Source organism: Pseudopodoces humilis, chromosome 11 (genome assembly GCF_049639895.1).
Source record: "Pseudopodoces humilis isolate 2021_Gansu_Grassland_sample_001 chromosome 11, ASM4963989v1, whole genome shotgun sequence".
NCBI lineage: Eukaryota > Metazoa > Chordata > Aves > Passeriformes > Paridae > Pseudopodoces > Pseudopodoces humilis.
Window position 1 is genome coordinate 24,431,533 of NC_142210.1, and position 69,890 is coordinate 24,501,422.

The 69,890-nt window shown below is 47.7% G+C and overlaps 3 protein-coding genes across 3 annotated transcripts; 2 read left to right on the forward strand and 1 right to left on the reverse strand.

Moving 5' to 3' along the window:
* Window positions 1-2,250: 2,250 nt before the first annotated feature.
* Window positions 2,251-11,223, forward strand: GPR149 (G protein-coupled receptor 149). The gene is made up of 4 exons (XM_005525209.2): window positions 2,251-3,192; window positions 4,049-4,241; window positions 4,855-5,243; window positions 10,569-11,223. Exons 1-4 carry the CDS (start codon window positions 2,251-2,253, stop codon window positions 11,139-11,141), a joined length of 2,097 nt encoding a protein of 698 aa, XP_005525266.2. The 3' UTR covers window positions 11,142-11,223.
* Window positions 11,224-12,042: 819 nt separating this feature from the next.
* DHX36 (DEAH-box helicase 36) lies at window positions 12,043-27,604 on the forward strand. The gene is made up of 25 exons (XM_005525142.2): window positions 12,043-12,248; window positions 12,438-12,559; window positions 13,474-13,675; window positions 14,341-14,379; window positions 15,529-15,699; window positions 16,177-16,256; window positions 17,121-17,195; window positions 17,322-17,488; window positions 18,037-18,118; window positions 18,572-18,712; window positions 19,213-19,315; window positions 19,609-19,696; window positions 20,541-20,596; window positions 20,702-20,766; window positions 21,250-21,393; window positions 21,887-22,004; window positions 22,653-22,751; window positions 23,062-23,235; window positions 23,524-23,610; window positions 24,284-24,367; window positions 24,468-24,567; window positions 24,650-24,740; window positions 25,109-25,229; window positions 25,803-25,955; window positions 26,568-27,604. The coding sequence occupies exons 1-25, from the start codon at window positions 12,045-12,047 to the stop codon at window positions 26,751-26,753; spliced, it is 2,952 nt and encodes a 983-aa protein (XP_005525199.1). The 5' UTR covers window positions 12,043-12,044; the 3' UTR covers window positions 26,754-27,604.
* Window positions 27,605-30,865: 3,261 nt separating this feature from the next.
* ARHGEF26 (Rho guanine nucleotide exchange factor 26) lies at window positions 30,866-58,012 on the reverse strand. Its single transcript, XM_088061236.1, has 14 exons — window positions 57,119-58,012; window positions 55,705-55,741; window positions 53,706-53,851; window positions 50,150-50,206; window positions 48,242-48,402; window positions 42,271-42,423; window positions 41,815-41,944; window positions 40,640-40,714; window positions 39,996-40,085; window positions 36,924-37,078; window positions 34,778-34,987; window positions 33,507-33,574; window positions 33,204-33,308; window positions 30,866-32,385 (listed from the first exon to the last, which is right to left on the reverse strand). Exons 1-14 carry the CDS (start codon window positions 58,010-58,012, stop codon window positions 32,243-32,245), a joined length of 2,424 nt encoding a protein of 807 aa, XP_087917362.1. The 3' UTR covers window positions 30,866-32,242.
* Window positions 58,013-69,890: the final 11,878 nt, after the last annotated feature.

Here is a 69,890-nt window from a genome sequence, read left to right on the forward strand (position 1 = left end):
GGTTCCAGAGCTTTCAATCTGGCATTAAAACTCGATTAGATCACAACTCCTGGGGCTTAATTTCCTGATCTGCTCCCTCTGCCTTCCTTGGAGCTGAGTGGGAGAGATGGAGATGGGGAAGTAAAGATGGAGCAACGAAGGGCTAAGACAAGTCACAGCAGAGCTCTTGGGAACACACAGCAGGCAGGGAAATGTGCAGTTTTACACATGGCTCCTGCAGCCATTAATTTTATCCTTATTGGAGAAAGTTCCATATACACAGCTGATTTTCTGCTGCTTCTAGATGGGGTCACAGCTGGGTCACTCCAAGCATATGCCATCTTTTTTTAATCCCTCCCTCCAGAAAGGGAAAAACGTTTCTTTGGATTCTACATTTAACCCTCCCTGTGCACCGTGGTGTGGTGTTACAGACTGCACAACATTGGCTTTCTGTCCAACATGCCACAGACATTTTGGAGCCTCCAAAGCAGGAGCAGTTCCTGAGCAGTGTGGTGTGGCTGGGTGTGTTCAGTGATGGCTGGGACCTCACTGACACACTGGGTTTGCGACACAGCAAACCCAAAATCACTCACCTCGCGCTATTCCATGAGATCCACTCCCAGCCTGCTGGGCTCTGTGTGAAGTGAGGCTGGATGGAAGGTCCCATCTCAATGGATCTTCTCTTTGGGACCATTCCTGAGCAAGGAGAATTCACAGCAGGACAAGGAATAAATGCTTGTACAGTGAGGGACAGTTCTGGCGCTGTTGCTCCCATCATGGCAGAGAAGGAAAGATCAGGACTAAGGAATCTTCCTGCCCCTCTGGCTGAGGGGCATTGTTTGGCTTCTTGAGAGCGGGAGTTCTGGTCATTAGGGGTGCTGCCACCTGAATATTTCTTCATCAGATGTGTGTACACAGAGGTGCCTCCTCCAGGCCTCTGCACCATCATTACCTGTGCCTTTTTGGCAGAGCTGTATTATCCCATTCTAGCCCTGTTTCTTTAGAGAATTTGGGGCACAGGGGGCAGTGATAACTGGAGGAAACCTCACCATATTGTGAGTTATGATAAAAGCTGCCACAGCGGGTGGCAGGGTGCAGCTCAGATCATAGGTACAGTGTCAGAAGACAAACTGAATAAGTCACCTGCCTTGAACGGGCAAGGCAATGAAAAGTGCCTTTCTTCCCAAGAACACGGACCAACATTTCCTTCCAAACACTAACAGGAGACACGGGATGGGCTGCTCTGCCCGCAGGGTCAGAAAGCTGCAGAGAGGCAGAGGAAGAAAGCAAGCGGGGGCAGGGAAATGTGTGAGGAGGAAGATCCTGAGGGAACTTGCAGGAAATTCGTGTTGCTCTCTGTGTCAGGTGCCTGTGATGGCTCAGGGTACCGCAGAGAGGATTTTCAGCACCTGATGAAGCTCGGGTTGGGGTCGTGCGAGGAATGGAAGTTTTCATTGAATGAATTAATGAATGAAAGTTTTCAGACCCCAGGCGGAGCTGAGCGACCACGGGGCAGAGGGCAGAGGGCAGCGGGCAGCCTCACACAGCGCCCTGCTGCTCCCGAGAGCTGGCCCCGAGCGAGCATCCGTGTGTCCGTGTGGGAGTGCCGGAGGGCAGAGCATCCCCGTCCCGCATCCCCGCATCCTGCCGGAGCACGGGTCAGCGATCCGAGCATTCAGCCCGCGTGCGAGCCCTGGAGCAGCTCGGGATTTACGGGAATGACATCCTCGGTGACATCAGCTCGCGGCGCTGGCATTGGGCTCCGGTGCCGGCTCGGAGGTGGGGCTTGGCGGGGACCCCGCTCCGGCTGCCGCTCCGGCCGGGGGAGCGCCCCGGCTGCCCCCGGCTGCTCCCGCTGCAACCGGGAGAGAGCGCTGGCCGAGCCCCGCGGCTCTCCGCGATGTCTGTCCGAGCTTCCAGAGCCCGATCAGCCAGAGCCCGAGCTTCCAGAGCCCGAGCTGCCACAGCCCGAGCAGCCACAGCCCTGCCTGCTTGCCAGCCCAGCCCCTGAGTGCGGCAGTGCTCGCCATCCGCCAGCACCGGAACCATCCCGAAGAATTAATTCCATTTATTTCAGCACCTTCGCTACTTCATTGTTTGGCTTCTTGAGAGCGGGAGTTCTGGTCATTAGGGGTGCTGCCACCTGAATATTTCTTCATCAGATGCCACAAAAGAGAGTCTAGGAAAACAAAGAAACTTGGGATGCGGAGCTGACAGTTCTGGTTTCAGCTGGTGAGAACTTGCAGAATCAGTGAGAAGGCAAAGAAAAAAATGCCCAGGACAATGTCGGTAACTCCTGGTAATTTGTCACTCAATGGGACGAGCTTCTTCACTGAGAATCACAGCATTGTGGACAAACCCAGTGAGCAGAGAACCTGGAATGTCTTTCTGTTCTGCTTGACTTTTGCCACTGCACTCCCAGCCCTTCTGGGCAGTATTTATTCATTAGTTTCCCTGCTGAAACTGCAGAACAAAACCACGCTTTCAATGATTGTGACCTCTTTGGCAGCAGATGATCTGATCAGCATCGTCCCAGTGATTATTTTCATGCTCATGCAGTGGTCAAGTGAAGTCCTCCCCCAGCCTCTGTGCACCACCTCAGCATTTATGTATTTATTCCACGGCATTTCTAGCAACCTGAAAGGGTCTCTTGTAGTTTCTTACAACTTCTACACCCTCAACACGACCGGGACCCTGAGCTGCAGCTCCTCCAAGCGCCGTGTGAGCGTGGTATGGGCCATCCTCACTACCTGGACTGTGGGTTTGCTGATGAGCATTTTGCCTCTCTGTGGCTGGGGCAGGTACATCCCCACGTCCTGGGGCTGCTTCGCCGACTGTGCCAGTTCCTACGTCCTGTTTGTGTTCGCTGTGTACTCGCTGTGTTTCTCCCTCCTGGCAGTGCTGGCTGTTCCCCTGACACTGCGGCTGCTGTGCTCAGGTGAGCCGCGGCCGCCGCACCCCGAACACCTGCGGGGCTCCGGAGGCTTCATCTCCCCCGGGACACCGTGGGGCTGCGGGGCTGCTGCCCCTCCGCCGCCACTGCTGGAGCCCGGGGATAAAGCCCTGCAGCCTTTCCAAAACTCGGAAGCAGTTTTTGGGAAGGGCGTGGCTGAGAGCAGCGCACAGAGCAGGAGCTTCACGGTGGGCTTTGCCCAGAAACGATTCTCGCTGATCCTGGCACTGACCAAAGTCCTTCTCTGGCTCCCAATGATGGTAAATTCTCAGATGGCTTCACTTTCCAATACTCACTTACATTTCAGTGGGATGTCACCTCTGGGCCATGGATTGAAGCAGAGGAACAGTGGCCATTGCAGTGGTTCCTCATAGCTCAGTTGTGCCAGCAGAAGTCCTCTCCTGCAGGTCTGTGTCACTGCATGAGTTTAACTGGTGCCTGTGGGTTTGGCAGAGCCTGGTTCAGTGCTCGTGACACTCTCATCACATCATTCATGTCACGTGAACACCGTGGGCTGTAAGGTCCCCCTTTGCTGCTGCCTGCTGTGGGACAGGGCTGGCTCAGCATTCTGGGGCTGGGAATTGAGTAAGGGCCTCTCTGTCCTGTCCTTTGAGATACATCCTTTGGGTTAAAAAATGGGAGTTTGATAGAAAAATGGAGTTTGGTTGCACCTTTGTAAACGCTGCAGTGCTGGGGCAGGAGGGAGTGCTGTGGTGTGCATGTGAGTGTGTTTGGGAGCAGGAACCTGAGAAAGGGATGTGTTGGGAACAGGGAACATGGCTCTGGGGCAGGTACCCCTGCCCTTGGGCATGGGAGGCTGGGGCTCCTCGGTACCACATGGCACTGGCTGGCACTGGGAGCTGTTCAATGGTGCTCAGCAGCCCTGTTTAGCTTCAGTGAGGGGTTTTCTGAGAAATGCAGCATGAGGGGAGAGCAGTCAGCATGTTTCCCCTGCTGTCTGTTAGAGCCAGAATTGTCCTCAGCAAACACTAATGACAACCTGTGTTATTATTGTTACAGTGGTGTCATCATATTCATGGCGAGATGTTCTCTTTGTTCCTGGAAGCATCTCATGCGTCCAAAGTGATTTAAATTTTGAAATGCTCTGCCTTTCAGATACAGATGGCTGTCCAGTACATGACTGGGCTGCAGAGCCTTTCGTTGGAGACACTGAGCTTCCTGCTGACCGTGCTGGCTGCCACAGTCACCCCAGTGTTTGTCCTGTCCCAGCACTGGCTCCACCTGCCCTGCGGCTGCATCATCAATTGCCGGAGGAGCTCCTATGCAGTGTCTTCACAAGATGCCACAAGTAAGTGTGGAAGGGTTGCCTTGGTGTAACAGAGGCTGCCAGACATTCCCTGGTAACCTTCTTGGCATCTTGGAGAGCCCTGTTTTACCTTGGGCTTTATGCAGGCTGGAGGAGCAGAGTGGCTCAGGTGGAAGTGACTCACAGGGCTCATCTGGTCTCAATGGCAAATGTTAAGGGCTAAATATTTCTGAGGATGTGGGCATTGCTTCCCATTCTCTGGAGCGAAAATCCTCTACCACCAGTGGACAAATTCCTGACATTCCCTGCTTGTTCAGGGAGAAAAAACTCCTGAACCTTAAAGAAAAGCCATCCTCAGTGCATGGCTTTCACTTGCTTTATACACATTATCCAAGTGCAGAATGGCTTGTGCTGCCCCTGCTGCCCTTTTAGCCACTTTCCCAGAGAGAACGACTGCAGTTCATCTAGAAGGCAGTTCCTTCTCAGAAGTCTTTCTTCTCAACAATTCACTTTTTTTACGGAGGGAAAGTTGCCTGTTTCCAGCAGGAGCTGGATAATTTGTTCCATGTTTTAGCATGTCATTTTCATGGTGTTTGTAATCTCACTTTTCTTTTTGGTCTCAACTCCTAACACAGTTTCTTTCCTTCCTGCTTAGCCAAGCGCAGCGGTTTTGAGTTCAAGCTGTCATTCCAGCAGGGCTATGGAATCTACAGGATATCCCAGGAGAGCCCTCCCCACCACAGCAGCGATGGCAAATCCTCATCCCACCACAGCCTGGTGAGCCCTGACTGCGAGGAGCAGAGGCCTGGCAGAGGCACTGGGATCCCACCCTTGGCACTGGGACACGGCTCCCAGGACAGCCTGGGGGGCACTGGGACAGCTCCTGCAGGGTCAGGGGCCTGCCAGGGCCAGGAGGGCACAAAGTGTGACCCCTCAGCATTCCCTGAAGGACCAGAGTGGAGGTTGTTCCATGAGGAGAGCCACACACCGGAGCTCTCGGACTGGGAGTGGTGCCGGAGTAAATCCGAGAGGAACCCTCGGCAGGTAAAGTAGGAATTTATTCTTTTCTGATAATAAGAGTTTCCTTATGAAGTAGGATTGATTTTTACTGACACTGAGACTTCTAGTAGCCCTATTTTTTAGTAAAACTCACAACATTGTATAATGTTTAGTAATCACAGACCTATTTGCAGGTCCTGATCCTGCAATAATTTCTTATTGTTGTCTTAATCATGGGCTTTTCTTATTTTGTGTGCATCTGCATGATTCGTGTATGGTGAGAAGTAGGTATGAATTATGTTACTTTATCGTAATGAATAGGAAGTTTCTCTCCAAAAGATGACATTTTCCAGAGAATTCCACTGGGGAATTCAGTGGCCCTTGGGCATTACAGTAGGGATGAGTGGGGTAAGAGCCCACATGAAGTCCTTGAGACAGGAGCTCCAGAAGGCTTCAGGCTGGAAGGGATCTCTGGAAGTCACCTAATCCAACCTCCTGCTCCAAGCAGGGTGAATTCAGAGCCAGATCAGCTCGTGCTCAGCCTTTGCACACACACATGGGGGATGGATAAGATGCATTTTGTATTCAGATACAAGAATCTGATAAACACAAGTTTATCATCTGAGTCACAGGAGGAATCTGGCTGATATTTCAAATGTGACCGATCACCCCCTTCATAAAAACCCAGTGCTCACTCTGTTGCAGTGTGCAGAGATGAATTCCTGCACTTGGGGGCAAGAGGAAGTGATGACTCAGCCTGGTTTTAATCTACTAGTTCTTGCCAAGGCCTCATGGGCTATGTACAGCTTGGTTAATAAAATCACTGTATCACGTTCATAACTGTGACTCTCCTTGCAGGAGTTTCCAGACCATGTTTAAAAAACCAAAGTAATTCCTTCCCTGTGTGCTGTGGTGCCAGTTCAGGTATGAGCAGCTATTTGGGAGCAACTGGCAGTGACTGCCTGGGGGTGTTTTATGTGCCCTGGGGCCTCGTATGGCATTTTTGGACATACTCTTCCCTTCTTGCATTACAAAGAATCACAACTCATGCACTTCTGACACCTTCCCAGGTATAAGCCAGTGCCAGCCACTAAAACTCCTGTGGGGTAAAAGTTCCAGGCTCTGGAATCACAGCTCTGCCTGGTTCTGGCATTGAGCAGGAGCTGCCAAAGATTCACAGCTGACATTTGCTTTGCAGCTGGGAAAGGGCAGAGTGTGAAACCCCTGCAAACTTTGAAAAAATTACTTTAATGCATTGCTCAGGTTTATGTTGGATGAAAGATCAATTTGGGCCACACATTAATAAGTTGAAAACCACCTCCTTTATTCATCCTGTCTGTAAGTTCCAAAGTCTAAGAAAAGTCACTCTGTTCTCATCACTCTGCATTTCCCACATGTGTTAAAGAAGGAGACTCCCCCTGGCATTGATTGGCCACATCCTTCTGCAGGAAATCCAGGGGTTCTTGTGAGAGTCCATAAACACAGGGGTTCCTGCTGGAGTGCTGCTGATTTTCTCTTCAGGAGGAGAAGCTGTGGGAACTGACAGCAGGAGGGAGAGCAGCCATCCCCATGGATGTGGCATCAGGACAGGGCTGGGATGCCTTGGTGTCCTCTGGAGCCGTGGGCTTGGGGATGTGTCCTAGTTTAGGGCAAATTAGGGAGGAAAACTCCAAATGGGGATTTCCCCAGGGAAATGCCCCCTCTCCACCAAGTGGTCCGGAAAAGGGAAAAAAAAAAATCTTGGAGAGAAGTGGAAAAAGCTGTTTATTTAACAGAAATTGAGTAATATTAAATAATAAAACCTCTCACTGTTCGATGGGATGGCAAGTCTAGGAAGAAAAGTCCTTTCCATGTGGTGTAGCTCGGCTCGCTCAGGTTCTTATCAGTCCTTTCGGTGCTGGAAAGGGCCAAGGCCCAGGCCCCGGTGGGCCACAGGCGTGAGCTCCCGGGGTTTGGCTGGGTGTTCAGTCCAGAGCAGGCTTGCACAGATCCAAGAAGAAAAAAAGAGGGAAAAAAAAAACAAAGGTCCAGGGAACTCCTCTGCCTCAGCTAGCTAAAACTAACTAAAAGCCAGAGAGAAGCTCTGTCCCGCTGTCTGTCCGTGCTGCAGACACCACAGTCCAGGAGCGGGATGTGTGGGAGTGATGTTTTTCCTTAACACAAACTGCGCGCTTCTTCTTCCCCCTCTCTTGCTCTCAAAGCCAGTCTTAAAGGTGCAGAACTTAATATATAACATAAACCAGACGATTGGGGATACCAGTATCATAAAGTCACCCCAGGACAGGATGGCACTTCCTTGGGGTGACAGTAATGACTGTGGAGCTGGTTGTCTCTTCATTGGCTGTTCTGTGAGTAAAGAGTCACTCCATCAAAGTGTTTTCTCTGGAATAAAAGTGCCATGAGAGAATGGGGCAGCAGGTTTTATTGAATACATGATAGGATGGCTGTAATGGAGGGGGAGAGAGAAAATTGTACTTGCCATTTCTAACTCCTGCTCAGCTGCATTTTTGAAAAATACCTTTAACATCTCATAAAATCCCCGTGTATCTCCCTCCCTACAGAGATTGAGTGTAAATATGTCATGTCTTATTTTGTCTATGCTTCAGTGCCCTCAGGCAACAGAAATCTCTCAGGCTGGCAGTTTGTTCCAGGCTTGCTGATTATTTTTCTCTACCTCATCTGTGGATTGCCTCAAGGAAACTCTTTGAAGAGACTCTGCACAGGACCTATTTATGTGCCCTGCAAGGAGAGACAGGGGGAGGCTGTGCAAGTGACCTCACTGAGGAGGAGCCAGCACAGGCAGGAGTATTTTAACATGATAAATACAAAGCTTCTCACACGCTGCAGGGAAGTTGTGAACATTCCCTTAAACACCAGGCACAGCACAGAAGCTGAGTTAGGAATGGCCTTGAAGGTTCTCATTGCTTCCCACTGGTTCCTGGGAATCTGCACCCCGCTGATGTGCTGAGCCCTTCCCATCAGGGCTCTTCCTGCTCAGGTGGTTGGAACTTGTACCTGATTTCCAAAGAGGTTCCTGTGGCTTGAAAATCAGTGTAACATTTCACCTTCATCTTCTCACTTTGCTCCCACAGGCATGTGTACTCTGTGTGATGCTTGCTGGCTCCCTGCTGCAGTTCCACTGCCAACAGCAGCAGAATAGTGAGGAATAGTGAGAGTAGGAACATTTGCCCAGGGGGGCAAGGCTGGACAGAGCTCCCATTCCTCACCTCGGATGCTCTGTTGCACCTCCTGGTGCTGACTGATACAAATCCAGGTCTGTCTGTGTCGTGCAGGCCAATGGCAAGTGCTGGGTTCAGGCCATCTGAGGTGAGCTTGTCTCCTCCTGTCACACCACCTTGGCTCTTCTTTTACTGCAGTCAGCCTCAGAAAAGGCAAATCATTGCAGTACTTAATTTCACTGCAGCTAATTTGCGTTTTTAGGGAAGGAGAAGACTAAGCCTCTATTTTAAAACAAACAGAAAACTCATTGTCTCTGGAAAGAAAAAGCCAGGATCCTTACTGGAAACATGCTAAAAATAGACCTTTTCATCTCGAGCTGTGTTTGACCAAATAATTAGGAAAGCAAACTCCTCAGAGCTGTTTTAGATTGCTGGTTTTCTGTTTGGGAAGGCAGCGTGGCCTTGGCAGTGGGAGCAGACCTGGCAGAACCCGTGTGTGCTCTTGGTGCTGCCCCGTGCAGAGCTGTCCCAGGGAGGAGGAGCAGACTCCAGTCCATGTGTGCCTCACTGGGACACTGCTGGCACACCTATCTGCCAATTCCAGGGCCTGGGAATTGTGAGGGAGAGCCTGAAAGTGCCTTGTGCTTGAGTCTGTCAGCAGACACTGTAGAACCAGCTGGGATGGTGTCCTGGTGTCCCACTCAGCCCCCAGCCCCTGCTCTGACCATTTCCAAATGGAAATCTGCCTGTCAGAGCCTGTTCCAGCTGCTGTGGGACTCAGACACATCCAAGCCTTCCCTATGGACAATATCCTCCCTGGTGAATCCAGCCCAGACCCTGCTCAGGCAGCGGGAACAGGACAGGGAACCTGGTCCTGAGCTTTTGCCTCATGGCAGCCACAGCTGCTTCCTGTCCTCTGGCAGCTCTGGAAGGTGGATGTATAATTAAATAATGAGGGGATTTGCTTGATCGATTCTGCAGAGATTTCTCTGCTCAGAATGCATCAGCATTCCGTGAGGAACAAGGAAATTTGTGATTTATTTCACTGGCTTTTTTTTTTGTCTTTGCTTTTAAAAAATGCCTGTGCTGGTACATGGAGTTCTCCAGTGAAATCCCCGTCCCAGATTCCAACAGCCAGAACATTGTCCAGGCACAGTGGGCAGGGGCTGCATGGGGGGATGCCCTGAGGTGGGAAATCCTCTCCACAAACAGTGGAACTTGGTGAGGGAAGGGCTGGGAGCTGAAGGCAAGGAGCTGGACTGCAGGGAACTGTGGGAGGGGGAGGCAAAACAATTCACAGGATGTACCAGTAGAGTCTGGTTTGCTGCTGGATTCCTGGTTATTGCCATGGATGTGGCATGAGAAGCAAAACTGGGTATTTAATCATGGTATCAGGGACAAGATAAAGGTCACTTTCTGTTCTCATTATTAATAATTTATACTGCAAGTAATTCCAGTAATAATCAGTGTTACCTGGCTGTACCTAAACCCAGGATAAATGCATTTATCCCTCCCATGGGGCCCATAACCATGGGTTTACTCTTAGCACTTGTATGCACTGTGCTCCCCAGAGCACAGCATTGTGGTTTGCAGGAACAAATGGATTCAGAAAGAGGTAAAGGTGTCTGGAATTGAACATTTCCACAGGAGCTGTTCTAGTGGGAAATGACAGCATTCAGTGTCTCCCTGGTTAGTGACTGGGCAGTGACAGAGCAGACTTGATGGATCTTTTTCACTTTAACAGTAAATACTGGTTTCTCAAGAGAAAACTTGAGAAGACTTTCAGAAAAAGGCACTAAGTGGTTGGGAAATGTCTCATTCTCCAGATCTGGAGCGTTCATTCCAGCAAGTGGAGATTGCTTATTCTCCCCCCAGGTGTCTCATATTCAGTCTGACAAATCAAAGAGTTTGATTAAACAGGACATAACCTCGCACTGCTGGAATCAGCTTTTATTTAAACTCTGTTTTTCATATTCTGTAGATTTCACAGTGAGTCACAGTCACTTGGGATTTCATACACTAAGGCGTATAATAACACAAAAACCTTCTCGCTACTCTTTTGAGTCATAAATACCAGGTGTCTAAAATTCTGCAAGGAAGAGGCAGTAAGAGTTAACAAGCTGAGCACACTTGGCTGATTTCTGCAGGTTTTGGGGCGAGGCTGAGCACTAACAGCACTTGTTCCCCGCAGCGCGCAGCCGGGGCCCTGGCCGTGCCTCTGTGCGCCTTCCAGGGCACCGTGTCCCTGCAGGCCCCCGGCGGCAAAACGCTCTCCTTGTCCACCTACGAGGTGAGCTCCCAGGGGCAGAAAATAACCCCCACGTCCAAGAAAATCGAGGTGTACCGCTCCAAAAGCGTCGGGCACGAGCCGAGCCCAGGGGAGCCTCGGGACACGTTCGCTGACACGAGCGTTAAGATTCACCTGGAGGTGCTGGAGATCTGTGACAACGAAGAGGCCCTGGACACCGTGTCCATCATCAGCAACATCAGCCAGTCCTCCACTCAGGCACGGTCACCGTCCCTGCGCTACTCCCGCAAGGAGAACAGGTTCGTGTGCTGTGAGCTGGGGGAAAGTGCCTCCTACTCCCTGCTCATTCCCTCGCACAGCCCTGGCAGCGACTTCAGCATCTCCATCCCCGACACGGTCGAGGCTCATCGGCGGAACAGCCAAAAGCAGCAGTCGGCCAGGGCTGGGTACCAGGAGGAGATACAGCTGCTGAACAAAGCCTACAGAGAGCGGGAGGAGCAGGGCAGCGGCAGCTAAAAGGTATTTAATCCACACCCTCAACTGCTCTGACAGCCGGTGCTCCCCTCGCCTCGAGTCACCCGGGCAAATACAACAGCAGCTGCTTTTTCCTATCATACAATTTTATTTGGGTGCACTGGTGAATCAGTTCAAACTCTTAAAGCTGTATCAAGGGGATAACAAATACTCAAGTGCTTTACAGCTTTCCATAGTGGATTTTAAGTTATTTATTTATATACCTATTTGAGGAACATGTGTATCTAAAGAGAATCAAATAAAGTCTTACATCCCAGCTTTGGTGTTGGCACTGGGTGGCGTGCCTGCAGGAGCCTGTGGAAATGAGGGAGCAGCTCCAAAGGTGGGAAGTTACAGCAGTTTTGATTCACTTGCAGTTCTTGTCAACATCTAAATCCACATAATACCATAAGTACTTTAATAACACCTGGACATCACTTAAAGCTCATTGGCTGCTCTTTGTTTCACGGATTAAATCTCTCTTCTTGTTGATGAGGCCTGAAAGTATGCAAAGATCATATTCGCATACTACATACATGAAACGATAAGAAAACGATACAAATTCCCCATTCTGCAATACACCGGCCGGTCGGGGACTGGAACCCGCACCCTGCGGGGCGGGTCAGAGCGAGGACTCGAACCCGGGTACCAGACGCTCGGGTTAGGTCGGGCCGGGACTCGAACCGGGGACCAGGAGGGTCGGGTTAGGTCGGGCCGGGGCTCGGGGCCGGGACTCGAACCCGGGTCCCTCAGCGCTGCGGGCGGGCGGGCGGAAGCGCGGCTGCGGATGAGGCGGGCGGTGGCGGCGGATGAGGCGGGCGGTGGCGGCGGATGAGGTGGGGCCGCGCCGGGCCGAGCCGTGCCGGGCCGGGCTGAGCCGGCAGCCCCGCGCCGGCAGCCGCGGCCATGAGCTACGAGCAGCGCCGCGACTGGGGCCGCGGCCGCGGCCGGGGTCGGGGCGGCGATGGCTGCTCTGCCTCCGCCGCCTCCTCCTCGGCGGGCGGGCCCGGCGGGCGGGGACGGCACCCCGGGCACCTGAAGGGCCGCGAGATCGGGCTGTGGTACGCCCGCAAGCAGGGCCAGAAGAGCCGGGACGCCGACCGGCAGCAGGTGAGGGACGCGGGGACGCGTTCGGGGGACGGGGGTGTGTGCCCGTACGCCCTGCAGCTGCCCCTGGGCCAAAGCGCAGGTTTCTGGTGGTGCCGGGGAGCTCGGCAGGCTCGGGCACACACACCCTTGCTAACGCAGTTGTTTGTGCACGGCTGGGGACGCTGATGGACGCTGTGCTCCCTGCCCTAGAGAGCTGTCGTGCGTATGGACGAGCGCAGGGAAGAGCAAATCGTGCAGCTGCTGAATTCTGTCCAGACTAAAAACGACAAAGAGCAAGAAGCCATGTCCTGGTGGTCCGGGGATGAAGAAGGGTAAAGAGATATAATTACCGGTTCTTTTGTTTGTATTGAATTGCACAACCTTTCCATAAGCTGGCAGGAAGATGTGTCAGAAGTTATTTACCTTTATTGAGTGTATTGACTCAACAAATGTACTCCAGTTTTTCACATGTATTGTCGCACTGAGACAATGAGATGGTTGTAGTCATTGCTGTAAAACTCTTTCATTATTGCTGAGTTTGGGGTGTTAAATTTCTACTCAAACTCATAAAACTTTTAACTCATCTCAGGGTCTATGACAGTAGATATATGGGATTTTTCAGTTCCCTTGGCTTCTGGAATTACTCTTCCAGAGGTGGCTTTTGGCTTTTGTTTTCAGGTATTGTGCAGTCTTGGGACATTTGTGCAGTGTCTGAAGCAGGGTCTGTTCTGGATTCATTAAGGATTTTCAGGAACAGCTGGAATAGGCCAGTGTGCTGAAATGAGGGGGTTTGGGCTCCATTTGCTGAGGGATCCAGTTAGGGGGCAGGGCATTAAGCAGTAATTCTCTGATGATGTTTTGTTGCTTTGTAGCTTTGTTTGGTACAAAATAATGTGTTGTTTTTTAGATCCTGATGTCAGGTTTTTGGTGGTTGGTAGTTTGAGACTTTATTTGGTTTAATGGCTTTCACTGTAGTGACAGACCCAGAGCAGCTGTGGCTCCCCTGGATCCCTGGCAGGGCCCAAGGCCAGGCTGGACATTGGGGCTGGGAACCCCTGGGACAGTGGGAGGTGTCCCTGCCATGGCGGGGGGACACTGGAGGGGCTTTAAGGTCTTTCTAACCCAAACCATTCCATCGTTCTCTGTTGCCATGCACTGTTGGTTCATTAACTGCTGGATTAACCTGCACCCTGCATGTGGCCAGGCACCGCTGGGGGAATCTGAAGTTCTTGTTCTGTGATTCCAGCCCTGCTCCAGAACAGCCTGCCAAAGTGAAACCACATGCTGTAAAAGCTCCTGTGAGACAGAGACCAGCCTGGGAAAAAACATCCCTGGATCTGGATGTGGAATATCTCTGTGAAAAAACCGAGCAGGATGCTGATTTAGATGAGCAACTTAAAGAAGACTTAATGAAGAAGAGATCTGATCCCAGATATATTGAAATGCAGGTACTTTACCCTGTGTTAAGTTGAAAACTTTTAATTGGATTTTTTAAAATTAAGCTAACCTGAAAATGTAGTATTTTGCAATTTACTAGAAAGTTGTCATGGTGTTACTTTTGCTAAAAAATATCTCTAGAATTCGTAAAATTCATACTCAGTAATAGAACAGTGGTTAGAAATGGGAAATTACAAATTTCAGAAACAGTTAGAATCTGAAATTTGAGGCTGACATGTTGTTTCATTGGGTGGGTTTCTCTTTCTTTTTTATGGATTGTGTCCCTGCAGTTGTGTCTGAAACTGAAATCACAGCACTGGGCTCTGAAGGAATGGCCTTCAAAACAGAACAGAGGTTTTGTTTTGAACAGCCACAGACAGAAAATTGTTTTACCCTGAACACCAGTTCTCTTTTCCATACCAGGCTCTGTTCTTAACCTGTTTATACCTACCTTATCATGTACTGAACTCTTGGGATGAAATATTTTTTCTAAATTGAACAAAACTGAAACCAGACATGGAATTAAAGTTATTTCCCATGGGCCTGTGTTTATACAAGTGTTGCTGAGCAGTTTGTCATTATTCTGCAGTTTAGCCCAGATTAGAGGTGAAATCTATCCTATTGCTTCAGTGCTGAAAAGTTGTTTAAAGGGAAACATTTTTTTCTTTTTCCCCAGAGGTTCAGAGAGAAGCTCCCCTCATACGGGATGAGAGAGGTGAGTGTGTTGAAAGAGAGAGACTCGGTGGTGCCGTGCTCCAGAGCAGGGGAAAGCAGCTGTGCCCTGTGACAGGCAGCAAGCCTTGGTGGCCTTCAGGAAGGGGAGAAGCCTCCCAGGTTCCCACCCTGGGGGGGATTTCTTTCCACACAGTGCCAGGGACTCTCTGACCGTGATATGGGGCTCAGTGCAGCGTTCTCATGGGAACATAACTGGCAATATCAGGGGAATACATGGCTGCTACATACAGTTCATTACAGGTCTTCTTTTTCTGCCAGTTAATCTTCTAGAAGGTTCCTGGTTACTCAGATTGTTACGCTTTCTTCTGTGTATAAAATTGTGCCCTTTGTTGAACAGTTAGCCGCTTTAGAATTGAATATAATGCCAATTAAGCTTTTTTAGATTTAACCACAGATTTAATGGCTGCACTGCTGGCCCTCAGTGCCTTTAGTTTTCCAGCCACAGGATAAGGTCAGTGACAGTAGGGGCTGTTATTAATTGGTGTTAATTCTTAGGCTGATGTCCCCTGGAAGCAGTAGAAATGGAGTATTCTGATATGTTTGCTTTAGCAGGCTCAGTGGGTGATTAGCGAGCTCCTTCCTACAGTTCCTCTATTTGCCATCATGTCCCTTCTGTTAGCATTTGTTTCTTAAAATAGTCATACTCCCCTTAACAGTCCTTGGGGTGGGGAGAAGGAGGCTGGGAAACTGTTCCTGTTGGTACAAGAAATGTTAAAATATTGTGCTGAAAACCTTTAGTTTGTGCAGGCTTGGAGTCCAACGGGGCAAACTCTTGTGTTCAGTCTCCAACGATCTACAGGAATTGAGCAGGAAGCAGAAAGGTTAAAAATGTATTTCAGGCTTTCATTTTAGTTCTTTCATGTTTACATACAGGATCTAAAGTATTTAAAGCTAGTGTTGAGGTTGGGTATGCTTTAAACCCTAACATGGGGAGTGCAAATGTGCAGAAATTACTTCTGTGAGGTTTAAACTAAACTTTTTTGTAGTATTACAAGAAGCATCTGAGCATTTTTTGAGCTGCTGATACTTTGCTCATGAGTTCATCCCACTGGTGCAGAGAATTCTCAAGATTCTCTACGATCTGTTTGCAAGGACAGCACAGTAATTGCTGTGTCTTTGTGTGGGCCAGGAGCTGGTGAAGCTGATCAACAACAACCGCGTGACGGTGATCAGCGGTGAGACGGGCTGCGGGAAAACCACGCAGGTGACCCAGTTCATCCTGGATGATCACATCGAGCGTGGCCTGGGCTCCACCTGCAGGATCGTGTGCACCCAGCCCCGCAGGATCAGCGCCATCTCCGTGAGTGCCCCTTCCCAGTGCTCGGCTTTGTCCCCTGCAAAGAGCCAGTCTGTCAGTGTGCCCTGTTCCGATATTCACGAGATGTCCGTCCACAAAGCACTGGCACTGCAGCCTCCTCCTTCCCTCACTCTAGCTCATGGGTTCTATCTGTGATTTTAATGGATTTGGGCAGTGCAAATGACAGTTAAGATGAAAACTAATGCTGTGTCAGGCCCTCGAGAGGTGTGTTAATGAGCAGGAAAGAATCTGGTGTTCAAGTGCTCAGCAGTTGCTCTCCCTGATAGTTCAGTGTCAGAGCTCCTGCTGAAAGGGGAGTGTGCTACTAATGCCCATGTCCCTGAGTTGCTGCTCTCAGGGGAGGAGAAAAGGTGCTTTTCAAGGCATTTCTTTGTTATTTACAAACCATCTCAGTTCCAGGTGTTGCTACTGATGAGCAGCTCAGCCGCAGATCAGCCTGATTTTCTTTCTCCCCCTCAGGTGGCAGAGAGAGTGGCTGCTGAGAGGGCCGAGGGCTGTGGCAATGGCAGGAGCACCGGGTACCAGATCCGCCTGCAGAGGTGAGCAGCTGGTGGCGAGGGCCTGCTGTTAGCCCAAGGAGACAGTTAAAAAAGTAGTTCTAAAGAGAAATAACTGTTTCCCTGCTGATATTTCTCCCTGAAGGACTTCCTGTGAGGAAGGAATGAGGTTTCTGAATTTTAGGAAAAGGTTTGAGTGCAGTTACTGTGTTTTATGCCCTGTGTGACAGTGACTGGCCTGAGTTAGGCTGTGTCTAATAAATCCTGTTTTCATCTCTTGTAGAAGGTTCTGCCGTGGGCAGAAATAAAACTGATGTCCCTAATCAATGAATTTCAAGGGAAAGTGAAAATGCTGAAGGGGAGAATGCTCCAAACCATATTTCTATGGAAAGCTGTGTATTTGCTGTACATATTTATGCATCAATTCTCTGGGACCATGTAATAGGTGCAGCAACAGGAGCTTGCACAGGAAAAGCTTTCACATTTGTAGTCGGCTATAATTGAAAAATCTGAAGTGTTACCACCAGAACCCTGTTGTTGAAGCAAAACTGCTGGTGAGAGGAGAGCTCAGCCCTCCCCGTATTTTAATTGGAGTCATAGAATGTGTCTGCTGTGTGTGTGAGTGCCCTCTGTGCTGAGCCTGGAGAGCTGCAGCAGGTGGGGATCTGCACCTCAGCGTGCAGGAGATGGCAAAGGGTGCCTGGCAAGTCAGGGCCTCTCCCTGCTCCATTCCCCACCCACAAAACTGATGCAGCAGTGGCCTAATTCCTTGTTCCTGCCCTTGTGCTGTGAGTGAGGCACATCTGCATCATGTCTGCAGTGGCACCTGCAGCTGGGCTTCAAGGTTCTAAAGTAGTTTGTTAAATACAGAAGAGAACTGAGGAGTTCTTATTGTGTCTCTTTCAGTCGGTTGCCAAGGAAACAAGGTTCAATTTTGTACTGTACCACGGGAATTGTCCTGCAGTGGCTCCAGTCAGATAAGTAAGAGCTCCTGTTTAATGAGACACTGAATGAAATTATGAAATGAGTCCTGAGCTGTTCCAGTCATGGCTCTGCCTTTTATTTTTTCTAAAAGCAAAAGTTTAACTTCTGCCTCTTCTATTTTAGGCACTTGTCCAGCATCAGTCATGTAGTTCTTGATGAAATCCATGAAAGAAATCTTCAATCAGATGTTTTAATGAGCATTATTAAAGATCTTCTGAATGTTCGACTGGATCTGAAAGTTATACTGATGAGTGCTACTTTAAATGCAGAGAAGTTTTCTGAGTACTTTGGTAGGTGAAATGCTTCCTAGAAATATTCCTCTTCAGTAATTTAGGCTTCTACAGTATAGTGCAGTTCTCAAATTATATAATTGATTTGTATCAAAAGAAGAAATTACTTCAGTTTTACAAATACCTGCCAGCTGCTGGAGATGCAGTTTTATCTCATTACAACCCAATATTGCTTCTGGTTTTGCTTTTCAGGCATGTCATGGAAACAGAATCCACAGAGTGTTTTCCTAGTGAATATTTACCATGTTTTAGCATTCTTGCTCTGAGTGGGCAATCATTAAACTTTGAGTTGTTCAGTCTCCCAGCTTTTTCCAGTAGCTGGAAGCAGTTGAACATTCTGGTGTGCAGAATACTGCCTGCTGCTGCCTGTGCTTTTTTTATTCAGCAGCCTTGTTTGAGGGTGAATTTGACATCTTCCCTGACAATTGGAAATGTCCTGTAGACATGGCAGCTATATTGCAGAAATAGTGAGGAATGTTTATTGCTTCTGTTCTTCAGTGCAGTATGTCATCAGTAATTTTAAAACCAAGTTCTGCCTCCCTCCACAGACCATTGCCCAATGATTCACATCCCTGGATTTACCTTCCCAGTGGTGGAATATCTGCTTGAAGATGTCATTGAGAAGTTGAGGCAAGTGTTTTTTCTGAACATCATTTCAGAGAGTGTTTGGGGGGGTTTGGCTTAGCTTATGTGTGCTCAAAGCTTAACTTGGCATAAAGAAGAATTGCCTGTATTTTTCAACAGAAAACCTTCTAAGGGGGCCTTGAACAGTAACTACAGGTGGCACACAGCTGCCTGGGAATTTTGGCTTGAGGGTGAGAGCAATTTCGCTTGCTGTGGTGAAATTTCAGGTCTCTAAATCAAACTAGTCTTTCTTGCCTTTCACTTGTTTCCCCTACATGTTCTCATGCTTACTAGGGTTGGTCCCTGCTTTTGTAAGATTTCTGTCAGAAGAGGAACTGAACCCTTCTTACACATGGTGTAGCTCAAGCACAGCTTATTGTCCATGGTTTGGAAAACTGTGCAGCTGCTCTGAATTCCCTCAGTTTCAAATGGAATTGTGTTTGTTCCTCCTGTGTAAAGGTACACCCCAGAGAAGATGGATCGCCGGACGCACTGGAGGAAGGGCTTCATGCAGGGCCACGTGAGCAGGCCAGAGAAGGAGGAGAAGGAGGAGATCTACAGGCAGCAGTGGCCAGGCTACCTAAGGCAGCTGCAGGGCAGGTTGGGCCCAAGTTTCTCTTCTGCTTTCAGTTTTCAGGCAGCTCTGAAGTGAGAATGACAAATTAGTGCTATATTGTGTTTCTGGGCTTTAATAATAGTGGCTGCTGTGGAAAATGGTGATGGAATTGCCTGTACAGTTTGCTGGCAAACCAGTGAAGTGCTTTAGAGACAGCAGGATTAGCTCCCTTTGCCTCTGAGTTGTTCAGGTTAAATTTCAGTTCATTACCTAAATACAAATTGTCAGTCCCTGGTTCATCAATGAGGAGAGAGGCCGTGTTCAGAGATAGTTCAGTCATGACATGGAAATTCTTCAAGTGTTCTGAACTGACAATGATCACACTGAGCTAACTGTGGAGGAGACTTTGGAGGAGCAGGAATTGCTCAGAGAACTGAGCTGGTTGGAGGTGGGTTGATGGCTAGGTGGCTCACTCAGAGCCAGGCAGCAGGAGCAGGAGCCCTGGCTTTGCAAGGGACCAGTGCCTGTGCTTTCCCTGCCACAGGTATTCAGCAAGTACAATCGATGCCCTGGAGATGATGGATGATGACAAGGTGGACCTGGACCTTGTAGCAGCACTCATCAGACACATCGTGCTGGAAGAGGAGGTACAGTGGGACTGAGCTGGGGGCAGTGACTTTGGATGGTCACACACAAGGAAGGGAAATTTTTGTTTGCTCTTCTAAGTAAGTGAACAGCTTTGAATTACTCTTACATTCAAATAAATACAGGCAGGTAGCTCTTCTATAGAAAAAAACCCTTGATAGACTGTTCCAGGCTGGGTCAGTGAGGTTTCAGATCTCACGTGCCCACCATGTATCAGTGTGCAAGGAGCTGGCTCTCTGTGCAGTGTGTGATGTGTTCTGACCTCTCTTCCCTTCACTGCCTCTTTTCCCCGTAGGATGGTGCAATTCTGGTGTTTCTGCCTGGCTGGGATAACATCAGCACTTTGCATGAGATCTTGATGTCTCAAGTCATGTTTAAGTCAGGTAAAACCCAAACTCTGTGGGTGTTCTGGCAGTGGCACTGGGGGCAGACTCCTGCATGGGGTGGCTGCAATTACACTGGATTCATTTTTTCCCTTGTCTCCTCTCCAAAGTGTTCAGCAGTTTTTGTGTGTCTGTGATATCTTTCCTCTGCTAACAACAACTCATTTTTCTCAGTGTGGGAGTGGCAATCAGAAAAACAATCTGACCTGCATCTTCTTCTTCTTGTCCTTTCCTGTTGCTGGGAGAGCTCTCATCCAAAACTAAACTCCATTCTGTGTGTGCTGCCTCTGCACTTCATCCTTGAGCAGCTTCCCCTGCTTTGCTGATAGTTCCCTTCAGTCCTGTTGATTTGAGAAGCCTTCTTGCAGGCTCTCAAGTACTCTGTGCCTGTGTGACACACTTTAACTTGTTCTTTTGCATCTCTCACATTTCCATCTCACCTTGGCTGGGCTCTTGGCTGTTCAGATGGCGACTTGCACTGTGCTTGCATGCATTCCATAGATGCAGAATTCCAGTTTATTGAAAGATTGAGTGTCAGTTTGTGTATTAAACTTGACCAATTATTAAATAACTCCAGTATTGAAAAAGGAAGTCTAAATTGCTATACATAACTCCATATATTTTCTTGAACTCATTATGTCATAGCATCATAAAAAAGGCCTTTATACCTTTATACTTTAGAATTTGCTATTATGCTACAAATACCTGTGATCTCAGAGCAAGAAGCAGTAGCCTGACTTGCAGCCTATTTTCTCTGTTCTGCATAATTGACTTAATAGATTTTCCTGTAAAATTGGAAGTTTCTGTGCTTACACCATATCTTTTACTGATTTTTAACTTTCAGATAGGTTTATTATCATACCTTTGCATTCACTGATGCCTACTGTTAACCAGACTCAGGTATGCTTCTCTTTTATTGCAATATTTCACAACTACAAAAAAGAAAAAGAATGAAGCACATGTTTGGTTTTGGCAAAGACATAAATGGGCCCTGGATAATTACAGGTGTTCAAGAAGACCCTGCCAGGAGTGAGGAAAATCGTGATTGCAACCAATATTGCAGAGACCAGGTAAGTGCCTGCCTGCCCTGAGCCAGGAAGGCACACAGGAAGCTGTGTGTTTAACAAAAGAAATGGAAGTGATAAGTATAAACCTGTTGGATGTTCCAAAAAATATGTTTCTGTGTTTTATAACATTCTGTCTTTAGAAATATTTCTAGACTAAACAGAGTTTTCCTATAATTGTTTAAAACAATTCAACAAATACATTGTTTTGAACAATTAAACTACAGGAATACTAAACAATTGCTAGAATGACTTGTACAGGATAATCTGAACTGCCTGTCCTCTCTTCAGAATCCAAGCAGGGACATATGCCAGACCAAGGAGAATAAATCAGCTCTTTCTTGAGCTGCTCACTAACATAGTTCTTAATGAAATTCTAAAGACAGATTTTTAATTGTTGACTCTGGGAGGGAACAAAGAGAGGCCAAACCCAGTCCTAGGTCACACTTGTAAAAAGTTGCTTTTTTTTTCCTCTTTTTTTTCCAACAGCATCACAATCGATGACGTGGTGTTTGTGATAGATGGGGGGAAGATAAAGGAGACTCACTTTGACACCCAGAACAACATCAGTACCATGGCAGCAGAGTGGGTCAGCAAAGCCAATGCCAAGCAGAGGAAGGGTCGAGCAGGAAGGTAGCAACAGTGGGGTGCTTAGGGAGGTTTGGGGATGTTGAGTTTCCAGCAGTGCTGAAGGTTCTTTATTATTTGCATGTGCTGGCATTTCTGCCTCCTGTTCCTGGGCAAGGAATGATTTCCTTCTCTTCCTAGGAAGCTGGATTGACTTGTGCTGTGTTTAACTCTAGTTTCCCTCCTATAGAAGAATATCCTGCATTTTATTTTAATTTTTTCACTGTTCTCACACCTGATCTATAAGGCTGATACAGTAAAGTGGAAATGGTGTAAAAATTAATTTCTGTGTTCTCTATGCCTTTTTCCTGCTGATGGCTCTGTGTTTCAGAAGACTGACATGGCTTTTACAATTGAATGCACTTCAGTTCTAATTCCTTGAGCAGTTTTGGGAAGCTCTTTGTAAGCAAACAGAACCATAATGTCACAGTTTCATAGGGGAAAAAAAACCCCAACAAGTGACCAAACTCCAAAGAATTGTTTCTTTAAATGATTGCAGAGTTCAGCCAGGCCACTGTTACCACCTGTACAATGGACTGCGTGCCAGCCTCCTGGATGATTATCAACTACCAGAGATTCTGAGGACACCCTTGGAAGAGCTCTGCTTACAGATCAAGGTAAGTGGAGGAATCTTCAAATATATTTATTATCTACTTTTCCATTGGGATAAGTGGTTGAGAGAGTAAGTTAATGCAACTGTGAGCATAGGGTTGTTAAACCAAAATTCTATTACACCAGAAATGCAGTATATTTAGCCAATAATTACAGCACCTTTTGTAAATGCACACTTGTATCTGGGTGCACCAAACCCAGGGGAAATAGAATTATCTGGTATCAATAAAAGGTGAAGTCCACTAACAAAAATTTGGGCTGTGCTGACCCCCAAATATCACATACCATTCAATCAGAGAATCTTCAGTGAGAATGCCAGTGAGTCAATTTATGTGATTTCTTAAAGGAGTTTTAATACAAGGTAGTTTTAGAACTGGTGTGAATTTCCCTTTTTGACAGTTTGCATTGAATTCCTTATGCAAGCAGAAGGAATGCCATGTATGTGTGAACTGAATGAAGAGTAGATCCTTCTGCTACAAATTTCATCTAATACATCTAATACATTGTTTTTGTCCCAGGTTTTTAACTAAAGAAATTCCAACTCAAGCTGTGAATTACTCACACTATTTCAATGAGTGTGGTTACTGGTAACCAATTTTAGGCAACAGTCTTTCTCCGGTTGTTGTAGGCTTTTGTTCTGATTTTTCTTTCAGATTCTGAAGCTTGGTGGAATTGCCAATTTTCTGAGCAAACTGATGGACCCCCCGTCTCGTGATGCTGTGATGTTGGCCATAAATCACCTCATGGAGCTGGTAGGGCGTTGCTTCATGTGCAGGATTGTGTGTTCAGAGCTGTGGCACTGTGTGCTGCCAGGCAGCTCTGGCCATTGCAGCCCCTTGTCCTTGATGTCATTGTTCCCTTGGGTGCTGGGCAAGGAGAGGTTCATGGCACCTTTGTTCTGCTTGCTCCAGTGATAACTGTAGAAATGAATTGTAGCCATAAATAGGAACATCTGCTTTGGATATTGGTGGGTGATATCCGTGTACCAGTGGCTTTTCTGAGGAAATCCTCCCCATTTCACATGGCATGTTTGTTCTTTCCTTTGTGCCCTTGTCGTGGCAGAATGCTCTGGACAGGCAGGAGGAGCTGACTCCCCTGGGTGTCCACCTGGCACGGCTGCCCGTGGAGCCACACATCGGGAAGATGATCCTGTTTGGAGCCTTGTTCTGCTGCCTGGACCCTGTGCTGACCATTGCAGCCAGCCTCAGCTTCAAGGACCCTTTTGTCATCCCTCTGGTAAAGTCTCACAGAAGACAATTCCGTGTAGGAGTTTAAGAATCTCAGGAGGATGCTGGGACTTAGTGAGGTGTTAGAGTTTAAGAGCACTTTAATTAATGTCATGGTAATTACATTTTTACTAGTGAGATTGCCCTTGCATACTATGAGTTAACATTTTTCCTGTGGAGTATTGGAAATAACTATAATTTTCATGTGTTCTGTACAAAGTACTGCTGTACAGATGTAACTGAATTTGGAAGAGAACTGTCATGTCAGTCTGGATATTATATAGGTTCTGATTTTTAGGGCAAAGAGAAAATCGCAGATGCAAGAAGAAAAGAGCTGTCAAAGAACTCGAAGAGCGACCATCTGACTGTGGTGAATGCTTTCACTGTAAGCATGTTTTTGTGTGGGTTTTATTTATTTTCTAGAATTTTAATTTGGATAATATAGATGATCCTAAGGGAGAAGCTGATTAGTTTTTGCTTTGTAGGCTTTTTTGTTTGGCTTCTACAGAAACATAAAACCAAACTGATTTTCATCTAATTGGTGTTGCATAATCTTGTCTCCAGGCTCAGTAACCTGATTTCTGGTGGACAAGTCTGAAAAGGACAAAGGAAACATGGTGTTACAGTTACCTTGCTGCAGGTTGTGAATAAAGTTGTTCATTCTTGTCTTTCTGGGCTCTGCAAGAGGCTGAAGCCAACTTCAGAAGTGTTGGACATTGTGGTGTATTGTGTTGGGGTGAGGAGAGGAGGAAATAAATGGCCTGGAAAACACAGTTACTGCCCAGAACTGCTAATTACAACAAAGGGTGCTCTGGCAAACACAGCCAGGTGTCACTGCCCACCAGGGAAAAAGCAAGGCTGTGATTCAACGTGTTGTGAAGTTGTGTTTTTCTGCACTGTGGTGTGTGCACATATACAGAGAGATGAAAGGATTTACTTTCTCCCTGGCAGGGAACCTCTTAGAGTTGTTTGTTGACCTCCAGTTTTCGGTGTCCCTAAGTTTGTAGTGTGTGTTCCCTTACAAACAAACGCCTTGGAACTGCGGTTCTCGTTCCTAGGGCTGGGAAGAGGCTCGGAGTTGTGGCTTCAGGAATGAGAAGGACTATTGCTGGGAATATTTCCTGTCCTCAAATACCATGCAGGTAAGAGCATCCTGCCAGGTTCAGAAAGGATCCCGTGTGTGGGGAAGAGGCAGAGCCTTTGGCGCAGCATCATTCTGGGACAATTTCTGTTGTTTCCTAGATGCTGCATAACATGAAAGGACAGTTTGCTGAGCATCTCCTTGCAGCTGGGTTTGTCAATAGCAGAAACCCCAAGGATCCCAAATCTAATACCAACTCAGGTAACCGTGGAGGGAAAGGAATTTATCCCAGCTGAAATCTCAGCTTGCAGAGCTGCCTCACTTATTTTGCTGTCTCCTGCAGGTAATGAGAAGCTGCTCAAAGCAGTCATCTGTGCTGGCCTCTATCCCAAAGTGGCAAAGATCCGGCCCAGCTTCAGCAAAAAGAGAAAAATGTGAGGGTTTTGTTTAATCTTGGATTGTATTCGGGGTGTTTTCTACATGGCATAATTTGGCAAGGTGAAGCAGTGGCCTGAGTGCATGAATGAATCTCACTTTACAGTTTGAGTCATGGCTGTGCATTACTTCCTTTGAGAAGGGTGGGATTGTTGATTTTTTAACATCTGGATTCTTGCTAACACCTGAAATAATTTGTGTGCCCTTACCATGCCATGGATAATGTTACAACATCTCAGAAGCACTGTTTGAAAGGGGTTCAAACCCTGTCACTTCTGGTTATTTGGGAAGAGAGACCCCAGGAATCCCCGTCTGTTGATTTATCACTTCTTGTACTATCAGACTTTTTGTTGTTTTTCCTTTGAAGGGTGAAAGTTTGCACCAAGACAGATGGATCAGTTAATATCCATCCCAAATCGGTGAACGTGGAGGAAACCGAGTTCCATTACAACTGGCTCGTGTACCATTTGAAGATGAGGACCAGCAGCGTGAGTCAGGGCTGTGCTTGTGGGATTTATTTATGATCCCTTTTTCAATGAGGCTGGATCAGGCTTCAGAGGGGATGAGAACAGCCTTTGTGCTGTGCCCTTCCTGTCCTGGGCCATTCCTTGTACACCCCATCAGATTATGTCCTTTGTGATACTGGGGGTATTGTACCACAAATAATGAACTTCTTTTGTTTACTTCTTGGGGTTTTTTTTGGAGGATTTGGGGTTTTTGAAGGTCTGGCAATAAAAGGTGTAAATTCTTTTATTTTAATTTATTTTTTTTTATTTCAATCCAATCTTAACACTTCTCGATATGCTGACATTTTTTCCTCTCATTATTATTAAGCATCTGGTTTGATTTCACCACTGTGTGAAAGACTGGAAGACTTGGGACCATTTTTCCCCTTGTTCAATCTGATTTCATGTAACTTTTTTTGAACTGAGTTGCTTCATGCATCTTCAGAATTTGTAACTGAGTAAGGAACTTCTGGAATTCTGTAGGAGTCTCATTAAGTATTACTGAGGGCACTTGAGGCATTTTGAGGGTGATCAGACAATTCTGTTGTTGTGCAGATTTACCTGTATGACTGTACGGAGGTGTCTCCATACTGCCTCTTGTTCTTTGGAGGGGATATATCCATTCAGAAGGATAAGGACCAGGACACCATCGCTGTGGATGAGTGGATTGTTTTCCAGTCTCCAGAAAAAATAGCAAACTTGGTCAAGGTGACTGTTTCAAAATAATGTACCTGGAAAGCTCAGTGTAACATTGGTTGTACTTATACACTTAATCTAGATTTGATACTCCCTTGTGCCTATTGATTCCTCACTCAGGGAGATGTTTGAAATGCACTCCTGGTGAGCAGTTCAAGCACACAAAGTAAACAAAAGAGATTTAATTTTGCTGAGAAGCTGTAGGATGACTTGGTCAATCCAGGAAATATCCACATGGATATGGAAACATCAGAGTGGAGCTCCTCAGTTAATAATAATGGGTTCCATAGAACTGTTTAATTTTAGATCCCTGAAATCATACCTGACTCTTTTTTTTAATTTTATTTTTATTTTAAGCCAGTCTTTTTAATCCTGAAATAGTCAGCTAAGTGCTGGGGGGGCTGTTAGAGGCATCACATCCAGAGTTGGTAGTCTCTCATCAAAGAGACTGGGTTTTGAGAGACAGTGTTTGATCCTGAAAACAGCAATGTGGAAATGAACTGATGGGAGAGGAGCGCGTGTAAAGGTCAGGAGAGCAGAGGGCCCGAGGCACTGGAACCTCTCCGTTGATGCTGAGTATAGCTCTAACTGCCCATCTCTTTCCTTTTTCACAACACTTTCCAGAAACTGAGACAAGAACTTGATGATCTTCTACAAGAAAAAATAGAAAACCCCCATCCCGTGGACTGGAATGATATTAAATGCAGGGATACAGCAGTGCTGACAGCTATTATAGACTTAATCACCACGCAGGAGAACGAGGGCGTCAGGAACTTCGCACCGCGGTTCCAGGGCGAGCGCTACAGCTGACACACTTCACCCAGGCCAGCCCAGTCGCCTTCTTTTTTAAAGCATTTCTTTAGCTAGAAGAACAACTTTTGTAGGGTAAGCTGGTAATCTCCTCATCCTGAGGAGCAGTTATGCGGAGCTAGTTGGCAGTATGTGCACGTGCATGTGTTCTGTGCTCGGTGTAGCTTTGTGAGGGAGAGAACGGCAGTTGTTGGGTGGTGTAAAGTTCTTGTCCTGCTGTAGCTGTTTTCTTTGGGATTTTTATCCATCAGGTTACAAATATTAAAAACAACCTGCTAAAATACTGCTTAGTAATACCTAAACTGTTTTGTTTTTTTTTTTTTTTAATGGGGTGCGGTAATTATACTTGCTGTGTTATTCCAGCTGTGCAGCAGTCTGCTCACCAACACTTCCACAGAAGATAATTACAGCTTAATTAAACTAAACTTGAAAACACATGTTGAATTTGTATGGCGGGAGGAAACAATCTTCAGAAATTCTCCTTTTCTGCATTTCATCCCATTCAATTAATCTTCCTTTGCTTTCTGTCCCCATCCATCATCACTACTGACTGAAATTACAGATCACAGAAAGCATGGTTAGATAAAAGTCATGTTGGGTTATATGTTAAGGTTTCATTTCATTTGAGTTGTTTTTTTGGTTTTTTTAAAGAAGTTCATGTATGGGTTATAGTATTCCATTAAGAATCTTTTTTTGCAAGTCTTATTTCAACTGTTCTCAATGTTTTGAATGTTGTTCTGTTTTGAATGATCTCCAGCTATGGAAGAATATTTGAATAACAAAGTTTGTTAAGGATTTTGAGGCTTATCCTTGAGAAAAAAAAAGCCTGGAAATAGAACTTTTCTCCCTTCTTTGGTGTTTTGTTCGTTTTTTTTCTTTGCAAAAATAACTTTAATCATCAGCAGGAGGATTTATGTGCTTTTTCCCGAAGAAATCAGAGCAGCTCAGGTGAAACTTGTAAGTGGAAGTTACTGGCTAGGCGCTGCTTTCCATTGGGTTAACAAGGGATGGAGGGTGTGAAGCTCCTCGTTGCCGGCTGCACAACACTAACACATCGTTTAACCCCCCTGCCCACCTCCAGCTACTGTTCCACCCTCAGGTGTTTTAAATGACGAGGCGGAGGAGGAGAATCGCATTGCTGCGGGGGTTGGGGATGCCGGAGGGAGTCTGAGGAGGGGGAAAAGAGACCCCGGCGGCCGCGGGGAGGGAGTAGCCAGGCCCGGAAAGTTCCCCGGGGGCCAGCGGGGCTGTGAGGGCAGCGCGGCTGCGGCAGGACTGGGCGGGAACAGCTCCGGGACCGGGCGGGGACGGCTCCGGGACCCTCCGCTTCGAGGAGGCTTGCTAGAGGTAAGCCCCGGACTCAAAGGGGAGAGAAAAGGGGACTAAATTGGTGATAACCGTGTGGAAATAAGAACGAAATAATTTGTAGTGCGGAATTTCTGTGCTGGAAACAATGGGCATCGCTGGGGCATGAGGGAACAAAATGGCGCCCTGTCCTGAGGGGCGGCGCGGAGCCCGGGCCGGGCGGGCTGATCTGCCTCACGAATCGGTGCTTTATTGAGGAAAAATCGGTGCTTTATTGAGGAAAAAGAGGCTGTGGTGCTGCTATTGGCGTAGCTGAATTAAATGTAACAAAATGCAGGCTGGCACATGGTACCTGCATTATTCTCCTTGTTAATGATTTTTGCAGTATTTAGAAGACATGATAGCTAATTTCTTAATAATGCAAAAGGAAATGACTGTGGTAGAGCCTAAATAAGAATTGTAGTTTCAATTGAAGATTAATTCCCTCAAACATTGTGGAGGTTCAGAGTCAGCAGTGGCATGAGGGCCTTCCCCAGAAGAAACACTCAGAGTGGTCACAGGTAGAGGTTAGGAAGTTATTGAACTGTAAATAGTGATACTGCTGTACTTTTTCACAGTGCTTAAAGCACACAGCCTAGCATACTCTTCTATGCACGAAGGTAGCAGAAACTTCTGTGTTCTTCAGAGTTTGCAAGTGAGCATAAATGGTAGGGGTGCTGGCTTCGGGTTAATTTTTCCTTGCTAGTGTGTGTAATGCCGTGTTTGGATTTTTATTTTTAATTTTTTTATGAGTGTTATTCCAGGTATGGCTGAGCAAGCCCAGGGTCTGGTGGCCCAGGGGTGTGCAGGGGCCACAGCCAGGACAGCTGACCCTGCCTGCCCCCTGGGATGCCCCAGGCCATCATGCTCAGGATAAAGCAGGGGAAGGGGGGGATGTTTGGAGTGCTGCCATTTGTCCTCTCAAGTCTGCATTCTGCGCACAGAGCTGGGGCTGGCTGAACATCCACCTGCCTTCAGGAAGTGGGGAATTAATTCCTTGGTTTGCTTTGCTTGCACATGCAGCTATTGTTTTAAACTCTCTTTATCCCAACTCATGACTTCTCTCACTTTGCCCCTTACTCCCCATCCAGCTGTGGGGATGAGCTGCAAACCAGGCTTTAACCACCACATTAGGTTATTTAGAAGTTGAAGAGGTAAGGCTGATGTAAGGTTTGTAACTTGGCTTCTAAACAGCCAGCCCAAGACAAAGAGTGGTCAGGTCATGTTGTACTTAATGAAGTCTGCTTCTCTCTTAGTTACTAGCACCTTCTAGAACTCTGGGTTATGGAATGTAACAGTTCAGTGATGTAGTAAATTCTGCTGCCCTCATGTTATCTCCAGTTTGCCTAAATGATGAAGTTTTGATACAGCTGTTGAAAATAATTTGCAGATCAAAGCAAGTAATGCCTTAGAGCTCCTCAACCTTGGTTGAGGCAAAGATTTACTGTTTATTTCCAACACTTGTGTTCTATATACTTGTTTTACCTATGTGTGTTATTTTAGAAACAAAATATACCTGGGAAACCTGGGAACTTTTGTGAATATATTTTGTTGATCCAGGATTTGAAATATGAGTATGATGCTGAGCAGACTGTGCTTTCTCAGCACGTGTAGGGTGACTAAAGTCGTCCTTTTTTTTTACCTTATTATGTTCAGTAAATTAGCTTTGCATAGTGGAAACAAATGTGCTCTTTGCGGTGGAACTCAAGAACAACACTGTATCACAACATATATTAAACTTCAGCAGATACAGATGTATTTGTTATGTTGCAGGGCTGGTATACAGCAGCAGAAAGGACAGTACCAAAACCTGTTCTTAGGTGTGCCATGACTGCCAGGTTCAAGTCAGGTGGGCACTGGACTTCTGAACAGGTGCCCATATGGAGCCACCAGAGACATGCAGGCACCTCGACTCACTTGGAGATTGCAACTTGGGCAACTTGAGAGCCTTTTGGCAATTTGCTTCCTGATTAGGGAAGTTACAGAAGGAAGGGGACACACATTCCATGTCTTGCAAAAATGAGAGCTGATTTTACAGTAATAAACTCCCAGCTGACTTCTGTCAGTGCTGGGCTTCTAATTAAAAAGGAGGTACTGGTGTAAAGCCCACCCCCAGTTAAAAAGTGTGTCTGTGTGTGTTTGAAGTGTACAGGGGCTGACGAAGGACTTGGGTTGTCAGCTGATTTCCTTTGCAATAGCAGTGCTAACAGAGAAGTCAGTGTTAAAAATAACTTTTTCTTCTTTTTCTGCTAATGAAAATAATGTGGAGTGGCTGGGCTCCAGGGACAGGAGGCTGGGGAATAACAATTAAAGCTGGGGTTTGGACTGGGCACAAGGAGGCAGAGCTGCCCTGGGGAAGGCACAGCTCCTGGAACAGGCGCCCTGCAGAGGTGGGGATGTGGCTCTGAGGAGGTTTAAGAACACTCAGGAACGGGATTTAACACTGGATCAGCCCTGAGGGGGTTGGACTGCACACGGCTGTAGGTCCCTTCCAGATGAACTGTGCTAAACCCTCTGGAAAATGAAGACTTTTTCCCATCTCCCTCTTAAATAGTGTCTCAGCAAGGAGATGCTGTCCCAGGCCATTGCTCCAAGACCAACAAATAAATGGGATCTCTGACAGATGAAGCAGGACACAGGACGGTGCTATTCATCTTACAGAACAGGAAAAATTAAAGTGCCAGTGTTTACTGAAGAGATTTAATTTGTCTGACAAAAATGACAACAGCAACTGGCAGCTTTATGGCATTTAAAAAAAAAGCAAAACTTTTTTTAGTAAGGATTTAAAAGCATTTTATTGATTGTTGTCCTATAAAATCATAGAAGTCTTTTAATTCCTGAAGAACTGTGTCCAACAATAGGAAAAATGAAAAATGTCTTTACAAAACATTACAGCATTTTTGGAAAAACTAGGTATGAAAAATATATACAGTGTATTAAAAAAATCTGAATAAAATTAATGCCTGGATTTATACATTCAGTTATGTGTTAAACATCTGCAAAGTATACAATAAAATTTGTTAAAACGCTAGCAGTATGTTAACAATGTTAAATAAGTCTTTGTTCAATTTACAGTTTCATTACTATTTTATCAGTCCACTTATAAATTAATTTGCGAGGCTGTATGTATAACCACTGTCACACTGTCTAGATAAGTATTTTTGTACAAAATTACTGTCTTCCTAATGTAGTTTAAATTATTAGAGCTACACATCTTTATGAACACCCAATTCACTCACCACTTAAATCAGCATCTTGCAGGATAAAAACCAGCATCTTCCTCCTCTTTGCAGAGGCTGGGGAAGGCAACAAGAAGAAAGCCTTGGTACTACAAGTTGTCTCCTTGTTTCTTAGTGAGCAGTTTCCACACTGCTGAGGCAGCAGCTGGTCCTTAAAAGGGAGGGTTTTATCATACAGACTCTCACACCTGTCCAGCCACGTGCCCGGAACACTGCTCACCCTTGAGGGCATTTGTTCCCCGAGCAGTCAGTGCAGTTCATGTTCTCAACACACCGCTGCTCGGAAGCACTGAGTGAAGTGCAAGACCTCATCAGCCCTGAGGAAAGCAGAAACCACTGCCCCACTTGCAGCAGTTCCTCTGCAGTAAATACCTGTGCTAAGATGGAGCAGCAGCACTGACTCTGCAGAGTGTGGTACCTTTCTTCAGAAATCCTTTGCCCACAGCAGGACGTGGAGCCAGTCTGAGCAGCCTCATGGAGGCACAGCTGCAGATTGCTCACCGAGGCTGTGCCGGCTCTGCCTGTGCCAGGCTGGGGCCAGCCCTGGATTTGCACTGCAGAGGTAGGTCAGCCTTTACAGAGTACAGAGCTGGTCCCTCGAGTGCAGGTGTCACACTGCTGCTCACTGCCAGTTCCAGGTGTGGGGCCAGGGGACCCAGGCCCCTGCAGAGTTCTGGGGCTGAAAACAAGTTCAGATGCTCCAAAGCAGATGGAGCAAGAGTGTAAGGAGGCAGGAGCTGCAGAAGAGTGCTCAGGCCACTGCTGCAAGGTGCTGCTGGTGGGGACAGGGCTCAGTTTGGAGCTGCCGGAGCCAGCGTGAGGCTCCAGTGTGCTGCTGCTGGGTTGTGGCTCCGCTGTCCCCAGTCCCAGCCAGAGCAGCCCCCAGGGTAGGGGGTGAGGACAAGGCTACACGTTGGTTTCCAGCCCCAGCAGGCGTCCCATGCGCTCCATGTTCTTGTCCAGGGTGGCCCTGCAGGTGATTTCCTTGGCACACTCGGAGGGGAACCAGCCCCTCTGGCCATCCCGCAGCCGCTCCCCTTCGTACCAGCCTGCAGGGAAGGGACAACAGTGACACCTCTGCCCCTGACCCCACCCCTGGCTGGTGGCACTGAGGTGACCCAGCTGACTGTCATCACATACACTCTGCACTTGCCTTGACTGGGAATCAAAGATCAGTTTAGGATAGCTTTGGCAGATGTTTTTAATACAGCCAGACTGGGAAAAAAAATAATCTCTGCAAAGTATTGCACAATTTAACTATCTTTTTTGTCATTCAAATATAGTTTGAAGTGATGCTATAGTAGTGCTGTAATCTGAAGAGAGCAATGCAGCACAAGTGACAGGATCCCTGATTTCACAGGTAATTGAGCAACCACAAGTTAGAATTGAGTCCCTCAAGTACTGACAGTGTCCTGCATCCCTGAGCCAGCACTTGGTGCTATCAGTGCAGTTGTGGGTAGGCCCGGGCAGGAATCACTTTGATCTTGGGATACTTGATCCTGTGGAAAACCTCAGCAACCACCCTGTGCCAAAGCTGTGGCAGGAAAGCCCAGGCCGTGGCACGACAGACTGGGGATGTTTCTCTTGGACAACCCTGGCACTCACTAGAATGTCTGAACTCCATGGTTTTAGACAAGTTCAGTTTCCTATTTGTGGACACCTCCCATGCCAAAGCTGGCCAGCAGCCACATTCTACAGCTGCTTGTATCTGCTGCTTCCTTTAGAAACCTGAACCTAAATGAGTACGTTTTCCTTGGCAGCTGAACTTTTACTCACTGCAGTCCTGTGCTAATAGGAAACAAGTTTTTGTAGCTGGATCCCCCTGCAGAGGTGACAAATGGTTACGGACAGCAAAATCCTCACTCACCATCATTCACTTTTTGATAAAGCAAAACAACATCAGCGACTTGCAGAGAGAGCTCATCGGCCTGCTTGGCTGTGTAGGTTCTGATGATCTCCACCTGAGCCAGTGCTGGGGAAGGAGCGAGCCAGGCTTAGTTAAGCCATTCACAGAGCAGGTGATTATTACAAACACATCACCATTCATTTAAAAAGTGTCCACTCTACACCTTCCCCCATCACTTAGGGTAGTTGCAGCCCAGCCTGGCCCCAGTGTGGGCAGTGCTGTTCCCCTGCAGAGCACTCACGAGTCCCAGCAGCTGTGACTTACTGGTCCTGTCCGTGTGGTGCCCGTCACTGTCCTGGCCCAGCGCCGTGATCCAGCGGGCTCTGTCACTCCTGCAAAGCAGAGCCCAGTGTCCCAACTCGTGCCCTGGATAGTGGGCAGCACTGAGACTGCCCTTACTTCTTCCAGTGCCAGCACCTCTCCCTTCAGCTCTTGTGAGTAACCCCTGAGTATCACCACCTCTGCCTGCTCTGCCTTCTTCATAGGGCAATAGAAAGTTCTCACCTAACACTGGTACTTTTGTCCTTGGGACCCACGTGCCACAGGAGGTGGCAAAACATGATCCAACTGTGCTGAAAATCTTTGTGTCAGAGAAAACATTTTGGTTTTACCTGCATGGTCAACTCTCTGAACTGTTTGGCCATGGAAATTCCTTTCCCATCCTTCTCAAAGGGTAAGACTATAAAAATAGGTAACTTAAAAAAAATACAGGAATTCTTTTCAGACTCTTGCTGTGAGTGATGATCAGCTGGACTGCTATTTATACTGCAAACAGCACAGAACATATCAATAATAAGTCTGCAGAACAAAATGTCTTTTCATACAAAGCAGAGACAACTAAAAATGTCCTGCATTTTTCCCCAATAAAATTTCATTTCCAAACAAGTCTGAATCATCTCCTGCCTTCATAATGAGATCTTTAATAGTAAGCACTGATGATCTTCAGTTCCTTTCACAGTTATTCTAAACTTTGAAAGCCAACCTAAAACGATCGATTTTTCCAGGCAGGGCCATGTCTGGAGCACTCCCACTCATGTCTCTGTCCTGCCTCCAGCTTCCCCCAGAACAAATGAACTCTTTCAGTGCTGGGAGGTCGTGTGGAAGTTGATGGCATTTGTACATCCTCGAGCAGGCACTGGCTGCTGGTTTCAAAGGCAGGACACTCCTCAGGGAACCCGGGAGAGCAAGGAGCAGGGCTCCTCCTGCATTAGCTGTGCTCTACTGCACCATCCAGCCATCACCACCAACCATCACAGCTCAGGGCCCAGAGCACTCCGGGCGTGCCACAGCCCCACGGTGACACCCACCTGCAGCGCTGACCCTGGAGGAGAGGGACATGAGCACAGGAACCTGCCCGGGGCACGGCTACACTGATCTCTGCAGGCAGGGTAATCAAGGCTTTACCCAGCAGTTTAAATTAATAAACCAGAATAAGTAATCTAAATAAATAAATAAATATTTACTACTTTGGGCAGGGTGGGAGGAGCAGCCCAGAGACAATCAGGTGAAGAAATCTCTTAAGTAACTGTACTCACTGAGTCTCTGCTCCCAGGAGCATCTCCACCCTGTCCCCGGCATGGTTGCTGAGGAGCACGAGCCTGAAGAGGTGGCACGCAGAATTCCGTCCCGAGTGGAGCATCCCTGCCGCGTTCTTGCCGGGAGAGGAGCAGGGATCCTCCCCGTCACAGGGCACCACCAGCAGCTGCTCCCGCAGCGAGTACTCGGTGACATTGTAACTCTCCTCACTGCAGGGCACAGCCAGAATGAAGAAAGCACCAGGTAAGGTTTAGGAAACGCCAGTTAAGATTCAGTTTCCCATTCACTCATTTGTGTGGAAGCAACCGCAGTCACAGCCACATCTAACACCACCGTAGGGACAGTTCTTCCAGCACCACCCAGCTCCACACGGGGTAACCAACTTCTGCCAGCAGGTCTGGTGCAACACAAAACCCTAGTTCAGCTCTCGGGGTACATTTTCACCGGTGTTCTGTGAAATAAACACTGAGATGGCTTTGGGTTCTCTCTGCAGAACAGCTTTGTGCACTCCCAAACAATGGACACAGAACATACTTCTAAATGGAACCAACCCTGCTCAGATGCTCTGAACCAGGGGGAGGGTTGGTTTGGGCTTGGTTTTTTGAGTAAGTTTGGGAATTTTGGGGGGTGTGGTGTTTTTTTTTAAAGAACTCAGTTCAGTATTTTAGGCTGAATAACTCCTTAGCCAAGGGAAGAACTGGCAATCCCAGCTGGGAGTGCTGCCATCACTACCTGGGAATTTTGTGTCTGAAAAAGAAATGTCTCTATGCATTTGTGCAATGAATAATAAATGCATTTCCTATGAATTAATCAGCTAGTCTGAACATGTGCACAGCTAATCATAACAGCATTTCTTACTAATTAATCAACAGATAAACCTCCACAAATCCTTCCTACTCCTCACTTCCATCCCACAAACCCTTTGGATCAGACTCCTGCTGAAGGGAATCCAAACCCATGTAAAAGCAGTGAGTGCATTTCCCTCGAGTCCTTGGAGTCAATACTGCCCTGATCTCCCCACACCCTTCACCTCGTGCCCCAGCCCAGCCCCCAGGCAGGGCTGTGTGAGCAGGACTGACCCTTCCTCAGCACCAGCCACATCCCAGCTGGCCTCTCCCCAGGACCCAGCATCCCCGGCCCTGCTGCCACTGACTGCTCCTCTCAAGACACCGCGTTAGTGCTTGGCAAGTATTACGTCATTTTTAATGTTTTTTTGGTTTTTTTTAAATCAGATTATGTCTACACACAGCAGGGGCTACAAGGACAACTGGCAGAAGAAACATTCCCAATAAATTAAAAGCTGAGCAGTGGGGAAAAGCAGCCTTTTATCCCTCCTCAAAGCCTTGTGCACATCCCAAATCCCCGTGTCCCTCCTGCCCAGTCCCAGGGAGCAGCCCTGTGACTGGAGAGCCCTTTGGCCCCGTCCTCTGCAGCATCTCCAGCAGGTCAGAGCCACAGCTGCAGCATGTGGAGCTGGGACAGAGCTGGGACAGAGCTGGGACAGAGCTGGGACAGAGCTGGGACAGAGCTGGGACAGAGCTGGGACAGAGCTGGGACAGAGCTGGGCAGTGGCTGCTGAGCCAAGGCTGGACATGAGCTCTGGGTAAAGCCCCAAGGGCAGCCTCAGAAATGGCCATTTTTAGCACAAAGTGAGGAGAGTGAACATTGCCTTAGTGCAATGTTAAGAGTCTTCTGAGATTCAGCTGCTCAAGGAAAACCACAAACATTCAACCCCAACTAGCAATAAACATTTCTGTCCACTGCTGTGGCGCCATGGCAACACTGTGGGTGGGAGCACGGCTCACTCAGAGCTCCAGCACTGTTAAGGAGCTTTGGTACTTGGGCAGAGGGAGTTTCATGCTCCTGGAATCGTGGGAAGCGTGGAGGGGAAAGGACATTCCCAATACTTTATCCTTCCCAAACTTCTTTCTTTGCTAGTGTATTAAGAATCATATTTTTAATTCGTCTGACAATTTGGAATCTTCATTGTGTTTGCCAAAAGTAAATCCTGTTTAACAAGCAGTTACTTGTTATTTGTAACCCATGACAGAGGCTCAAATAACTCCTGCACTCATTCCACAGCCAGGATCATGTTCACTGTGATTCAAGGACTGAACACAAAAGCAGTTTTAGTGAAGCTCTTACCTCTTCTTCTTGGTGATGATGAGGACGTCGTTGAAGAGGAAGAAGTACACCTGCTGCTTAGAGGTTCTTTTGGAAAAGAGTCCAGTGTCTTCTACATAGGCCATTAATTCTCCCCTTTTCACCAACCACCGTGAAGAGGAAACCAATGGAAATGGCTGCAGGGCAAGAAAATCACATTATAATCCTTCCAAATCAGAGAATTCCAAATCATACAAGGGAGTATGATCCACTTGGGAAAAATGCTTGTATAAACTCAAAGCTCAGAGATTAAAAACACAAAGAGGTTACCAAAATTTAAGGGACTCCATCATTGCTACAACGCACAGGTAGCAGCTGCAAATACCTGGGAATCACTCGGGCACCTGTCATCACTGCTCATCGAAAGTAGAAATGAACAGACCTGACTGATCACACGGGGGATGAACAGGCTGTGAGACCTCCTGAGGGCACAGCCTGACTTCAGGAATGTGTCTGCAGGGTGAGTCCCGCTCCTGAAGCACGTGGGGCCATGGGAGCCCTGAGGACCTTGGGCTGTTCTTGGACCAGAGGTGGCATTCCCTGTGCCGGTGTCACCCGGACGGGCGGGTACAGCCTCCTTCCTTCCACACCCCTCTGAAGGCTCTCCCCCCATAGCACCAGGGAAAGGTTTCCATGGCCTTGCTGTTCTCACTGGGGCTCCTGAAGTGTCTCAGTTACCTGTCAGGCTTCACTGAAAATGGCTAATTAGGGATCCTACAGCTCCTCTCTTTACCCAGCTCCTCTGGATGGAGCTCCCTTTCTCCCTAAGTGAGGGCAAACACCTGCAGCAGCTGCACCAAAGCCCCAGAGGATCTGAGCTGCCTGATGTGAAGACTTGCCTTCATTAATCCAAATAATTCCCAGCTGCAGGAGACAGAGCCCACAGGAGGACCTTTCCTTCTCTGGGCCAGGAAGGCAGAGGGAGATGTGGGACTGTCCTGGTGACACAGATCCCTCTGAGACTGCCCCGAGGCAGACACTCCAGGCAGCCCAAGGTCCACATGAATGAACACAACTGCCTGTTTTCCCCGCATTTAAGCAGCTTTCACATGCTTTTTAAAAATATCCCTTCATGCAGTTTGTCAGCTGCCTTCCCCATTCTGCATGAGTTGGCTTTTTGTATCTGTTAATCCCTTGGCCAAGCCAACTGTAGCCTGCCCATACCTGCTGAGCCAAACCCCAACTCAGCGCTGCGAGAAGAGCAAACACTGACTCCCACAAACAAACCCCCACAGCTTCTCTTGTGCAGAAGATGCAAAATTTAAGAACAAAAACTGCTGAAACTTAATTAAAAATTTAATTCTACAGTTGAGCCATGTACACAAGCAACACAAGATTTGCATCACTTCCCTTGGGCTCCCATGAAGTTCTCCACAGTTACATCTAACAAAATAATAAACAATCTCCAAAACTCTGTGAAGCTGGGCAAGAACAGAAATACTTTAACTAATTTATAATGGCTATAAAACAGAATTACAGTCCCATGATGATTGGTTTACAAGCAAAAAATACTTTTAAAAGTTCTATTTGAGGACGAACAAAAAATTCCTCTAATCTGTACTCCAAATGAGTTCATCCCATTTTCCTAATCGACTCTCTTCCAGAGGCAGCTTGGTTTTATTTTAATTTTTCCTTAATTGCCGAAGGAGCAAATCACATGCACCATGTCCCTGCTGCAGAAAAGAAGCTCTCAGAAGTGAAAAATGCATTTAACCAGAGTGGGGCTTCCCCGCCCTGACAGGGCCTGAGGGGCTGCAGGGCTGGGCCTTGGATGCACCAAGGGAAATCCCACAAAAGCACAGCCAGACAAAGCCCCCAAAGCTGCTGCTGCTGCCACAGCACCGGCAGGAGCTGCTCCAGGGCAGCCTGGGGTCACCCAGGGGCCACAGAGCCAGGAGGGACAGAGAGGGATGGGCAGGGACAGGGATGGACAGGGACAGAGAGGGAGACACAGGGATACCGACAGAGAGGGGTGGATAGGGACAAGAACGGACTGGGACAGGGATGGACACAAGGGACAGGAAGAGAAAAGGATGGATGGGACAGATAGGGATGGGCAGGGACAGAGAGGGACACACAGGGATAGGGACAGAGAGGGATGGACAGCATGGGAGGGACAGTCAGCATGTCCTGTCCTGGAGAAGGTGAGGGACTCCAGGCCCTGCAGGCCCAGATCCCGAGGCACTCCTGGGATCTGAGTGGAACCACAGAGCAGCTCAGCCCTGACACTGGCTGAGGACTTGAGTCTGTTACCACCCATCAGGAAATGCTCTGGTGTCACTTGCCCAGAAGTGTTGTATTTGTTGTTGCTGTTGCTATAAGAAAATATTATTACTGCCAATTTTTAGACAAAGTTTGAGAATAAAAATACTTTAGGCAAGTTGAAAATGTCTTTTTGGAGGCAGCATTTGCCCTATGCCTGACCCAGAGCCTTTCAAGAGCTGTGCTTGTAAAACCATGAACCAACCTTCTCCCACTACATACCTGATAATTAAACAATCTTTTCCCCAGAGAATCCTCACTGTGTAATGGTATCAGACATCAATTACAGAAACAGGATTGTAACAAACATTGAACAGAAACAATAAATGCACTTGAAGAAAGTCCAATAACATTCCCCTACCTTATGACTGATTGTACAAGAAGTTTTTAATAGAAACCTGTGATATCCCACCCTTAAGAGGAAGGACAAACACCCTCTGGATCCTTCCCTGGCCTGGAAGTGTGCTCCCAGGCACACCTTTCCCATCAGGTACATAAGCAAATCTCAGCACTGAGCAGCAGCCTTCGGCCTCTCTCCTAACACCAAAGTCTTCACAGCAGCTTTATCTTTACAGCAAAGAATTCTCTTCACTCAGTATTTCTTCAAAACCCCTTGTGCTGTAGCATCACTCTCTACTAAAATTAAAATACTTGACCAAATGTTTTAATTTATCATGCCACAACAGATCACTTCTTTGCAAGAATCACTGTGGGATGTGACCATGCCGGGAAAGCTCCACTGTTTGTTCCACTCATTGTCCCGAGTGCTCAGGACTATGATCCTCACCCTACCTTGATTTTGAATTCCAGCTGGGAGTTGATGGTGTACATCATCTCCGTCCTCTCCATCTTGCGGGCGCCCTCGTTGCACAGACGCACAAGCTGCAAACGAGAGAGGGGCTGAGCCTCGAGCCTCCAGCACAAACTGCTGCTCCCTTGGAAAGGAACTTCTGGGGCACAAACCCCCAGCTGGGACACGACCACCTCAACGTGGTGTTTGCAGGGCCGCAGTGACCAGGGCTGTCCCCGCAGCTGCACCGCTCCCAGAGCCTCCTCACCCAGGGATCCCACAGCACCCCGCTCATTTGGGATTCTCCAGGGACAACAAAGGCTCAGCCCAAGTTCTGCCTGAGCAGGGCCACTGCTCTGATCCAGGCTGATGATCAGCTCCAAACACACACCCTCGTCCCAGCTGGATTAACTTCCCACACTGATCCCACACACACACACACCCAGAACCACCACGGTATCATCCAGTTTGGGATCTTTTCCCAAGCAGGAACCAGTAATTCTGCACAAACCAAATCCCCAGAGCTCTTCCTTAAATACAACAATGTAGAGCTTTTATGCTTCACTGCTCTTCCCACCTGCACTATTCATGCATGGAACACATCCATTTTTGCCTGGAAGTACACAGGAATAACTTGAGAATGTACCTTGCTGACTTCTTTCAGAGCCTGCTTGCAGTTCTCGTATTTTGCTGAATCCTTGGGGGTTTTCTGGCAAATAGTCTGGAACAAAACATCTGTTACTTCAGAGAACCAAGCAGCACAGATCAAACCCACAGAGATTTCTCATCTTAACTGAAATCCAGGGGCTGAATCATGCCTGTGGACTGAGATAAAGAGGGAACACCGGTCACTTGGTCACACTAAGGAATGCCTCCCTGGGAAGGTTTGGGAACAAAGTCATGCTTTACCTCTTAAGAAAAGGTTCATACAACCATCTCCAAACAAAAAACAAAACTGAAAGAGTGGGAAATAAAATGCTTGATTTGCTTGTTTGGATTATTTCAGCCACAGAGGGGAAGGAGGTATAGGAAAGAAAAGCCCAAGAAGGGGAAGGCATCCCCAGTGACACACTGCAGGAATACTGGATTATTATTATTCCATTTTTTACCTAGAAACATACTGCAGAGAAGAGAGAATTCAGTGTCTGTGAATGAACTAATTTTCCAGGTGATCAAATTCATCAGTGCGCAATTTAAAAATATACAAAAAATGGTAAGTTCTGTTTCTGGCTCCTACCGGTGCTGGAATCGGAGCCTGATCACAACCTGCACTCCTGCGGGTGCTGCAGCTCCCCACTTAGTCCTGGCATCTTAACTGAAATACCCCAAGTGCTGGAGAATCCTGCCTGACAAACACTCCCCAGCACTTCCACCACTCCGAGTCCCTGGCCACCGCACAGGGAGGGACAGCTCAGTGCCACTCACACAGCTCCCCTGGGAATGGAGTCCCAAGAGTATTCCCTGCCAAAGGGCCCTCACCCAACCTACACTACAGCAGCTCTTGTTTTTCAGCTGCAGGGTTTGTTCCAATCCCAGCACTACAAACAATTCCTGTGCTGGCTTCTCCTGAGTTTCAGAACCATTTTGACCCTTTATTGTACAATTTTCCTATTGTAACATCCAAGCATTTAACTTGAATGGGGGAGCAGGAGGGCCCAGTCCCAGTCAGCAAACAAATGCAGCAGGAATCAATAATTCACAGCTCAGGACTGGTGTAAGGGACAAGGCATGAAGCGACTGGAGAGAACCAGACCTGAACAGGAGAGAATGCTAACACTGCAAGAACAAGCAGCAAGGAAAGAGGGAAGTTGGTGTTCTCACATCCATCAGTAAGGGGAGACGAGTGACTCTCTGCATGGGGAGGATGAGGAAGGAGATCATGGGCAAATTCCGGCAATCCTCGTGGGACTCGATCCGGGACAACACCTCCTTAAACGCTGGATTTGTGGCTCTGGGGAGAAAGAGGAGGAAAGAATTCAATGGTGTGTTTTACCAAACAATTGTGCAAATTGCTAAATGTTAAATAAACCATTATTTTATAAAAAAGGAACTGTGACTTGCAAGAGTCAGATCACCCCAGCCCTCAGCTTTATTCCCTCAGATCCAGCAGCCCCAGCACCAACATTGCACCTGAGGAGCTGCCACCCCTGCCACACAGGGCCACTGTCACACCGTGTGACACTGAACTGGGGGAGGAAGGGAGGGCGAGGTGAGGCAGGAGCTGTGGCAGGAGGGCTGTGCAGCTCCCAGAGAGGCCCCAGGCCCTGCGGTGCTCACAGCAGTCTCTGCAGGGTGCGCTGCTGATAAACCTCGTTGGTGCAGTACTTCACGTAGGGGTCGAAGGTGGAGCCCGCGTGCCTCGCCACGATGTCACTGATGTCATCGATGAAAATGCTGCTCTGGTGCCTTGCCTCCAGCTCTTCAAAGAACCTGGGGGTTCAAATCAACTGCTCACTTTTACATGCAAATGCCATCTTTCTCTCACTGCATTCACCTGACACCACCCACGGTCACCCAAGTGCTGCCAGCTGGCCTGGGCTGTGCGGGGCCATCCCTGCTGGGGCAGCGCTGGCAGGACACGGCTCAGGACACGGCTCAGGGCTGCTGCTGGCCCACAGCTGTGCTCGGCAGCAGCACTGGCACAGCCACTTCCCACTGCCACACAGCAGCACTGAGCTGGTCAGACCAGAATTTCCAGAAATGGGGTTGGAAGAGAAATGTAACTATTTCAAACACTCATTAACACATTTCCTCCTGCAATTAAAGGCAGCACAACACCAGCAGTGCTCGATGGAATACAGGTATGTGTGGGGCTGGAGCAGGATAGGGTGCTGCACATCCTGCAATCCTCCACTGGAGCCAAACGTGGCCTGGAAACCCTGCAAATGGGCACAGAACCCAAAATCCTGAGCTGGCTCTTCCTCCAACCATGCTGCTTGTGACAACTTCCCTGTGCTCTATCCTATGTGTGAGGCTCTTTGGCACTGGAAGCCTCCCACTGCTTTTTGCACTCCCAAGCTCCTAAAACACAAGCCTTGATTCCCATGATGCTCACTGGAAATGCCCCAACATCTGGGGTGGAACAGCTGCAGATCAGCTCCGTGGTCACCCCTCACACATGAAAAGCTGTCCTGGCTGCAGCCTTTGTACAGCAGATTCACTGCAAGAATCCTCAACTCCCTGGAGTCAACCAGTTCATAAAAAAATTCTCATATAGCACAGAAAACATTAAGGGAATAATTAGAACACATGAGCTCACATTAAGCTCCAGTATTTTGAAATCTGCTTTATTTAATTTCAGCCCTTTATTCCATTTTTGCATCACTAACAACAGCTTTTCAAATCTGCCACCTTTTTACCTTTTTTCAAGAGCTGTTCTCTACAGTTTGCTTTAGGAACACACCTCAGACGTGAGGAGGAGAAACAGGGTGAACAGCAGCTGCTCATCCACGTGTGCAGCAGCAGGGCTTAACTCATTTAAGGCGCTCTCCAGGTGTGCTCAGAAGCAGCTGCTGCACTGAGCGGCTGCCAGGCTCTCCCTGGGCCAGCCAGAGCCACCACAACCAGGTGGATTTTGGTCTGGTTTTGGATTTTGTTCTTTGTGAAGCTCTGACACAGCAACTGCAGAGGGACTGGCTGCTGAACAGGGCTCTGTGCTGAGCAGAATTTGTTAGAGCCTGTCACTGCTAAGGCAGAGTCCTCCAGCACCCTGCTGTCCCCCACAGCCTCTTCCAGGGCTCAACACTTAGTGAGTTGTCACAGACCCATCCCGTGTCAGGACTGGCCCCACAGGGTGCATGTAAATAACAAAATTACATAAAAAAGAGCCTGTGAGTAGGGAGGCTGCAGTGTCTGGGAGCCGCAGCACAGCCCCATCCCACTCTGGCATTTGTTTCTGCTCAGACATGTTTATGGCTGGGAGAACCTCCCACTGCTGCCAATTCACTTTGCTCAGGAAATGAGGAAATCCAACATTTCCTGCTGTGTAATGGCACACTGACAAGGTGTTGGACCCTGCTGGGCCACAACTTCCACCTTTAGAATTTATCTGGTGCTTCATCAGTGACATCACCAGAGACAGTCACTGTATGAACAGTAACGATCTGGGAGAGTAGAAGACAAAAAAAAAAAAAAAGAAAAAAGGGAAAAGTGGGACAAAGAGGAGCTGTATATCAAAGTCCCATCTCCCAGTATGATCCATAAGGAAATCCTGCACCAGAGTTTTAACCAGAAGTTGTAGTTTTCCACAATCCACAATAGTAATCTGCTAATTATTAGATAAAAACAGTGAACCAGACACATCATAAAGCCTTTCACTTACAATTTTAGGACACACTCTGCCATAGAGCTCAGGACTGAGGGATGGAATGACTCCATTCAATGTAACCAAGTTGGAATTTGCTGTGATGTGTGCAGCTCTTTTTGCTGAACGTCAGAAGGATTTATTTCAAACATCTCTTTATTAAATCCAGGACTTTTCTGGTTAAAGTTAGATCCAATTCAGAGAAAGTCAAACAGCATCATAAGACAGAATTCGATTTCCCTCATCTTGCCCTTACATTGTTTAGAAGAACCATCCACTCTGCAACACTCCTGAAGGCTGAGGGCCAAATTCAGAAATGCAGGTTTGGCTCCAGGGTGCTGCTGACATCCAGGGACAGAAAGCACTGCAGTGGCAGCAAGCAGAACTCAGCTTCTTCCCCCTGGAGATAGGGACACTGCAGTAACTGCCAACTTGAGATAACTTCAGCCAAAAGTAACAGAGATTTCTGATTAACCTCTCCAAATCTGAACCTTCTCATCAGGAACAGAATCTGAACATCTGCAACATTATTTTTACTTAGGGAAGGAGAAGGCGATTTAAAATAGTAAAAAATGGGAAAAATAATCTTATTTCCGTAGAACTTTTACACTGAATCAAAATCAGGTTTTTTAACCAAAAAAAAAAAAAAAACAAAAAAAAATTTAAAAAAAACCCCAAAAAACAAAAGGCTGGAGAGAGGGTGATTAAAGTGCAGAACTGAAATCAGTTTGTTTGGTGAGCTCCCACAGTCTCAATAATGGAAACCAACACATAGCTACACACATAAATCTAACACCTAACCCTGCAAACTCCCAGCCCATAAAACCCCTTTTCCTGGGCAATATCCAGGGAGCAGCCACAGAGCCCAGCAAGGAGAAGCTGACCCTGTTTGTTCCTCTGTCACCAGCCCACGCCCAGGGCCTGTCCCACTGGGGAGCCACTGCCTTTCCAGCTATTTATAGTGCTGTGGCACAAAGCCAGGGCAAGGGAAAGGCCACAGCAGCCCTGCCCAGATATCCTGTTCCAGAGATTCCCCAGGCAGCAGGAAGGTACCCACAGCACCTGCTCAGAGGTGAGACCTGCAGGACAACAAACTCAGCCAATAAATGCACCCACAGACACTGGGACAACAAAATGGGAATGTCTTTGGTAAGTCACGAACCCATCACAATCAGAGTGTTCATATTCTGTGATTCTGTGACTAAGACCAGTTTAAAACCAGACAGCATCTGTTAAAATGGGTTTGTTAGGTCCTTTTTCTGCTAATGCTGCTCTGGTATCACAAAAGCGTTTGTCCTTTGCTGGCCTAATGGCAGAGAAGGCACAAATGCCATAAACTTGGAGATCTGACCCCGCAGACCAACTGTTCCTGAAGACACTTCCCTCATTTCCCTGACTCCTCTTTCCCCAGAGAGGCTCCTGGGGGCTGTGCCCTCCCTTGCCTGCCTGACCCTGACTCCTCAGACTGCGTTCCTGACTCGTCCCATTCCTGCCATCCCCACCAGCCCAGCCCAGCAGCTCCTGACCAGGCTGGAGCAGTGTCAGGCTGGCTTCCAGCACTGCACATCACACAAGGGCCATCAACTCCAGCCCTCTGAAGCCACCTGCCAGGAGGTTTCCATAAACACACAGCATGTGCTGCACAGATTATTCATCTCCACTCCTCTCTGTCAGAGACATTCCAGAGAGCTCCCAAAAGCAGAGAAGTCTCTGCTCTCTGCATTCTGCTTCCAACAAAGGCAGCTTTGTTCCCCCAGGAACGGCCCTGTCAGGCACTACAGGCCTATCCTGGTGTTGCTGGAGAGTTTCCATTAAACGTGTTCCAAATCAAAGTTCCTAGACAGAGGCTTTAAGCAGTTTTGACTGCTTAAAGGTTTTTATAAAGTATTTTTATCAGCTCAGGTTCTTCAGCTCACCAAACTTTTGTCCAAGCAACCAAAACCACTGCTAAGCACACTCATACTCAGGTTTTGTACCAAGCAAAGGCTGCTTAAAATACACCAGAGTGGGAAAGATGCTCCATTTTATAACAAAAGGGTGAATTTTGCTGCTTTGAATCACCTTGAAAATGGAAAGCAACAGTTTGGAGACACCAAGCTGGTATCTGGTTTAAAATCACTTCCATTATTTACACAAATGACGTTGCTCAAAGCCAGCACTAAGTTTTGTTTTAGTTTAACAGTATTGCAAAACTTGGAAAGAAATTATGTTTTCATTTATGTTTAAATAGGAGTTATGACTTCTGATTTTACCCCAAGTCATAAAAAACCAAGTTCTTAAACCATGAGACTTCACAGATGAGAAAGAATAAGATTATAATTCTAGGCTAGTGTGGTATTTTTCCATTCTTTTTTCTCCTCTCCCTCACACTTCCTTTGAAGACTCTTAATCAAAAGGGATGTCAGAGTTCCCCGAGGAGTACTGCTCTCCCCACCCCCACCGTCCTTTGCTTTTACACCTCACTTTGTGTAAGGAGTACCTGTAAAAGGAACTTTTCCTTGAAAACAAAGACTTTGATAAGCTGCTCTCCCTGACACCAGTGCTGCCAGACTGGGCTGGCTCTGGGGCCACACAAGCCCCAACCTCTGGCAAAAAACCTCAACTGCAAGAGACAAAGAAAGGGAATGGGAGGGAGAAAGGAAGGGTCCCCAACCAAGCCCAAATGTTCTCCTGCTCTGTAACTCCTAAACCGGGCTTGCACTTGACACAGCACATCAGCTTCCAAAATACAAAATCTTGCTGCTGCATAAACTTCAGAAGACAAAAGTCAAACTGCTGCACAACAGATGTCAAATTCCACACACTTTGTGGTCTCAGAGAAAAAAGCCAAGAAATGACTTCACCATGACTGGGAACACAGAACTTCACAAGTCCCACCAAGGTAAATGAAGGTTTAACGCTAAAGAGCTCAAAAATTTGCAATTTCTACAAAGGGGACAAAAGAATGGGTAACAAAATAAAAAACTATTCAGAATCCTTGTTCAACCTTCAGCCCCCTTCCGAAAGGAGGCCAGTATTTCTCTGTTCCTCATGTAGAGATCCATGTAAAGCTGTGCAGAGCTACAGCTGAGACCACTCAGTACCTTCACGAGGCCACGAGCATCCTTCAGCCACTGTGCTCACTTCAGACTGGAAAGCAGGGATAAGAAAAGCAACACAGGCATTTTGATGCTTTACTTATGTGGAACACATAATCCACCTGCTGCTGTGAACGCAGAATAAATTGCAAGGAGGCAAAGTCACATTGATTTGGAAAGAGAGTGTGAGGTACTCAGAGCACATACATATGCATGTCCCGGATTAAATAACTTGGCAGTAATTACCAGTCATGAACAAGACTCTCTGCATCTGTATCATGCAAGATCTGCCATTTCCTCCTCTTTAGGCACAATCTGCAGTGTGTCTGTGTCCCTTGTTCCTGGCTCCAGACTGAAGGAATGTGCCCAAAAGCAGCAGCAGGGCAGCTCAGCCGTGCAGCAGAGCCAGGCCCTGGTGTCCTCACAGGGGTGACAGTCCCAGAGCACAGCGAGGCCCCAGGACAGCACCCTCAGCATCACCTGGCACCAGCCAGCTCTCCAGGGCAACCTCCAGCTCCAACTGAACAGCTCAACAAGGCAAACTAAGCTTTGTTTGACGCACTGCAAGGACCAGGTCTGAATGCCTGATCAGCATTTAGCTCTGAGCTGCTTCCATCTGAAGGATGCTGATCTCCACTACGATTCACTCAGTGCTTTCCTTCCCTTCCCATCCTCAGACACAAATCCCAGGCCAGCCCCGCTCACCCTCCTGTCCACATCTCTGCCACTTGTTCTTGCCATCTTCAAACCAGCAGGAGTTTTGGAAGAAATGGTCACTACTAAAATGGTTAGCTCAGCTTTCACAACAAAACCTGCTGTTGCGTTTAAGAATGCAGAGCTCTGTTAAACACAGAAATGCCACACTTACTTTTTGCTTGCTTCATAAACATCCGTGATGTTGGAGAAGAGGTGGTGGCTCTCTGTTTTGGTCATTGTGAGGCTCAGTTCCCTGGAATTTTTAAACATCCGGATCAGAATCTCCAGGCTCAGCAAATAGGAGTGCTCAGAAGATATCACCTCAAATATTGCCTGCAAAGTGAGGGGGAAAAAAAGAGACTTACTAGTGACTGGGCTTTTTTCCTTAAAAATAAAATGTTGAGCAGGGGTGCAAAGCAAAGTTTTGGATGTAAGCTAGAGATTACAACTTAAATATTCATCTCTATAATAGTTGCATCATGAATTAGAAATAAGTGAAAAGAAAAAAGTCATTTTTAAGAAGTCTGTCTCCAGAGTTTTCAATGCAACTGCAAAGCAGGAGTTTGGAGACAACACCAGGTGTGACCCCAAGAGCACAGGAGTGAGGCAGGAGGCCGAGGTCCCTGGTGGAGCTCTTCCCAGACTGGGAACAAAGTCATCAGCACAGGCAGGAATGGGCCAGGCACTTTGCTTATGTTGTGCAAGGGAGGGAGGGAGAACCATCTCACTGTGACCCAGCCACATTCTGGAGCACAAAAAGCAGAGGAGGGTGCCTGACACACACCCAGGGCTGGGGGCAGCTCCCTGGGGCTCGCTGGGCGTTCCTGGATGGCCCTGGAGCCACACTGGGGCTGATCTGCACACATCAGGGTCAGGGCACGTGTGAACCCCAAGGACAGTAACACTCAGGGCCAGGCACACACATACATGGGGATTCCAGGCTTGCAAGGAAAGACCTACTGAAAAGCGTTTTAGTTCAAATCAGTCTGTGACACATTTTCCTTAGCCAAAATAGGCACAGAGATCCATCTCACTAACACAGTCTGAAAGATGGGATGGGTATGAAGACAGGACATGGACATTAATCAAGGCAGAAGACAAATATATTTTTCTGCAGTGACAATGCATATAATATAACAACAAGATAATCTAATAGGCTCTAAAAAGCAATTTAAAGAACAGATAAAGAATAAAAAAAGGCAGTTTAAAATAAATACAGCAAAAGCATGAATTGGTAATGTAACTACAACTTAAAAATACTTATTTAGGCTCCCACTGAAAGAATTGGCCTCTAAAATTCAAATAAAAGACCCTTAGGCATGAAAACATTTTTGGTAACATTAATGACTGTACATTTAAAAGGCAACCAAAGAACTTGTTCTTTTTGAAAGGATGAAAGTCTGGTTCCAGGGAACACAGCCTAAAGGCTCCTAAAGGATATGAACTATACACCTTGTCTCAAAAGCTTCCCAGCAGGAGAAGGCTGAGGGATGAGGCCTTGTGCCTCCTGTCAAGGACACAGCTCAGGAGGAGCTGCAGGGACACAGCGGCCCGGGCCAGGCTGTGCTCTGCAACCCCTCATTCCCTCTGACACAGCCCTGCAGTGAGGAGGGAGGTACAGCAGATGAAGTGGACACAGGGAGCAAAGGGGAAAAGGAGAGTGGCTGAGGAGGAAACAAGGAGCAAAGGGGAAAGAGAGAGGACAAGCACCCCACTGCAGGCACAGGGCAGCTGGGCTCCAGCAGGCGCACGGGGCTCAGCACTGCCCACAGGGGCTCTGTAAAAGCTGCTCTTTGCTCCTCCCTGCTGTAAAAACTCATGTGCCACGTCCCTGCCCTGTGAGCTGGGGGTTAATGTCACCCCTTCCTGCTGCTGCCAGGCTGGAGCTGGGGCAGGGAACACCCCAGGAGCCCCTGGCAGGGACACACGTCCCTCAGCACACCCTGGGGCCACGTTCTCTCCCTGGGGAGAGAGGACACTTCACTGGAGGGCAGGGAGCCAAGCAATGAACTCTTTATCAACCAACAGAGCATTGACCCAGTGCAGCACAGCCCTGAGCAGCCAGCCCCAAAGCAGATACCTCCTGTCTTTTCCTTTCTTCCTGGCTGATTGCTTCTGACAGTCCATTCTTCTTCACCTAAAAAAACAAATCAATCGATATTTTTAATATCTTTTGTGGGAAAATGTGACTTAGAAGAGACAGGACTGTCAAAAACTAGAAAGCAAAGCACCAAGGAGAGCCTGGCTCTAGAGGAGCTCTAAACACACGACCCAGACCAGGAGGGACACCAGGGCAAGGGGAGGGAAAGGGCCACAGCACCACACATGGGGAAGGACCTGCTCTCTTCCTGGAGCAGAGGCACAGCACAGACACAAGACCTCACACCCATTTCTGTCAGTCTTCTCCAAAAGCTCCTAGCAAACTATCACCAGCAGCTTTCTCTTCTTGCTCCACCTGTTCCCTGGAATTTTAAAGGATATATTACTCCTCATTTTATTCCTGCACACCAGGCCCCACAATGCTGGACAGCAGGAATAAAGAGGTGCCACACTTTGGTCTGCACACCAAAATATGGACTCACAGGTAAACGCCTATGAAAGTAACATCAGCATTCCAGTGTGGGAGCCACTGACCTTTGGAACACAAGTCCCAGATTCCCACAGCACCACATGCAGACACTTCTGGATGCTGAGCAAGAACTAATTGGATGTCTTTCTATTAAACAATTAAACTACATTTTAATTAGCAGACTGAAAGTTTCAGAGCATTCAGAGGAAGTGCAATGGCACTGAAAGGTGCAATGTCACTTTTTTTCTGGATGCAGTGGGAGAGTTTTCTAAAAACAGGCCAAGACAGGAAATACCTATGAACACATCCCCAGATGTCAGTGCTCCCTGTTCACACAGGCACTGCCAGTGCCCAGGGAGGTGCATGGGGCACTGCTGAATTCCTGTCCCAAGAGCAGCTGTGTCTCCTGGTCACTGCTGTCACACAGGGCCATGTCCCACAGAGCACACACAAATTCATGGATGTGAGCTCACAGGCCAAGGGCCCAGCCTCACACTCCCCACCAACAGCAGCACTTCCAAAGGACAGAGCCCAGATATGGAGACTGCTTTGGCCATTTCTGCCAAAGAAAATTCAATACCTAATTTTGACACATCCAAAATGTTTAAGCTGAAATAACCTAAGAAATATCACATGTGCAATACTAAGCAGACAAAAACTTTATTTAAGCTAAGAACATGACCAGAAGGAATGGAAGAGGCCCAGCATCACTGCTACTACTGCTATCTTCACACTGGACTGGCTCTTCCCCACCACTGACTGATTCAGCCATGGAGGTGAGAAGCAAAGGATGAAAGGCCAGGTGAACTCTGGCCAGGGACAAAAAGTTCCTTAAAAACAAGGAGGGGGGAACTCACCAGAAATCTACGAAGTGGCTGCACTGCACCCAAAGTGACCATAAGCCCTTTGCTATGGGGAGAGAAAGGGGAGCCAGTGCAGACATCAGCCCTGGACACTGACCCTGGCAGGAGACAGCTCTGGACACTGACCCTGTGAGTGACCCTGGAAGGAGGCAGCTCTGGACACTGACCCTGTGAGTGGTCCTGGAAGGAGGCAGCTCTGGACACTGACCCTGTGAGTGACCCTGGCAGGAGACAGCTCTGGACACTGACCCTGTGAGTGGTCCTGGAAGGAGGCAGCTCTGGACACTGACTCTGTGAGTGGTCCTGGAAGGAGGCAGCTCTGGACACTGACTCTGTGAGTGACCCTGGAAGGAGGCAGCTCTGGACACTGACCCTATGACTGGTTTCATAAAGCCACTCACAGCAGCTGGTTTTTACATGAATGAAAAACCAGTCACAACCAAGATCAACATGTGTGAACACTCTTCAGGAGGACAGAAACACCCTTTTTATGACTGTTCTCATAAAGAGTTTGACAACTGCATACCTGAAGGGCACTACCCCTCAAGCACAGAGAGGCTGGAGCTGCAGCAGCTGCCAGGGAAACTCCTGCAGGGAGAGGGGATCCCTCTGCATCTGCCCTGGCTTTCCCAGCACAGGCACTGCTAATAAACACCAGAGACTTCATCCTCCTCCTCCTCCTCTCCTAGCATATGCTGAAACCCAGGACTGACATTTTCCAGCTGACTTCCTGCAACAACTCCAGACTCACTTTTTAACTTTTTAATACACATTGACAGCATGCAATTTTTCCAGAGTTATAAACACAGTCACTATGAGTCTCAGGTTCCCAGATTTTGTTTTCTCCATGCTCCACCTTTTCCCATATACTCCACACTTCCAATCCTGTAAATCAAATACAGACAGTGCCCAAGTTTCTGTGTGAGGAGTAGTAAGGAACAAGTTGGTTTGTGTAAGTGAAGCACAGCACAGAACAGTTCTCCTCCTCAGATGTCTTCATGCTATTTTTGTCTCAAAGCAAATTAGTATTTTGAAATTATCATTATTATTACTAAATAGCATTCTTTCTAAAATACCTCAGCTGTTGAGCATTTAACTGCTAGTTTGCCCAGAAGGCAGAAAAAACCAATTTGACTTCATTATAAACACCTTTTTTTTTTTTTTGCAACATGAAGCAAATGAACTATATTTTAAGTATTTGATTGTTGGAAAAAGATAATTAAAGCACATCTTTTCAAAACACATTGTGTTTTGCTTTCTTTATAATTACTGAATCAGAGAGATTCATCTTTCAATACTTTAAACTGCAAAAGGTCATTGGCATCTGTAAGACAGCTCTGCTCATCAGACCATCTAACCAGCCTTTGGGGATCTCCCTGAGGCTTAATCCCTCATTAACTGGGATATACAGAGCTGATGGTCAAATAGTCCAGGTGATCTTGTCATGGCATAATCTCTCTAATGCCAGAGCTGAGCACCTACAACATTCTACAAGCTACATTAACAAAAAACAACCCCAAACCCTTCATTTCAGGGATAGCCCTAGAGAGCCACAGAAGTGATCAAAGAACGACCAGGTAAACACAGAATTGTTATGGTTCCTTCAGTCCCAAAATCACAGGTACCAGAAAGAGCTGTGGCAGCATCAGCTGCTATCAGTAATTTGTCAGCTATTAGCAGGGAAGGCAGTGAGACTGCAGCCCTGATGAGAACAGCTGAATTGAGTTTGTTTAATGATGCTGCTCTGCCAAAGCCCTGCAGACACTTCCCAGCCTGTGCAAGGGACAGCACAGCACCACCAGCTCGGCTCCCCACTTCTCAAAATGCTTTCCATTAAACATCTGCACTCAGTCAGCTTAAGAGCTGGTGTGCAGTGATTTAGAACAATTCAGCAGCAACTTGTTTGTAACTAACTGAAGTCTCTCTTTAGTATAATTCACCCTTTTAGTGAACTCACACAACCCTTTTTTTAATGAATCAATAAAGTTGTGTCTTTGCCAAATACAAGACTCTAAAATGAACTTGGTTTCATTGTTTTTTATGTGAAACAAAGACCAGTAAATGATTGGGGCTTCCCTGTAGTTCTTATGAGATGAAAAAGACAATGACAAATTTCAGCCAAAAACTCCAGCCACGAGTAAGAGAAGGCTTTGCTCCAACCCACCCTAGATCCTGTCTCTGGCCATACAAGGATCACAACTCACCACGGAGAGCTGGCTCCACGTCGACCTCAGGGGCTTATAGTGAAAAACAACCTTGTCATCCAGCTTCTGCTCCTGGGGCTCAGACTCTTCATCAGAATCTATGTCCAGAGCTTTTTCCTTATAGTTCTGATATAATACAGCATTTTCTGTCAAATAACAACAGTATGTCAGCCACTGCTAGAAAGTTAGTTTAGATGTTCCCATAAAAATTTGAAGTAACATTTAATCAATGAAAGAAACCAAAGTGTCACTGTGATGCTCACACTCCACAAGACAAAGATAGCAACTGATTTGGGCTGGACAATGGTGCAGTACAGTGACAATGGATCACTGTACCCAAAGATCCTCCCAGACCGAATTAAAGAACAGATGTGGCCTTTGTCAAGAAAAAAAATAGCAAACAATTTTTTCTTCCTTGGTTTGCTGTACCCAGTTCTGTAATTAACCAGCAATTAGAAAATGGGGTTGTGTGTCAGTGGAGCAGTCACTGATCTGCAGGTCTCATGATTTTCAGGTCCAGGAAAAGCACACTGCCCATGCCAACCCCTCCTCTGTCCACTCTCAATACTGTCTTCACATTTCACTGTCTTCCAATTTCAGAGATCTCAGGTCAGAACTATTCTGAACAGAAAATTAAAAGCCTGTCTGAGTAAGCAGGAGACCTATGAACCTTAAGCGTGAATACACTCATGGTGTATTTGAGTTGTGCCATCATTAATTCAGTACTATCAGTGGCAAAGGAACACGGGCGTGGAGCACTCCCAGCCTTGCTGGCCACACACCCCTGGCAACAGCAGTGAGCAAGGACAGAAATTCAACACCACAAAAACCCACAGACAAATTAAGCTGTCAAGCAGGCAGGCTCTGAAAGGTACTCTTAGATGGGCCAGGCTTTGGACAGCATCCAATCTTCCCCTACAAGAGAAAGGGGAGCTGAAGTGGAAGTTTGGCTGCTCCAGGCAGGGCCCCAGCTCCTGCAGTCACACCTGGCTGGGTGGGTCTGTCCCACCTGCTCACACCTACAGCCCTGCCCCGGTGCCACAACAGGTGTGGCCTCTGGAGCAGTTCTTCAGGAAGGGTCTCTAGAGTTTATACACCTTCAACAGAGGAAACTGTTACAGCAACTGAATTGGGAGGCATTACAGAGAAAATTACTAGCTGGGATCATCCAAGACAGCAGGGAGCCACTGGAAGAGAATCTAAAAAACATCATCAGAAGATGGTGTGAGAAGAGATAGAAATAAAGAGTAGGAAAGGGGTTGATGCAAAGAGTGGGAAGCTTTGAAACCAGAAACAAGAGGAAAGTAACACAGCAGCTGAGATGACCTCAAAGAGGCATTAAGCAGAGAAAAGCCGAGAGCAGCAGTTATTATAACAGAACTTCTGTGGACTCATCATAGATGTTTTCTCATTCAAACACTGGGAAATGCAGCAAACGTGGCAAAACCCAGAATTAACAAGCAACACAAAAATACAGCTCCACAGACAGTGTCTTCTGACACTTGAATTTGAAGCCTAGGTAGCAAGAAGAGAAAATGCTTACAGAGTCCAAGTGTTCAGCCCAGCACCCTCAGCTGATGAGAAAGCAGAAACAGCTGTGTGAACCCCAGTCCAGAACAAGGACTCAGGTGTGTGCTGCAGGGATGGCCCCAACCCATAAGGGCTCCAATGTCCTGCACCTGGGCAGAGTCCCAGGACAGGCAGGAAGGCAGTCCCTCATAAAGCAGCTCACTACGGAACTGCCAGGGCTGAGGCAAACACAGCTAGCAGCTCGCTTTTTGGGAGGGACAGGAGCAAAAGTGGAAGAGAAGCCCTTGACACACCTTTTTAGTCTGCCACTTCATAGTCTTTAAAATATCCCTAAGGTATGCCTAGTGCCAAAATGACAGTCCCACATCTCAGTCCCGTCACTGAAAAACAAGGCACTGAGTCTTTGACTGCAGACAAATGAAGTGTGCAACACGGTCCCGTTAGCAACTCTGGACAGAACAGGGCTCACCTTCCCCATCGAATGTCCCTTGTCCTTTCAGCATCTTCTGCAGACAATTTTAACAGAAAAGAGAGATATGTTAGGAGGAGGAGAATGCAAAATAATCACAGTGACAAGAATGTTTTGCTCAAGATCTGAGCACCAAATTAACAGGCCCTAATCTGTAAACTTTGGATGTTGGACAGGAGCTCAGTAAAAACAACTGTGTCACCAGAGAAAGTGAAAAGCTGCTCTAGTTTGATTTCTCTCATGCCTTGTTTTTGTATTTTCCCTGTGTTTCAAAAACACACTACACTGTCTTGAGAGGGGTTCAGTGAACTTGCAGCTCATCCTCTGTCCAAGGGCTTTCTGCAGAGGCGCGGCACTGAGAGGCTGCCCTTCCACTCTGAGCACTTTGTGAAGGAGCCTTCTGAGAGCACAACAAACCTCTGAAATCAAACAGCTGTTCTGCTGCAACAACTCCCAGAGTGCAGGAGTCTATCTAATGAAACACTACTTACAGAGAACTCTGTAAGGACAGGACAGTGGCATGTCCTCCTATCTTACACAGAACTCACTGTTTTAAGTCTACTACCAAACCAAACCACCCCACACCCTGCAGATGCTCACGATTTCATCAAGTTCTACTTCACTGCTTGCAGTGTTTTCACAGAAGCATCCACTACCATAATTTCAAATAGGCTGGAAACTGCCATAAAGCTGATAATTATTTTAAAAGCTACAGCATCAGCTCTTGGCCTGGCATACCTTATTACACAGAAATCTATTAACATATTTCATACTGTAACAAGTTATGTTTAAAATAAGGAAACACAATATTACACTATGATAAGTAAAAGAACACTATCAGTATGGCTTTATAATATATTAACATTCAATGTAAGTCTAACTACAGGAATCTAAGGGATTACAACCAAGATTTACAAACAGGCATGCTGCTTTTACTTTCAGGCATTAAAATTAAGATACCTGAAGCGACTTCTATCAATTTAAAAATCCCTCAGTGACTTTTAAAAATACTTTGAAAGTAATGTCTCAGATAGAGAAGTGGGGGAGGAAGCTCATTTTTATGTCTCTATTCTAGCATGCAGACTTTATTAAGACAATGTCTCTTTTTTTTCCTGTTTACTCCTTTGTGGGACACAGGTTTTAAGACCGTGGTTCGGTTGTGAAAGCTGGAGAATCTGGCGGGAAAGGCAAGCAGGAGGCAGCCAGCAAAGGCTCTGAACCTCCTGGATTTCAACAGTCTCATCTCCAACACCTCACTTGGAAAACAGCACTTTTCAAACTCACAGTAACTATGAAAAGTTTTGTGTTTGCAAAAAAAAAACCAACCTGAAAACTCCCAGCATTTATGGAAAATGCAGAATCAGCAGGCCACGCTCCCACGGAGCCAACACCTTCACCCATCAGCACACTTTACCTTTATCCTCCCCAGGCTCGAGAACTTCTCTTTATCTTCAACCACCGCTTTCAGGATGGGCTGGGACATTCTGTTTTTCTTCTTGCAGTTGTTGGAGCCGTCCAGGTCCACGCCGCTCACCACGGCCCGGCGGTAGGACGTGGAGCGGAGCCCGCGCCGCAGCGCGCCCGGGCCGCCCTCGGGCTCGTCCTCGGGGTCGCTGCCCAGGGCCAGCCGGGGGGGCTCCACCAGACTGCGCACCCTGAGACCCCGCTCGTGGCCGGCGGGCCGGCTCTCGGCCAGGCTGCGGGGAATCAGCTGCTGCTGCTGCAGCTGCTGCGAGCCCACCCTGCGCTCCGCAGGGCATCCCCCCGGCTCCTCCGGGGCCCCGCCGCTCCCGGGGCATCCCCCCGGCTCCTCCGGGGCCCCGCCGCTCCCCGGGCATCCCCCCGGCCCCTCCCGGGCCCCGCCGCTGCCGGGGCTCGGTGCGGGCTGAGCACTGGCTCCGAACACGATCCGCTCGTGCTGCGGGGCCAGCCCCGCGGTGCTGGGCGGGCGCGGCCGGGGGCCCTGCCCGCTGCCCGGCGGGGAGATGCTGCCGTTGGCGGTGGAACCGACGGGGCTGTCCGGGGCCGGGGAGAACAGCCGGGAGCGCCGCTCCGGAGCCAGCGCGGGGGAGCCCGGCGGCCGCACGGTGCCGTTGGACACCGAGCCCATGGCGCGGCTGCCGGTGCCGGCGGGCTGAGGCACGGAGAAGGCGCACCTGTCCTCCACGGGGAAGTCGGTGACGAGCACTCCGCTGGGGCTCTGGTACGACTGCGGCCGCAGCTTGCTCCAGGCGAGGGGCTGCGGGCGGGGGGTCGCTCGGCGCCTCCCGCGCGGCGCGGCGGGGCCCGCCGGGGGCCGCCCGTCCATCCCCGCCCGCCCGGCGCCGCTGAGGGGGAGGCGGGCGCGGAGCGCGGCTCGGCCGGGCCACAGCCCCGCCGGGCGCGGGGCCAGCGCGGGCCGGGCCGGGCCGGGGGCCGGGGGAGGGCCGGGCACAGCAGCCCCACCTGCGGCCCGGCTGGGGGCGGGCGGAGCGGCGCTTCCGCCGCCGGCACCGCCCGGCCCGGCCCGGCCCGGCCCGGCCCGGCCCCTCCCCGGCCCCCCCAGGTAGCGGGGCCGGCGGCCGGGCCGGCTGTGCCCGGGGACAGCGGAGCGGGCTCGCTGCGGCAGCCGGGCCGGCCTTGGCTGAGGAGAGCCGCGGGCGGGAGGGAGCCGCAGGTGCGGTGCCGGGGAAGGCGCTGGATTGCGGGTGTGACACACGGTGCTGGGGCAGCGCCATGCCCCGAGCCATCCCTCCCAACCATTCCCCCGAGCCATCCCTCCCAACCATCCCCCCGAGCCATCCCTCCGATCCATCCCCCGATCCATCCCCCCGATCCATCCCCCCGATCCATCCCCCCGATCCATCTCCCCGATCCATCTCCCCGATCCATCCCCCCGATCCATCCCCCGAACCATCCCCCCGAGCCATCACCCCGAGCCATCCCTCCCAACCATCCCCCGAGCCCGGCTCACCGTCCCCGGCCGTGCCCCTACACCTGCCCGAGCACTGGGGACACCTGGCCGGCTGGGGCTGCCTCACTGCCTGCCAGCGACCTGGGACACAGCTGCGAAAGGAACAACTTTCTGCTAAAAAAATGCAACTTAGGCAATGGATCTGCCGGGAATTCTGATAAACTACATCACCCTGAGAAACCTGTGTCTGTAAAAATGGTGAAACTTGGCTGTGACTTTGGGACAATATTTAGCTTAAACATACATCAAAGGAGAACAGAGTAGATTTTAAAAAACAAAACAAAATATATGCTCGTTTCTGTGCCAGGGCACGAGCTCTGCCCACACCAGCAGCCCAGCCAAGGGTCCCTGCACTCCCAGGAGGGGAGAGCTTCAGCACAGAGTCCTGAAATAAAGTGACACGGATGTTTTTCTGCTCTGTTGCATTAGTCATAATTACAACATGCCATTATTTTGCTATTTGCTCCTCTACACTTAAAATCAGCCTCTGCTTCCACTGGGAAAGAAAGGATCCCTACGTTTTAAAAGCCATGTCACAGCACAGGGAGCATTTACATGAGAAATTAGCTCCAGTATTAAATGCTACATTGTCTAGGAATAGAAAATACAATATAGAATGCTTCCCTAGTACTGGATTGCAAAGCTGAATTGTTTGTCTGGTTTCCCTCAATCACACAAAAAGGCAATTCTAGGTGTGATTGTGTTCCTGTAAGTGACGCCTCCTGTCAGGATTGGCAGAGCAGAAATAGCTGAAATGTTTGGAGATGCGGGAGGTCGGGCCCTGCCCGCACAGCGAGAGCAGAGGGTGCTCAACAAAACCACTTATTTACAGATGGGCACCCACTTAGGCTCCTGGCTGAGCTTGAAGGGAGAAGTGACAGAAAAAAGATTGCTAGATTTCTAACTGTCCTCTCCATACTTGCAAGACTTGAATTTGCCAGTTTTCATCTATTACTGAATCAGAAAAAAAACCCCAAAGTAGATTGAAAGTGCTTTCTTATCTTTTTAAATATATGAAAAATTTAATTTATACTGAGTCTGTTTAACAATCAGAAAAAAACACAGAGGAAAATGTAAGGACCAGACAGCTGTGTGTACATGCACTTAAACTTCAGATGTATTATTAATTCTTCTGCCAGGACAACCCAGTAAAACAAAACATCTTGCTAAGAATCAAATTAAGCAACGCACAAAGAAATTAAAATGAACAAATGTGTATGTCCACAAATGAGACAAGACTGCAAATTGCCACTTCAGCTTCAAACAGCCAGAGCTGAGGGGAGAAGCCGCAGGCAGAACCTGAGATGCTGCTTTAGTTGTCACTTGGGATTTCCCAATGGGTTATTTCTAAAATTATCTCTCAGATTTCTAGATGAAATTGCCAAGGAATTCGATATAGTTGCAGCATATTACTTAACTCATAAATCCTAATTATTAATTACTGAGGTAATCAGCTTTTACAAGATTATTCTCTTGCACATACTTATTCACTGGGCTGCAATTGCAAAAGTAATTTCTATTCCTGAACAGCCACCTCAGCGTTCATTTCATGCACAGTAAAAGAGAAATAAAACTGTACAATAAAATTGCCATCATAAGAAAAGTAAAATCAACTCTGTAATTTAAGAGAAGAAAGAAATATAAACATGGTTATTAGGCCTTCCTACAAAGCCAGGTCACTGAAGTCACTGAGGCTGGTGTGTAGCAGTGCTCAAATGTGAGAGCCCAGGCAGGGCAGTGTGTCCTTCCCTGGGTCAGATCCTGCCCAGCACAGAGCCTGGAGTGCTGCATCCATCCCTGGGGTCAGATCCTGCCCAGCACAGAGCCTGGAGTGCTGCATCCATCCCTGGGGTCAGATCCTGCCCAGCACAGAGCCTGGAGTGCTGCATCCATCCCTGGGGTCAGATCCTGCCCAGCACAGAGCCTGGAGTGCTGCATCCATCCCTGGGGTCAGATCCTGCCCAGCACAGAGCCTGGAGTGCTGCACCCCTGGCATGGGGGGCAGGAACCTGCAGGGAAGCAGTTTCCACCCATCTTCACAGCACTCCAGTTAACACAGGCAGGACCTTGAGCAGTTATGAGGGAGAGTTTGAAGTGAACCTCCAATTTCAGGAGCCAGCCACAAGACCTAAAGCTGGTGTCAGGAACTGGCACCAAACCAGCAGCATTTGGACACCTGCCTGCAGCCAAACTCTCAGTGATATTCAGAAGCCCACGTTGATCATAACCAGCATGAGGCAGGTGGAGGTTTGAGGGTGTGCACAGATAGGTTCAGTGGGGAACATGGTTATTGCCTGAAAATCTGCCAAGGAAAATGGAGGATTATTCATCTTCTCCCTACATCCCCATCAAAAGCACACTTTGCCTCTCTGAGCAATCAAAGAGCAAAACCAGCAGTGAGACCTGGCTTTATTTCTGGCCCAAATGCTTCATGTCTCAAACACACTGCTTATGTCCTGTGGGATGGTCCTGGCCATGCCCTGTGCAGGTGACCCTGGCTGCTGGTTGGGGCCCAGTGCCTGCTGCCTCTGGCCTCCCCAGGGGCATTCCCAGCACAGCTGTCCCCTCTGGGAGGGGAGGGCTGCTGTGGCTCCAGGAGAAGTGCCCAGCTGCTGGTTAATCCCCAAAGGAATGGACTGCATGTCCCATCTGTACTTACTGCCAGCTAGGGAGCAGCAGTATCAATAACATCCTTCTGAAGCTCTCCAGTGTCCCTGGGCTGTTCACAGGCAGCTGAAGAAGAGCCAGCCGTGCCCTGCTCAGAACAAGTCTCTGTCCCAGAATTAGCATGCAGGGGGAATAAGGCTCCCTCTGTCCCACAAAAACCCTTCCCAAGCACAGCAGTGGCAGGGGTCACCACAAGCAAAGACGAGGTGTCAGTGTGACAGAGCCAGGCGCTGGCTGCTGAGATCCTTCTGTCACTGCTTTCACTGCTTTTCCAGGGACATGAGGCAAGGGAGTGGAGCCTCTTTCCAATGCAAGGAGCAGGATTTTCCCAAGGAGGACACGGTTACTCCAGCAACACAATCCCACAGCTCTGCCAGCACTCAGGAAGGGTCCAGCCTTCTGACCTCCTGCCCCTGCTTTCTTTTCTCTACAGCTGTACATAGGCTGGGAGAGGCTTTACTCTGAACACTGCTCAGCCAGATTTTAACTGTAAATCAATCCAAGATGACAGAAGACATTTAATTATTTCTATTTTCCTCTTAATTGTGTTTTGCTGTTGCTAAAATAGCAATAATAGAAAGCTTTGCAGCATTAACTAAAAGCTTTTAGGGGAAAACCACATCTCATTGTGCTGCAGGAATAAAGGACCTGGTAATGCCCATGGAGCATCAAAGTTGAAACAAGATGCTGTTTTACTGGGATGAAAAGAAAAAGAGTAAGAAAGAATGTGTACCCAAGGAAAGGAACTGAGGACTGAGGTACTGCTGCCTCCATCACTCTTATCATGGAGGTTACAAATTCTTGTCTATGATTGTAAAATTAACTTTGTATTTGCTAATATTTAGACTGACATTACTTGTTTCCCAGGTGATATCCCAGCAGTTTCCTGATCGAGTCTCTTCCTTTACTGCCTCAGAGCTGGGTGCAGAGATTGTCTCCTCGGTGAGGGAAGGAGGGTACCTGGCAGCTCCATCATTTATAGAGTTGATTGGGAATTTTCCAACAGGAAGTATTTGAGATTTTAATATGTTAACCATATTTTGTGTGTGCGTATTTCATATTTTGATGTGAAAAATATTTCCTGCCTTGCTTGAACTATATGTCCTTCTTTGGTTTTGCTTTTAATTTTCCAACACAGTTTATATCTCCCAATACTTTCACCAGTAAAACTCTTACAGGCTTCAAGGTAGATAGTCAGGCCCAGTAGAATTAGGTCAGTCTTACATTAAAGTAGGTAATTTCTGTTAGAGGTTATGAAACCTTCCAAAAGTTACACCTATTTCTAATTTTTGTTCAGTGAATATGAAATTAATCTGAATATTAAAGGGGAATTGTGAAACTCGGAAGTGTGTCCCTTCACCTCCAATTTAGTTATATACAATCTTTTTCCCAGTTTTACATTTCCATTTTAAAATTCTGACAGTGAATTTCCTCTCTGTGATTCAAAGACCATTTTTTCCATAGGAGAACAGTTAAGAGAAAGTCCTAGAAAATGTAGATAAAAGCTCTTTAATCTGATGACTGTAGTTCATAAGATGTTGCTATTTAAAGAGTTTGCAGGATTTCAAACATCTCCTAACAAAAGGATGGAGGCACTGCTTGCCATAGCTGAGGAGTTTTTGTGGTTGCCATTAGAAACTCAAGCAAGCTGGGAGCGTGCATGGACAGTTTGTGCAGCTCCAGGCTGGGCTGCTGGGTGTGCTTTGTTCTCCCTTTGTCAGCTGTACACAGAAATGCCTGAGCAAGTGTCAGGGGGATGGGGGCAGCTCTCCAAAGAGCTGCTGCTGCTTATTCCCTATCTTTGGTTGCTGCTGGCTTTTTTGGTGTAGTGTGTTTTTGGTTTTTGTTGGGTTTTTTTGGTTTGTTTTTTATTGTTTTCCTTAAGGAAGGAACATTCTGTCTATTCAGAAATTGAAGAAAAAAAGAGAGAGAGAACAGCACTGTATTTTATTTGTTTCCTTGTTGATAGCCAGTAATTTCTGGGTGTGATACATCACTGCCACTCTGCAGTGGAGCAGGAGAATCACCTGTTCTCAGCCCCTGGGCCTGGCCAGCCCTGCCCTTCCCAGGAGGTTCCAGGCACTCACTGCTGACTGGACATCCTGGGGACTCCACAGGTCCCTCTGACTCCACAGAGGGGCAGCAGCTGTCACCAGAGGCTGAGACTTTCCAAACCCAACTCTCTCAGCTGAGACACGTGAGCCCCAGGGAATGGCTTGCCTTGCCTGCATGGCTCACCTCAGTTCTAGGTGACAAGGCAGAGGTTGGTCAAAGGTTGCACTCCATGATCTTAGAGGTCTTTTCCAACCTAACTGGTCTTGTGATTCTGTAATTGGGGTGACTTGAGAAATGCTGAACCTGATTTAGCTTCAAACAACTGATTAACCTACAGTTATGTGCCAGATTTCCCCTTTGCTCCATTGAAATGCTGGAATTTTGTGAATGCCATAGCAACAGAAGCAGAAAGTGAGGAAATCTGGAGTGCAGGGAAGCTTGTGTCTGTTTCTGTCTAATGAGCTGAAGCTCTAAAGTGTGCCTTTCCCCCTCGAATTGCAGTTTCCCATCGGTACTGCCCCAGACAGGCCCCCTGCCCCTCTTGGCTGCAGTCCTTCAGTGGAGGCTGAGCAAGGCTGGATGTGTGCAGAGCCTGGGACCTGCCCATCTCACTTCAACAGCCTTTGGGCTGCATTAGGCCTAATTGGACCTAAATAACCATGAGTTATTAACCATGAATTCCCTGATGTGCTTAGCGAGAGGCCTCTCACATTTCCCCACCTCCCTGCACCCTTCCTAAACATTTTGAAAAATTGGCACTTCTCTTATTATCTTTCCTCTCCAAGCTATTAAAAGTGTTCCTAATTCAACTCTGTTCCTACTAATTAGCTCAAATACACTTTAATCAGTGGGATTTATTCTGCTGTTGGACATGCCAAAATTCAACTCTGGTTTCTCTAAGCTCAGTTTCTTGAGTTTTCTCCTTTCCAGTCAGATCCAAGCTCTGATTTTCTAGCAGTCACTTCAGTGTTCTCATTTGGAAATAATTTCTGTCATTTATTATCTAAGTCCTTTTTTCATCCTTCACCTTACTGTGACTTATTTCCTGGCCTACCACACAGAACAGAGTTGAAATCCTAGACCTGATAGGTGCAGTCCTGAGGACAAAAGGAGAGGGGGTGTGTAAATGAGGATATTGCAGGAGAGAAAAGCCCTTCAGCTGGAACAGCAGCAGGTCAGGAGCAGGGAGAATTCTTAGAGCAGTTCTAACAAGACTGAAAAGAGAGAGACAAGGGGGTAGAGACACTCACTGAGCCAAAAACAGATTCCCAAAAGAAAGGAATGGTTTCAAAAGGCCTCTGCTTTGCCAAGGCCTCTGATGCAGCAGCATGGCCAGTGCAGCAAATCTGGCTGAGACCACTCATTTTATCAGTGAAACAAGTCCCCACAGACAAAACAATTTTATTGCTTTTTAGTTGGTTTCAAAATTAGTCATGGACTGATTTTGTTCCTCAAATCAAACTGAAGGTGATCAAGACCTTGCAAAAGGCTTTCTTCCAGGGAGGCAGGGCTGCACCCAAAATGAGCAGAAGCCTTGCCCAGCATCACTGCCATGGAGAATAAACTGGTTTACAAATGTTAATAAAGAGTTTGAATGCTTTTCTGGTTGCTCTGACAAAAGTTGGCACAAGAAGAATGCAAAATGATTTCTTCCAGCAGGTCAGCTGGCCAGCGTGGGGCCGGCACGGAGCAGAGGCTGGGCAGGGTCCTTGCACATACTTTACCTAGTTGGGAAGAGCTGGAGCAGGCCAGAGCCTCTGCCAGGGACGAGGACACGCTGCTGGAGCTCCACTGCTCTGCACAGACCTTACAGTGCCAGGAATGCCAGGGGAAGGTGCATCCCTGAGCTGGCCATGGGAACAAGGGGGAGCTGCCCTGAACGGCCCTGGAGTGCTCCCCAAGAGCTGAGAGAGGCACCAGGGCAAGGACTGAACCCCCACACTGCCCCCAGCACAGGGACTGTCCAAGGGATGGGAAGGAGCCTCCCTGTGCAGTGGGATTCCTGCTTCAGCACTGCTCATGTTTGTACAAGGTCTTACTGTGCTTTGCATTGCATTTCTAAGGGCTGCTGTTGTGTATCCTGTAAGGAGGGATTTTTAATGTTGAATTATGCTCCTCTGGGGTTACAAGACAAAAGGTAGCAGTGGATTAAGATACCGGGTGTACAGCAAGAACATTTCTTTCTCAGAAAACCTTGCCTGGCTTCTTCCTAGCAAGCTCTGTGCTGTTAAATACCTCCAGATTCATCTGTGGTGTCAAAGTGCTTTTGTTTCATTTACAGTTTTACTCGGTTTCTCAGGAGATGAAAGGGAAATAAAGTGACTGAAAATGTTTTCAAATGCAGTCTGAAAGCAAGAGAAACCTTTTGTTTCATTGCTTGGAAACCCCGAAAAGAGAACTGCAAGGAGTGCTTTGCTGTGAGACTCGGTGCTTCCTGTTCTTGTTTCTGCATGTTCTTTCTCTCTTAAGAATTTAGACAAATAAGAAGAGGGACACTCAGGAGCTGGCATGCTCTGCCCCAGGGTGCTGAATTCAGCTGGCACTGCCCAGCCCTGTTCAGCGCCTCCCCATGCAGCCATGGATAACATTCCCTGGGAATGCTGTGATGCATTTTATGATCCCGTGTTTTTCAGTGATAAAAGCCAGACACTAGAAGGAAATAGAGAACATGTTTTTCCCTCTAAGACAGAAGAGAAGAACATGTGTTACCAGCCAGTTTGCTCTGCTGAATACCTACTCACTCCATATCATAATTAATCAATTCTTCAATAGCAAAATAACCAAAGAAATAATTTAGTCATCTCACTGTGAGTTACATGGGCCCTTTGAACAGATCAATTCTTTTAAGCTCAGAGATGTTAAAAATCAGATAGAAATGCTTTCATGAGGTGAACTGTCGTGTACTGAGCAGAGGGAATGTTCATTTTTATCAAACAAGATTTTTTCCATCTGTATTTCTATGGATTTCCCTGGGTGCAGTTTTGTGTGTACCTTGTGGACTCCTGTGACGTGGCAAGAACTGCACAATAAAGCTCCCGGGAAAGGAATTTGGTCTGACAGTGCAACCCCAGCCCAGCACAGCCCACACCTCTCCAGTTGTGCAACAAAGGATTCTTAATGTCCCAGCTCCTTTGGAAATGCTCCTAAAGGAGTTTGCTGATTTAGAATTCGTTTTTAAGCTAATGCCAAATACAAGTTTAAATCAGTATACAATAAAAATGAAGTTCCTTGTGTCCAGCTGGGATGTGAGGGGGGTCCTTCAGCAGCTTCAGCACTGACCTTGGCCCATCGAGGGAAACAGAAAGTGCAAACTGTCACCCACTAGAAACAGTGAAACAGCTTTTTTTTAACAGCTTCATTTTCTTAATGGGATAACAATAAATAATTTCCTAGAGGAACTAACAATCTGAAGAACAAAACACTAATTAAATGGGGTGTTTTCAGACCATAAAACCATGTGTGTGCCTTAATGAAACAGGCACACAACCGGTCAACCTGTATCCTGATCCTCTTTACTTTGCTGTTGATGTTTAACTTGATTCCTATCCACAGTAACATTCATTGCAGCACCTCAGGGCAGGAGGAAACTGAGTCTGGAACAGCCACTTTCTGCACTGCTGAAAGCCCTCAGCCCCAAAATGTCACAAGAACTGGGAATGCTCAGGCTCTATCTGAGGACAAGGCAGAAACACTGACCAGTGACAGCACCAGTCCCTGCAGTGCATTGTAACCACTGCCCAGTGTTCCCAGTGCTGCAGTGCCCAGCACACACCCAGCTGCTCCAGGGCAGAACCCATCCTGTCCAAGGGCAGAACCCAGCCTCTCCAAGGGCAGATCCCAGCCTCTCCAAGGGCAGAACCCAGCCTCTCCAAGGGCAGAACCCATCCTGTCCAAGGGCAGAACCCATCCTGTCCAAGGGCAGAACCCATCCTCTCCAAGGGCAGAACCCAGCTCCTCTCCAAGGGCAGAACCCATCCTGTCCAAGGGCAGAACCCAGCTCCTCTCCAAGGGCAGAACCCAGCCTGTCCAAGGGCAGAACCCATCCTGTCCAAGGGCAGAACCCATCCTCTCCAAGGGCAGAACCCATCCTGTCCAAGGGCAGAACCCAGCTCCTCTCCAAGGGCAGAACCCAGCCTGTCCAAGGGCAGATCCCAGTTGCTCTGAGGGAGGCTTCTCAATCATTTTAAGAGGTTTTGCCTGGAGCACAGGATACAACAGCCTGCTGGGTGTCCAGCTACAGCCAGCCAGGGATTGAGAGTTTAAAAAACCATTCCCAAAGCTCCTGAGAATTCCAAGGGAAATACTTAAGGCAGAAGCAAGATACATTTGAAAGGACAGCCAGCTGCGGATGCTCATATCCTTGTGAGTGAAAAGCTAGGAATATTTGAAATACTCCAGATAATTATGACTGGGCAGCAAACACCACAGCAAAGATCTCTTTGTTTTAAGTAAACCATTAACAGAGCAGCCCAATCACAATGATAAAAACCACACTGATATTCTTGGACTAAACTCCCTCACTGTAACTGTCCATCCAAAACTAAAGCTGCAAAAACTGAGACACTTCCAATAGGGAAAAAGACCACATAAAGAACAGGCTCCTGAGACACAAAGTTTGGAAAGCTGATCTTTGAAACACAGGAGGTTTACTAGAAGTATGATGTATTATAGCAAAGGAGGTCTGCTCTAAAATTTCAGTCCAAAGATAGCCTTTCTCACAGAGTCCTACTCTGACTGAATATATAAAATTAGAAATCTTTCTTTGCCCTTTGCACAATCAAATTCCAATTCTTAATTACCAAATTGATTTAATCCCCAAAGCTGGAAGGGCAGAACCAGGCACATCCCATTGAGCAGGAACAGGGCTGCTGGAGAAGCTGTGAAGGGTCTGTGTGGAAGGATCTGAGAGACCCTTCAGGGCTGTAAGAGCATTGGAGAGTGCCCAGCGGAATGAGGGAGTCCCAAAGGGAAGCAGGGCTGGAAGGGGAGCTGTGGCTCTGTGCCCACTCAGCTCTCTGTTCCTTTACCTGGCACACAGCAGTGCCAGGCCTGGTGCTGAGACAGGGAACAGTAATGCAGGTTCTTTTCTTCTTTTAGCACATGGATTTCATTAGTCTCATACCTGTGTGTGCTCACACACTCTCATAAACCTTCATTAAAGAATGAATCCTCTGTGTCAGGTTCCTTTTCCCTGCCTCCTGCCCAGCTGAGCCTGCCCAGGGTGTCCCAGAGCAGCAGCTCACGGACAGCTGTGGCTGCTGGGGAAACACAGGAATTCACAACCTGTCACTGACCAGGAGTCAGGGATCCCTTCACATGGGGACTGTTCATCTCCCACTCCCTGCCAGAGGGGACAGATATTTCCCTCACTTATGCAAAGGGAGGACAGGCAATAATGAATCCCAAAATGGGCTGTTCCTTCAGAAGCTCCCAGTAACCAGAGGTGATGCCAGGCTGGCTGTTCCCAAAACACACCGAGCTTTGCACAGGGCTGCAGCGCAGGACAGCAGATGGAAAGCAGCCACTGCTCTCACATAAAAGCTCCTGTCAGGGCAAAAGAAAAGCTCAGCATGGTTTTAGTTCTGTATTTGAAAAATACAGTAGGGAAAGCTCTTCACAAAGCTAAACAGAGGCAGCTGAGCTGGCAGCTACAGCAGCCCCACATTAACGAGCTCGGAACGGGCCCGTTCTGAATCCATCAGGGGAAAGATTGCAAGATACTATTTTTAAAAGATCCATTTCTCCACCAGGCCATGCACCATCATTTCACTCACACATACTTCACATTTTGTCCATTCCTGTTTTCTATGGAGAAGTGAAAAGACTGTTCTGAGAAACCAAAATGGAACAGAGTAGATTTAAATGTGCCTTTGTGATAAACACTGTTAAAGACTGTTCACTTATTAAAGATTGAATTATAAAAAGAGTCCTTTTAAAAAAAGTAATCACATGTAAAGTAGGGATAATTACAATGATTCTTAAACAACTTAGGAATTATTTCATACATTTCAATACCTATTAAGGGTAAGACAGAGAGCAGAAGTGGAGATTCATTTATTTCATAAGTCACTGCTAAACAGACACTGTGTCTTAAAGGGAAATGGATGAGATGGAACAAAACATGACTGGAGAGAAAATGCCCAAGACATGGAAAAACAAGTGAAGAACAGGCAGTTCCAACTTCTGTATTCACAGGCCAAGCCCCAGTCAGTGAAAATGAACAGATGACTTAATCACTTTAGTAAATAAGGGCTCTGTTTGGATGTCCCCACTTTGACAGAAAGTTCCTGTCAGGCTCCTTGCTTTACCCTCTGCCCTGGGTGCTGCAGTGCAGGGCTCTGCAGGGCAGCAGGACGAGCTCCAGCAGCAGCTGCAGGGCACCAGCCCTGTCCATCCCCTCTGAGCCCTGTCCATCCCCTCTGAGCCCTGTCCATCCCCTCCCAGCCCTGTCCATTCCCTCCTGAGTCCTGTCCATCCCCTCTGAGTCCTGTCCATCCCCTCTGAGCCCTGT

Bases quoted from the DNA above. Each gene is read 5' to 3' on its own strand.
- GPR149 (XM_005525209.2), top strand. From the start codon at position 2,251: ATGCCCAGGACAATGTCGGTAACTCCTGGTAATTTGTCACTCAATGGG. The intron at 3,193-4,048 runs GTAAATTCTCAG...TCTGCCTTTCAG, and splicing joins TTCTCTGGCTCCCAATGATG to ATACAGATGGCTGTCCAGTA. The intron at 5,244-10,568 runs GTAAAGTAGGAA...TGTTCCCCGCAG, and splicing joins CCGAGAGGAACCCTCGGCAG to CGCGCAGCCGGGGCCCTGGC.
- DHX36 (XM_005525142.2), top strand. From the start codon at position 12,045: ATGAGCTACGAGCAGCGCCGCGACTGGGGCCGCGGCCGCGGCCGGGGT. The intron at 17,196-17,321 runs GTAAGAGCTCCT...CTTCTATTTTAG, and splicing joins CAGTGGCTCCAGTCAGATAA to GCACTTGTCCAGCATCAGTC. The intron at 24,568-24,649 runs GTAACCGTGGAG...TGTCTCCTGCAG, and splicing joins CAAATCTAATACCAACTCAG to GTAATGAGAAGCTGCTCAAA.
- ARHGEF26 (XM_088061236.1), bottom strand. From the start codon at position 58,012: ATGGACGGGCGGCCCCCGGCGGGCCCCGCCGCGCCGCGCGGGAGGCGC. The intron at 37,079-39,995 runs GTAGGGTGAGGA...CTTGCCCTGCAG, and splicing joins AGCTGGAATTCAAAATCAAG to CCATTTCCATTGGTTTCCTC. The intron at 33,309-33,506 runs GTAAGTCACAGC...CTCCTTCCCCAG, and splicing joins GCACCACACGGACAGGACCA to CACTGGCTCAGGTGGAGATC.